The following is a 66,525-nucleotide window of genomic DNA, read 5'->3' as shown; positions in this document are numbered from 1 at the left end:
ACCAATAGGAAGATATGCTTTTTTTTTTCCTTTTGGTGTTCTACCGCATGTTTTGTCTTGTCAGTGTATGTGTTGGTATTTGGAATGGTGGAAGGTGGCTTTTTGGAAACGGTATGATTTGCTGGGTAGCTGAGCTGTTACCCTGTAAGGATATTAACAGTCATTTACTGCTGAACTCCTCAAGATTGTATAGGGTAGCTGCTTCTGCCACTTGGGAGGATCAGAAGTGCATTTCTCACTTTCAAAGTGCAGTTGGAGATGATAAGAGAAAGAAAAATACTGCACCAGTAGAGCGTTTAGGAAGAGTTTTTGAAGCGGTAACTGAGATAAGCTGCTGTTCCTCCATCCAGCTAGACCAGGTGACTCATGCCAGAGCTTGGAGGTGGCTTCTGGGCTCCTTTGACTCTTCAGCCGGTCCTGTAGCAGTAATTTGGAATGGACTGCTGCTCGGCCATCAGCCAAAAAAAAAAAAAGGCAGCTTGGGAAAAAATCTGCAATGTGCTTTTATTAAGCTAAGATGACAAACTGCTCTGTGTTGTCTCGGGGCATTCTGTTTTAATGAGGTGATTCTTCAGTTGGGGAAAATGCTCAGAAGGGTAAGAGAGGGTGAAAATGTCAAAGCAAAGTTTAGTAAAGCACAGTAAAACTCAAGGCCAGGTATTCCAAGATGTGCTGGAAATGGTAGCAGGCACTAGAGTTCTTATGCCGCCTCTTTACAGACCCTTCTGGAGAGTGTAACCCTGATCTGCGTCTTCGTGGACACCAGAAGGAAGGTTATGGGCTGTCATGGAACCCGAACCTGAGTGGGCATTTGCTTAGTGCTTCTGATGATCATGTGAGTACTTTAAAGACAGCTGGGGTACAGTCTGCACTTTGTGTCCCCTGGCAATGGTCAAAATGTGGTGGTGGTTGGTGGTTTTTTGAGGGAGAGGAGGTGGGGGAGGTAAAGAGAGTGTCTGTCTAAAGATGCCATTTTTAAAAATTCTTATTTTTTTGAAGACCATTTGCTTGTGGGATATTAGTGCTGTTCCAAAAGAAGGCAAAGTGGTGGATGCAAAGACCATCTTCACAGGGCATACAGCAGTAGTGGAAGATGTATCTTGGCACCTGCTCCATGAATCTCTTTTTGGATCCGTTGCTGATGATCAGAAGCTCATGATGTAAGTGGGGTAATGTCTTCAGGAACGGAGTGCTTCTGGCGCTCTTGCTCCTTAGCCCCTCAGTAAAATGGGATCTAAACCTTTGTTTCAATTCCATGTTTTCCCCTTGCAGTTGGGATACTCGGTCAAACAACACCTCCAAACCTAGTCATTCAGTGGATGCTCACACAGCTGAAGTCAACTGCCTCTCTTTCAATCCTTACAGTGAGTTTATCCTGGCTACGGGATCAGCTGATAAGGTACGTCGACCTTCGACTTGCAACATAGTTGTTCAGTTTCTGATGTGTAAATCTGGATGCATATATTCGTTACTTCAAAAAAAAAATGTTGTTGTGTGGGTTTTTTGTTTTGTTTTGTTTTTCCTAGACTGTTGCTCTATGGGACTTGAGGAACCTAAAACTGAAGTTGCACTCCTTTGAATCACATAAAGATGAAATATTTCAGGTATAACAAAATGTCTTTATGTTTTGTGCACATAAACTTAATCCTACTTAGCTGTCTGGAAAAAATGAGAAACATTCTTTTCCACTCCACATTTTTATTAAATGTACCTGCACTTAAAAACTCGTATATTCCCTTCTCTCATCTGCTTATAATTTTCTGGCTTGTTGTTGGGGAGCTGTAGAGTGCTCTGTGTAGGGTAGAGCTCCAATGCAGGTGAGAGCGTCCAGAAAGCCGGGGCAGAACGTAACAAGGAAATAGCCGAGAGCTTTAACCACAACAGAGGGGTGAAATGCTAGAAGTGCAGAGTACAAGTAAATTATTCATGGCAGCAGATTGAAGCGGGGAGGCATGATGAAATGGCTGGAGTGTTTTCATCGTCTCAGCTTGGTCCTGCAGGAAGGCTTTAGCCAGGACCCGTTAAAGGGATCACTGGAACATCCTGTGACACCAAACAATTGCTAATTTTGCTGGTGTAAATATAGAACGTTAACATGGGTAGCATGTGCTTAGCAGATACAATATTTCCATCTCCAACTCATGCTTTACTCAGCAGAAAAATATGTAGAGATTTTTTTGTAGAAGGATTACTAGTTAAGACCATAGTTACCTCTAAATAAAATTACACACGGAATCTTGAAATGTCAGGTTAGCGTGCAGAATTATGTGTTCCTTTCTAATCCTGTGATCCTATTAAGTAGTATGTTTTGGAGAGATTTATCTCCAGCAGAAGTAGTAAATTAAGCTTAATTACAGTGATGTCTTTTCATGTGTAAACCATACCTACTACTTAAGGAATCTGTAGTTTATATTTGTACAATCCTTATTAAGGTAGGGAGCAGCCAATGTCCTTGAGAGCTGTTTGCTTTTCATAACACACCGTCTTTGTTAGAGGAAAGGTTACACACGGTACCTTTTTGGTTCTCAAATGCCTTGTTAGTGTGTGAATGTTCACAAACCTCCCTCCTGTCTTTGTTGTTATTGGGCATACCCATATTTCAAGTTGTTATCAACTGGAATTCTCACAGAGCTTTCATGATACAGAAAGTGGTGTTTGTTGGGAATGTCTGTCACGTTACAGCTTCTTAAAACTAACTTGCTTTCTGAATTCATCCTTGTCTGTAGGTTCAGTGGTCTCCCCATAATGAAACTATACTGGCCTCCAGTGGCACTGACCGCAGGCTAAATGTTTGGGACTTGAGGTAAATGCCAAATTAGTCACGTTGTCCTGACAAAATACCGTTGACAAATTGCATCACACTTCACAAAACCAACCAACCAACCCCCCACCTTTTCATTTTTTCCTCCTTTTTTTACAGTAAAATTGGGGAAGAGCAATCCCCTGAAGATGCTGAGGATGGTCCCCCAGAGCTGTTGGTAAGTCGTTTGACTCTCGTTGATTGTTTTGACCTATTATTCATCTCTCTGATGTTGATTTGAAAACATTCCCCTTTTTCTTTCCCCAATACTAGTTTATTCATGGTGGTCATACTGCAAAGATATCTGATTTCTCCTGGAATCCCAATGAACCCTGGGTAATTTGTTCTGTATCAGAAGATAATATCATGCAAGTCTGGCAAATGGTAAGTTGTTTGGGAAGGTGCAGGAAGTGGCAGCTGGGACACGGTGTTGAGCTGCCTGGGTTACAGCGTTCCTGGTTCTGTTTGCAGCTCTCAGAATTACTCACTTTGTAGCTCTGCTTAAATCTCAGAGGGACAGTGAAATCCACTGTAGGTCTGGTCGAAACAATGGCTTACAAATACTCATAAGCTGTTTTGGGTTTCTCATGATTTAAAAAAACCCAAACAACTCTACTGGTGCAGAAGCACATTTTTCCCATCTGCGTTTGAATGAAAACTGTGTGTGCGAAGCAAAGATAAAATTGAGGTTTCTGTTTGTTGTTTTAAAGAATGAAATGTCTGCAAATGATAGAAATGTGCTTCTGAAGGTGGAGAGGGGTGGTGGTGAACAGGACAAGTTTGCTGGCCCTAAATTACCAGCTGTTGAAGGTTTTGGAAAGCAATCTTACATTATTTGAATAACCTTTGACAAGACCATACTCCTAAGTGTTGTTTATCTATAAATGGGTTTGCAGGGGCTTTGTTCTTAGCAGCCTTCCATACAGTTCCTTTGGAAAGTGCTGCTGCAAAGCAGGGGATCTACTAAATGTGTACAAAATAGTCTGTTAATTGAAGTAAGTCCCGCAGCAGTCTCTACTTCAGCAAGGCAGAATACCGTACGGTAACTCACAGGGTACTTCTGCCATGTTTTGGAGACGTGGCCCTTACGAAAGAGGCTGTTTGCGTTGCTGCTTTAGCGTTAAATGGTCTTGAGGGGTCGGGGATGGGCAATATGTATCTGCAGATGGAAAACTGCCAGAACTTTGAAGGGTCCTAGCAGATGGAACCCTGTTCAGTTTTGTAGTAAGTGCTTCTTCAGTTCCTCCATCTCTCTTGCAGGCGGAGAACATCTATAACGATGAAGACCCTGAAGGAAGTGTGGATCCAGAAGGTCAAGGATCCTAGATGACACCCTCTTCCCGTTTTTAGTCTTTTTCCTTCTCTTCCCTCTCAACCCTGATATTGACTTAACACTGGTTTTGAGACACACGTAGACTTTGTGTTCAGCCATCCTTCTGTAGATACCATCAACAGGCTTTTTAGCCCAGACAGTGAGTACTCCCAAAAAAAAAGGGCTTAGCCCAGCTCAGCTGGTACCATGCTGTAGCTCCTTGGCCAGACTCCCTACAGCAACCTCTTGCCTATAGGGCTGGCTATCCTGTTTTACCTGCCTCCATCACACTGAGCAAACTGGGTTTTGTTGGGTTTTTCTTCTTCTGCCTTTAGCTTGCTACAGCTGTGGGCTTTTGCCTAATTTAAAGTTAAATGGGTAGAGCTGCCGGAGTGTGCTTGAGCCAATGGAGAGGATACGAGTGTTAATCCACTGGCAGCTCAGACATGGAGTGTGGAAGGTCTTGTTCTCTTAAGCACAACTCGGCAGTCTTGGGATTCCTTTTAGTTAACCTGTACCTTGTGGATTTTTCTGCCTCCTTTTACAGATACAAAACAGACTTGCAGGTTCTGACTTGAACTGAATGAAATTTCTTTCTATAGTTTTTGTCTCTACAGGTAATTCTGGGTTTTCCATTCCTTCCTTCCTTCCTTTCCCTCTTCTCCCATCTGCTGGGCGACAGCGGTTTGGGTTCGTTAGCTATTCCTGCAGCGCATTGTTCACCTTCCATGTATTTTGCTCTATTGTGTGTTTCTTGAGCTGTGTTTTCACATATATTTCTTTCCTTTCTGTGAAATGGTTTTTAAAACTTGGGGCCACCAAGTTGTAAAGGTGTATGTTTTTACCAACTGATGTACCACAGATGGCATGCCCGGTAACCTAAAACAGCATTGGTAGCTGGTATCTGTAAAGCAAATTAAATGTGGATGAACTACTTTTTTTAGGAGTTAGTCCTTGACCACTAGTTCCTGCACATCTTCCACTAGGGTGTCCTGTTCCACCAGCAACCCGTTACTCTCCATGCTCCTCATGACTAACTGCGTGTAAGTGCTTCAGATGGAATAAATTTTTTCTACGTAGACGCTGTGTAGCTTTGTGATCTCCGTGCTGGTGTTCTCCTTCGGCGTTAGCTGCTTGGTGGGGAGTGAGGTGTCCCTCTTCGGAAAGCGAGGGCGTAGTCTCCACCACTGGCTGCCCTATGGGACAGGTGCTGGTATAGGTGTTCCTCAGTTTGTAACACGTGGATGCTTCTCCCCCTCTTGTTTCTGCTGCTTTCTCTGTGAAATGGGTACTTAAGATCCCCAAGCAGTCAAGATTGCACTGAAGCGTGCCTTCCACCTGCAGCGTGCTGCTGTCGGGATTTTGGGGCTGCCTGTAGCCCTTGCCACAGAACTATTTTTTTTTTTTTTTATGTTAATCTGCGGCATGAATAGTTGGATACCTTACAAGTCCCTTGGTTTGACACAAAGGCCTTGTTATTTTCTCATTGAGACACAGCTTTGAGAATTAAAAGGATCCTTAAACTCTGACGTTTATTTTCAGTGTGAGACTGTATATAAAGTGGAAACCTATTCTCCACAAACTAGTTTCTGTGGCCCACGGTGGAGCATAGAATCATTTAGCTCGGAAAGGACCTTCAAGCATGTCACAATACAGCAGAGACCCTTGAAATACAAAAGAAAATCCTGTTAAAAGGCTAAAGCTTCTCTTGCATGTAAACTTCAACAATAACCCCCCCTAACACTGGCTTTCAGAACAAAGCTTTCTGTGCAGGCTTATACAATCCACCGCTGGAACACAAGGTACATTTCTCCAAACACAGCAAAACATACATCTGTCCTTCCTCAGGTCTGTCCGTGGTTCAGTGCAAGTATTGTTTTCTCTGCTCCTCTCTGGAAAAGCAGTTTTACTACATGAGCAACAGCAGCATCTTGAGAAATACACACAAGCAAATGATTGTCGTTCCTGACTCCAGGCAGCTGCTGTGCATCAGGTAGGATAAGCAGCAAGAGGAGATGTCCCCTGGAGCTGCCTCTGTCCTTTACTTTTGCTACAACAGGGAAAAGTCCGTCGTTCCTAGCAGTCCTGGTCTGCTTTGTCTTCTGATTTGCAAAGGTGGCCATAGATTTCTAAGCAGCTCCTGTAGGGGTAGAAAGTGAATTTAGGCTACTGAATATTTACATGAAGTACTTGGGGGAGAAAATGGGGAAGGGGGGACAGGTGCTCTTTCTGAAAAACGTTTATTTTTGCAGTATGGAAGAAAAGTAATTGGGAAACACTGTCTCAGTCCATGGTCCTGTCCGTGTGCCACTCTAGCCCAGCCCTTCCAGAGCCCTGGGCAAACAAACTAGCTTTAGCAGAAGGGGATGTAATTTGGTGTGAGCTGTGGGAGACGGCAGCGTGGAGCCGGGCTTAACTGAGATTCCTCAGTGCAAATGTGAAATTTAAAGAGGTGTCCTGACATAGGAGAAGCCTTGCGTGCTGGAGCTTCCAGGGATAGCAATTTGTAGATTGCCAGGAGTTCAGGGACTGTGCTGCTGCACCCAGGCTTGAATAGTGGCCTGTGATTTAGACCTGTGATTTACAAGGACCCAAAGCAGCAAAGGCGGGTGGTGGGAGCTGGGCTGAACCGTAAATGCGGTTACTCTCATGTCTTGGAATGGCTTTTCCCCTGTGCTTACCATGCTGAAGTATTGCCTGAATAAGAGAAAACTACATCTATTTGGGGCAGGGAATATCCTCCCCTGGTGCACTTGCCTGGGGAGGTTTGAGTGAAGAAGGGGAAAAAAGAATACTAAAGTACCAAGCTACAGAAACTGGCTAAGAGTGTGTACAGCTGAGACTGGAATAACACGTAACAACGCAGTTTGGCAAGTGAAATAGTCCACAAACTTAGGGATGTTTTCTGGAGCTTTACAAAATCCTGTGTAACAAGACCCGAGTGAAACCAGCAGTAGAGAGTGATAAGCAGGAGATAGTTCTCTCTCATTGATGACATCCACAAGGGTGTTTCCCAAACCTAAACCTCAACTCCTTGCCACGTGTTCCTAAGGAAACGGGCACTTTGAAGTTGCCCTGCCTGCTTCTTGAGAGCAACCTCCACGCCTCGTGTACAGGAATTCCCACCAAACCCCTATTTGCTGGATGGCCAGAGGTCTGGAGTTCCCGCTATGCTGTCCCACCAGACGCCTTGCTCACACACCGTGCCCAGGGACCAGGAGCAAAAGCCCACGGTGTCCAGCAGCTGTGTGACTGCCAGCCTCTCTTCTCCTCCATCCTCCTCCCCCCAGCCCCTCCGCACCGCAGGGACAAGACACAAACGGACTTGTAGATGGAGAGCTCCCGGTGGAGACTGGTCCTCAGCTCCTCCAGTTCCTGATTCTTGCGCTGCTGGAGCTGGACCCCGTTCTTCAGCTCCTTCAGCCTGTCTTCCAGCTCCTCAACCTGTTCCTGGGGAGGACAAAGGCAAGAGTGGGTTAGCTGGGGGAGGAAGGCTGTCTTAGAACCTGTGCTCAGCTGCTGCCCACGCTCTCATGGGAGGATCTGCTTCTCGATGGTGTTGGTCTGGACAAAGCGCAGCCAGGCTCATGGCTGGCCAGCCGCTGCCTTAAAAAACCTCTGCGAAAAAAGCTTTATTACGAAGGTGGGAGCTTGGGCTGGGATGTGATGCGTTGGGTCCTTAGGCTTCTCTTGGCTGGCTGGTTTTGTCCCCTAGACTACTTTGTGTGTGTCTGAGAAGCTGTCAGAAAGGTATAAACCTGTGAGTCGGGAGAAGATAAATGGGGAATTTGGGAAAAAGAACATGTGGAGCCACGTCAGGGATACCCCAAAGTCCTGTCCTCCAAGGGAGAGCAGACCCTGAAATCCAAGCTGAGCAGTGGTGTGGGCTCTGGTGACCTGGTCCCCAGCTCAGCAGGGAGGAAAAGCGACGGAGGGGGGTCACCAGCTTCCAGAAGCTGCTCTGAGCCAGGCTGAGAGGAGGCAGCGATTACGAGCCGAGAACAGGGAGTGTTGAAAACAGGGGAGATTAATTGTGGAGCCTCTTTGCCAAATGTGCTCTTTAGATATTGAATTGCCTTGTCCCTCAGGACAAAGTGCTGGGAGGGGGGGGGTGCCTGGTGCAGCCAGAAATAATCCTCTTGGGAGGCAGCCCGGCCCCTGGGCTGTGGGCACAGCGGGTGAGACCCTTGCTGGCAGTGGGAAGGGCAGGATCAGCCCTGGCAAGGCTGGGCTTTTAAAGAAAAGGCACCTTTATTTAAAACTGACTTTTCCAAGTGCCTCAGCTCAGCCCCCCGTGCTAGCACAAGCTGCAGGAAACGAGCAGTGCCTGTGCTCAGCTCTGCTACCGGCCCGCTCTGGGAAGGAAACCCCCTGTCCCCTCCTCCTCGTCCCTGCTCGCTGGGGCCATTTCTGAGGGGCAGGTCAAAACCAAGTGAGAATAGAATTGGGAGAAACCTTTTTTCCGGCAGCTCCTCAGGTGAAGCCCCAGCATTTTCCCACTGCACCCCTGTAACCTGGGGTTTGCCCTACGCCCAGGGGCTGCAGCGTTGCCTGGCCCGTGCCAGGTTGGGGGATGCTTTTGACTTCAACCAGCGAGAGATAATTCCACCTCCTTACCCTGCTCATCCACCCCGCTCCTCCCCTTGGCCCTACGAGCAAGACCTTCAGCATCCACATTTCACTGCCTGCAAACGACTCCCACTCTCTAAACAAGAGGGTGTGAGGGGATGCCCAGGCAGGGCACGTACCCGGTACTGCCCGACCTCTTCATCCCGCTTCTGCTTGACGAGGATGATCTGTTCCTCCAGGCTCCGGTTCTGCAGCCGTAGCCGGCTGACCTCCCCCTGCAAGGGCCGCAGGGCTTCCTTCATCCCCTGGATCTCCCCCTGCATCTCCTGCAGCGCCTTCGCCCCTGCCTCGCGTCTCTCCAGCAGTCGCAGAAGTTGGGGCTCGTAGTGCTCCTCCAGTCCCCGCCGGCTCTCCGCCACGAAGCTCTCAAACTCCATGGAGAGCCGGCGGCTCTCCTGCAGGTACAGGTTATCCTGCCGACAGGGCGGATTCTCCAGCCGTTGCCTCAAAACCTCCTTCTCCTTCTCGCAGGTCTCCTTCAGCTGGGACAGTTCGCCAGAGAGCTGCCCAGCCTGGGTCTCCAGCTCGCCCTGGTAAGCAGCGTGCTGGGAGAGGTCGTGCCGCCGGCTCTCCAGCTGGTACTGGCAAGCCACGCACTCCTTTGTCACCTTGAACAGCTTCTGCTTGATCTGCCGGATCTCATCCTTCAGGTTGTCCCTCTCCAGCTCCACCTTGGCCAGCAGCCGGCAGGCTGCCTGGATCTCCTCGTGGGCATGGCGGATCTCCTGCAGCGCTGGCTCCCGGAGCTTGGCGAGCTCTGCGATCAGGCTGTCTCTTTCTTTCTCCAGCTGCTCGACAGCTTCGATGCACTCTTGGAAGTAGTCCCCCAGCTCTTCCAGGGTCAGGCACTGATGCTCCTCACCATCCACATCCAGGGGGCTGCCTGCCCTCTCCGCGTCCATGTCCAGCGTGATCCCTGCCCCTTCTGCGTCTGCATCGCCAGGGATCCCTGCCCCATCTGTGTCCATGTACAGTGGGATCCCTGCATCCTCATCCAGTGGGATCTCTACTCCATCTGCACCCACGTCCAGCGGGATGCCTGCCCCATCCACATCCAGCGGGATCCCTACTCCCTCTGCATCCACATCCAGCGGGATTCCTGCCACATCCACATCCAGCAGGATCCTGGCCCCAGCCACATCATCCAGCTGGGGCTCTGGCATGTTTAGCTCCAAGGAAGCATCCCCACTCTCTGCCTGCAGCTCCCGGCAGGCATCTGGGCTGCCCCCATGCAGGGGTGTCACCTCCACGCCCACCGCTGGGTCTACTGGGCTGCACGAAAGGTCCGGGTGCGGAGCAGCGCCTGCAGCTGCTCCCTGCGGGGCTGAGGATGCTCCAGCTTCATCCAGCTGCAGCTCTGGAGCAGGCTCGGGCTCTGCCATCAGGTCCCTGGAAAGGAGAGGAGATGTGAACCAGAGCAACAAGTGTAACAGGTCTCATCCCTTCCTCTCCACCCTGCAAGATGGGGGTGCCCTGCAGCAGGCTGAGCTGGGGGGTGCTCTCGCTGTGGCCCTGCTGCCGTGACTGTCCCCATGTCACCCACGGGCTGTGCAAACCGGGCAGGACAGTGCTTGCACGCTCTCGTGAGAACTTGGACCCAAACTGTTGGCTTTGGCATGGGCCAAAACAAGGGAAGAAAACCCCCTTAAAGTGACTGATTGCCACAGAGAGACCGAGGGATGCAAACCTCGACCCCAAAACGAAGAGCTACACTGCTGCTGATGGGAACTGCCACTGTGTCGTGGCCGATCTTCCCTGGTGGCACCGGTGTAACTGCCATGGGCACTCCCAGTAAAACTTGCCAGGGTTTTAGCAATGTGGCATCACCTCATAGCAAGAGAATGTGCTGCTAAAGCTCAGGCAAGCTCTGAGATGGAGCAAAGCACCGCACGCACATCGCCTGAGCAAGCGGCAGCTTCTGCAGCAGGAGCCCGGCGAGCTGCTCTTTGCAGAGTCATCCGATCCCATCATTATCCCCAGCCCCGGTACCTGCAGCTGCCACCACCAAATACTCGCGTCTCACATACGCCCCGGGTGCTATTTGGGGTAGAATAGAGAGGACAACCCTTGGGGATGAACCGGGGCTTTTCCTCCTGCTTCCAGGAGCCAGGGACAGTGGGTTCGGCGGGAGGATGCTCTCACCTCCCGGCCACGCTGCTGAGCTCATGTCTAGTCATCCCCCAAGGAACGAGCCCAGGCTGGCACTTGCAGGCAGCCCTCGGCTCACACCAACGGCTTTAAGGAAAGATCTGATTTTCACCGATACTTTCTCTCCTAATAAGGTAGTTTTCGGCAGCGATGACACATCACAGCCTCGGACTCAACGGCCCATCGGCTGGAGAAGGGGCAGCGCCTGGAAAGGTGGGGAAAGGGCTCCGCTTCGTTTTTTCTCACCCTCCTCCAATGCCAGCGCTTATTTTTCAAAGTTCTTGGCTCTGCTTTGTATCGGCGGGGCAGGAGGGGTGGACAGCCATCCCGCCCTCACAGCAGGGCGCGGGGACTTGCTCCCACCCCCCACCCCCCATCCCAGAGCCCCCCAGCACTCCTGGGTACCCCGGTGGGGCCACTCCCCACCCCACCCCCAAAGGTTCAGGGATGCTCCCCGGCTGCTGAACCTCAGATCCTCCCCACCCCATCCCTGCATCCCAGGCTTTAGCAGCCCCTTTGCCTGCCCCACGTCCCCCCCCCATCTCACCAAGGATCCCGCACCCATGGGACCCGACCCCCCCCCTCCCCCCCCCCCCCCGGCGGACACCAGCACCTTCTCCTCTCCCCCCACTGCTTGCCCTGGGTGGGCTCTTACCTTCCTCCCCCGGAGCCCAGTGCTGCCGGCTCTGCGCTGCCCAGGGGCTTAGCATGGGGCGGGGGGGCAGTTATTAATAAACAGGGCTGGAAATCAGACTCCCCGGAGCAGCCGCTTCGCCCGGCCACCGCCTGCAGTGCCAGCTGCGAGCGGCTGCCTCCCTCCGCCCCGGGGAGGAGGAGGAGGAGGAGGAGGGCGGGGAAGGCCAAGCCGCCTGCATCCCTAGCAGAGGCAGCCGCAGGGGCTGGCTGCAGCCAGCCCGCATCCCTGGGGAGCATCCCCTGCAGCCCCCCATCCCACTTTGGCTGTTCCCACCCGTGATTTACGGTGGAGGGTTGTTCCGTGGCAACCTCTAACCCGCAGCTCTAGGGGCTCCTTCCAGGGAGCTGTGGGGGCCCCATTCTGCTGGGGTCCTGGGCAGGATGCGGGGGGCTGGGATGGGGACAGCGGGGTGCCCGGGAGGTGTCCCATGGGGCCGCGTGGGGTTCGCCTCCGATGTGGGCGGCTGGAAGGGGGAACGCTGGAGGGTGCAGCGCATGGTCACCGCATGCTGCGGCCTCATCCTGTGCCCGGAGCGGGGTGCTCGAGCGTGCTGGCAGCTGCACCCCTCTTGGTATTTATTAAAGCATATTCATGTATTAAACACCAATATCCCAGGGTTCTTTACGTGCCCTGGGTTGGCCCCACAAACACCCCAGTAATGGCAGAGCTCAGCCTCCGCTTCCCCTTCCGCCCGTAGCCCCGTCCCTGCCTCCCCTTTCCCCTCTCATTTGGGACTGGAGAAGGTGGTGTTTTGCTCTGCAAAGCCCGGCGGTGGCCGTGGCCATGATCCCATGTGCCCAGCAGTGACTCTGCCCTCGCTGCTACCCTCGCTGCTCACAGATGTGGTTTTCCACCCACCGTCCCTGCAGCGCTGCTTTCCCGTGGTGCCCGTCCCCATCCTCCCCACCCTAAACCAGCCTTTTGGCTGTTATATTATGAGCATATATTTATATAAAGTACGTATTTTAGATATATCGCCGCGTTGGCATGAGTACAACAGCCCAGGATGGTGGCACGGCCAGCGGACACGCGGCCTGGCTGCCCCCCGTGGTATCAGAGCCAACCGAGCCTACCTCTGCCAGGGCCCGATCCTGCCCGCTGCCGCCGCGGCTCAGGAAGTCGGCACTAGCCGCTCAGGAAGTCGCCGGCTTACGTGCCCCGAAATCGCCCAGCGACGTGCACCCACAGCTTGCAACATCGCCCAGTACCACCCCGTCCCTGCGTCACCGACACCTTGCCCGTGCCTTGCTCGCCACCGGGCTGCCAAAAGCAGGTTTAAAATAACTTCATTTGTCCATCTCCTGGGAACAGAGCTTTAAAAGGAAAACGGAGATTCGGGTGGGACTTTCTTCTTCTTCTTTTTTTTTTTTATCCTGTTGCTTTTTTCAGCATGACCCACCTTTTTTTTCTCTCTCTCTTTTTTTTTTCCATGAAGAGCCTCTATTTGTGCCGAGACTTTTGACTCAATAGGAGAGGAATGCTGTTAATTCGCACAAGTTGCGTGTACAAATATATATCTAGAGCTGAAACTGCCAAGGGGAGAAACCTGTGGGTCGTGTGGGCTGGGTCCAACAAACCCTTGTAGGGGATGGAGGGGACGATGGCAGAGGCGCTGCTGAGCCCCGGCTGGGGTTTATCTGATGAGCTGCCAAGTGCAGGGTGGGGATTGAAGAGGCTCAGCTGTTCTCTGCTCCGTAAGAGGATACCCCGGCCCCGGCGCGGGGCTGTTTTGTGGATATAACCAGGCAACGGCTGGCTTGGGTGTCAGCGGCCGGACCCCGACACGCTCGGCAGAGCCCGGTTGGCCACGGGCACGCACTGGGTCCGGCCGGCACGGAGAGACGCCGTTGTGTGCGAACCGGCGTGGACTTTGCTCCGGTAAACAATGCTGGCGGGGAGTTATCGGCGGCACTGCTGGAGGGGAAAGCAAAAGGCAGGAGAGTATTTCAGAGACAAAATGTTCCGGCTGTTAGAATAAATGGTGGCGGCTCCGGTCGCTGCCCTGCACCAGCATCCCTGGCACAGACCCTGCGAGCGGCTGAAGGAGGTCGTGGGAACCAAAGGGCGGCTTTGGGTCACTCTGCTTCCCCTTCGGTGACCTGGTGCTGGTGCTGCCATCTCCCTTCCCGGTGGATTTTTCCTTCCCGTCACGCTTGGAAGATCCGTCTCGAGGGCAGGGAAAGAGCCGGCGCCGCAGTCTTGCCACCCTGGCACCACCATCTTGGCACTGCCACCCTGGCACCGCCACGGCAGCTCTGCCTCTGTCCCCATGCTGTGCCCCCACAATCTTTAGGGACAGGCCTGAGGTACCAGAGGGGCTTGGGGCCTCCTTGGCCAGAGGCTCCGGCAGCACCGGTGGCACCAGCTTGCCCAAACCCCAGCATGGATGGGATAGAGCAGTGGCGAACCCGGGCAACACTGCCAGCGCGGTGCCCTCTGCATGCTGCTCACCGCGGCTCTGTTTGCCGAGGGTGCTGGAGGTCCAGCTACAGCAGGGTGAGAGGTGCCGGATCGGGCCCCCTGTGCACGGAAGCTGCAATCTGATCTCAGGGGGAAAATGTGATTCATCGCCGGAGCCGGGAGCGCTTCCAAGCACGGATCCTGGCTCGGAGGGCGGCAGCACTGTGTGCTTGCTCCTGCCGTGCCCTCGCAAGGTGGCCCCTTCACCCTAGCCAGGTGGGGGCCCCCCCAGTGAAGCCACAGCGGCCGTGGCTGCGTGGGGATGGCATACGGGGGCATTCACCTGAGCCTGGGGGGTTGGTTGCCACTGGCTGCTTGGGAACAGCTTGGCTTGCTTTGCCTCCTGCCTCAGTTTCCCCAGCTGAGAGCTGGGGGTGGGACCCCCCCTTGGTGCCCCCCGCCGGCAGCGATGCAGGGGTGCTGAGGGGATGTGGCTGTGGGAGCCACTACAGGGTGAGCACTGCGGCTGAGTCCTGGGAGCTGGCATGGGAGTGTGGACCCGTCACAAAACACTTGGTGTTTTGGCCCAGGCAAAGAGACTCGGGGTAGGTCCTGCAGGAGGAAGACGAAGTCTCCCAGCGTGGCTGGAGGAGGAGCAGGAGGAAGAGGAGGGGGAGGAAGAGCAGTGCAGTGTGGGCATGGACCCAGCTGGGGCAGAGATGAAAGGGGGAGCCCGAAGGCGCCGTCCACCCCGCAGGGACCTTGGGAGCTCCACGGGAGTGGGGCCAGACCCTGCCCCTGGGCCACAGGCGCCGGCGGCTCCTGCTTATCTGGGTGCTGTGTCCCGCTCTGCCCCGCAGCAAGGAGGGACAAGGAAGGTGCTGTTCCTGCCATAGCTGTTCCTGAGAGAGATGCCGTCCCAGCCAGGGGAGCGGAGCGGGAATGGGTGGGGGGTCCAGCCGCAGGGTCCAGCCCCTGCCAGCGTGTCTGCTCCCGCATCATGCTCCTTCAGCTTTATCTTTGCTCAGCCCAGATACCGGCCTTTAAACACCGGCAGATACCGAGTTTTAAACATTTGCGTCAAGGCTGCCTGTCCCGGCAGCTCCCGCAGCAGCCCCTGCATGTGCCACCCCATGCCATGGGCTGACGGGCGCCCCAAACAGTGCTCAGCTGCACTCCTGCAATGCCCACCCCAGTGTGTGCGTGTGCACGTGTCCACGTGCGTGTACACGTGCGGGCCCAGCTCAGTGTGCACAAACAGCCCAGTAACGAGGAGCCATCGCAACAAGTGACCCCCGTTGTTAGCAGCCCGTGTGCTCGTGCGATGGAGCTGGCAGGGGCCGACGTGGCGGGGTCAGGCCTGAAGGTGCCTTTGAAGCAGCGGTGATGGACGCCCGGTTTTGGTGACGCCCCTCTCTTCCCCCAGCTGCCCCCCGGAGCTGCCAACTGCCAGCCGTACTCAGGCCATGCCGGGGGATTTCATGCCCCGGGCCTGGGGCTGCCATCAGCCCCAACGAGAGCCTGCTGCCAGCTCACGGGGCAAATCAGCCGACATGTCCGTGAGATCCCACATGGCACCCTGCGCCCGTCGGGCACCGAGGCCGTGCCGACTTTCCCGTAGGCTTTCCCTCTGCATTGAATCCGGACGCTCGCGCAGGAGCAGGAGCTGCCTCTCGTGGCCATCCGGCTGGAACGCTGCAGACACGGGTGATGCTCCTGGGTGGTCGTGACAGAGCCATCCCTTCCCAGCACGAGGGAGCCAGGCAGGGAGCAACCGCTGCTATTTATCCATCACCGTTTCCACGTACAACACACTCAAGCAAGGAGCCGCCTGCTTTCGCTCTTCCAATGACATTTACGGCCCAGGCGCCCTTTTATAGAACCCATTTTTAAAACGGCGAGCGCAGCGCCGAGTTTCAGCATCGCAGCAACCAGTCCTCGTGTCCCAACGATCGCCAGCAGGGTCACTGCTGCCCGAGTGCCGGCGGAGAGGGCTCGTCGCTGGGTTTTTCCATATCCCGGGGCAAGCGACGGGGAGCAGCTCCGGCTCCTGTCCCCGCAGGAGGGATTTGGAGCGAGCGGCTCCTGCTCAGGGATGCAGCAGGGTGGGAAGTGGTGCCCGTGGTGCTCAGTGGGGCTGGGGCAGCCGTGCGAGGACCTTGTCCCGGCCACCCGCAAGAACCAGAGGCATTAATGAGTAATGAGGGAGCAGCCATCCCTCCCGCTGCCCCAGCAAGGGGAAGGAAATGGGGACAGAGGACGGGCTGAGCACACCCCAACGTGCCGGCTGCACCGAGCTCCTGCCGTCCCGGCGTGAGACCTTCGGTGGCTGCTGGAGCACGTGATGCCGCAGATGGTGGCTGATGTATTTTGGCACCTTTAGGTGCCGTTTGGGATCTCACCTCCTGGGGATGAGGTGTGGGGGGGCTCCTGGGGAACATGGCAGCCCCCTGTGTCTCTGCCTGCCCTTCCGAGTGCCTCTGCCTTGGCCTTGTGGGAGCCGAGCTTTGGCCGGCTGCTCTCCTCGTGAGGCGCCCGGCATCCTTGTGACCATCTTGGCCGTGTAAGCGGAAAATGAGTTATCCAGCTGGGTACCCCGGCATGCCGCCGGCGCTGGAGCTCTCTGGGGAGAGGGTAGAGCTTTCTGCGGCCCTGCATGAAGGGCTGGTGCTTTAAGGAGCCCCTAGACTTTCCTTCTCTGCCAGGACCAGGACTGTAAAGGAGGGGAAGCTGAGGATGACCTTCCTCTTCGCCTTCCTCCTCTGCTTTCCTCACCCACCTGACGAGAGCTCTCCCTGGAGGGTAACAAATACTTTCCCTCTTGCTGTGATTATTTGGACGATCCTCCATAACTATGTGCAAATATATTTTTCAAACTGGTTCTGCTGCCGTCCGAGGAGGGGCAAGATGTGAAAACTAGGATCTTTTTGTGGAGGCTAATGACTCGGAAGTTGGAGCCGGCACTGGAAAGTCAACACAAACGCCCTAATTGGGGATTAGCTTTTCCCCAGCACAGTTCACCTTGACGTGGGTCAGCAAAGCCTCGGAGGGCAGCAGTGTGCTCAGCCCTCACCCCAGGAAGGAGCCGTTCCCCTGGGATCACAGAGGGGGCAGGGGGGTGCCAGGAAATTGCTGCTCAATGGTTTCGGAGCTCATTTGGGTCCGGGTTCAGGGAGGTGAAGGGGCGAAATGAGAAGCAGAGACACAAAAGCACAGAGAGCCTCAGCCCTTCTGCAGGCATCATCCAGGATTCAGCATCACAGCCCCATCCCCAGTCACTGGTACCACCGAACGGGAGGATGCTCAGGTTTGCACAACCCACGAGACACTCAGTGCCAGCACTCGAATCCCACAGGAGACAGTAACATGCTGGGAAGCCTGCGGATGGGACAATCTTCTTGTTTTATAAATTCTTCTAGTCATTTCCAGCAATTGGCAAACTCCTCCGGGCACACAGCCAGGCCCTTGCGAGCCTCCGGGAAGGATGCAGCTTAAATGCAACGATGCAGCTTTTCACATCAGGAAATGCATCCGCACAGGGACCCAAACCCAACCGAGCTGAGAGCATGGAAATGCGGCACAAACCACCTGTTTTCTCGCCGTGCTCACGGCCTCCGGCTTTGCCGCATGTCCTGCCGCCGACCTGCTCGCCGCTGGGACGTGTCACGGCTCCGTCCCAGGCTCTTGCACATCCTGTTGTCCGCTCGAAGCCGGATCTGTGTGGTCATGCTCCTGAGCAGCGTCAGCTTGTAGCAAGCGATGAAATCTTTTATGAGAGCCGCTGCCATTCCCGGGCGGGCTCCCGGGCACGCTCTTGGCTGCAGGCAGAGGCTGGTAGAGCCACGTCAAGCGGCTGAACTCTCCCCCTTCCTCCGTGCCATTTCGTTTTCAGGAGATGATTTATTGTTAGCAACAAGAAGCACCGTGGCACAGGGTGTTTCACAGGAGCGTGTCGGTGGCCTCAGGTACACCCAGGCTGGCCACTGTTCGGGAGCGCCGAGTCCCCCCGAGTGCTGCCATTGGTGGTGACATGGCAAATGTCACCCTTGGGCCCATCAGGTGAGGAACCGGTGGTGGCTGTGGGGAGAGGACAAGGGCAGGACACGGCCGCCGGCCCCGGCGCCTCTCCTGGGGACAGGGACAGCCACCCCCGCTGCTCCGGGGGGCCACACACACACACGATGCTGGAATTACTCCCTCCGGTCCAGCACAGACCGTTGTGCTCCGGTTCTCTCCCGCTGATGCTCGGCTCCGCGGGAAGGGTGTGGAGGGGGGGGACGACACGTGGAGGGTCCCAAGAGTGAAAGCAGCCCCTGGCTGTCCCCGCACGCTCCCCCCGCGCAGAATGAGGGCCCCGAGGGGACAAACAGGGACCCACCGGGGGCGGGGTCACAACTTGGGGACCCCCGGCAGCGCCGGGGTGGGGGGGCAACACTCGCCCTTACCCTGGAGACACCCCGGTGACATCCAAGGGAGGGTCGCCGCACCGCCCCCGCGGCCACCTGCAGGCAGGCGGGAGGGGGGGGGGGGGGCGGGGGCCGGTACGGGCGGGGCCTCCCGCAGCCCGGCCCCGCCTCGCAGAAACTTTCCGTCGGCGCCGGGCGCTCGGCGGGAGCCCGGAGCGGGGCCGGGGCCGGGGCCGGAGCCGGGGCTGCAGCTGCAGCCGGAGCCGGGCGGGCCCGGTCCTATGGGCAGCGGCTGCCGGCGGTGCGGGGCGGTGCGGGGCGCTGCCCGCCGCGGCCATGTCCGCCGAGGCTGCACCTGCGGCGGGCGGCGAGCGGGAGCCGGAGCGGGGCGGCGGCGGCGGCGGCGGCGGCTCGGTGGCGACGGCGACGGCGACGGCGGCGGCTGCCCCCCCGGCCCGGCGGAGGAAGGCCCGGGCGGGCTCGCTGCGCCGGGCCCTCAGCTGGCTCCGCGGCCGGCGGCGGCGGCGCAAGGACGGCAGCCCCCGGGCTGGGGCGGAGGGGCGAGGTGAGGGGCGAGGGGGCGGCTGGGGGGCAGGGGGGGAGGTGGCCGTGGCCGTGGGGTGGGTAAGGAGGGGTCGGGGGGGGTGAGCAAGGAGGGGTCAGGGTGGTGGCTGTGGAGGGCTCAAGATGGTGGCTGAGGTGGGGTCATGGCAGTGGCCACGAAAGAAGTCACAGTGGTGACCATGGAGGTGGCCAAGGAGAGCTCAAGGTGGTGGCCATGGAGGTGGACATGGAGCCGTCACAGTGGAAGCCAAGGAAGGTCGAAGTGGTGGCCGTGGAGGTGGCCAAAGAGGGCCTTGGTGGCAGCTGAGGAGGGGTGGAGGTGCTGGCCGTGAAGGTGGCCAAAGAGGGATCGCGGTGGTGGCTGAAAAGGAGTCAAGGTGGTGGCCAAGGAGGGGTGGCAGTGCTGGTCGTGGTGGTGGCCAGGAGGAGTGGAGGCGCTGGCCATGGTGGCAGCAGAAGTGGCTGAAGGGGGGGTGAAGGAGGTGGTGGTCGTGGTGGCCATGGGAGCTGTGCTGGTCACGGTGGCCATCGCTGCGGTGGCTGTGGCAGCAGGCCTGATCCGGCAGTCCCTGGTGCAATCTCGCCCCTGCCCTGAGGGCTGGTGCCGGTTCACTGGGTAGGTTCTCTCTCCGCTGAGTCAGAAGGTCACTGGGGCTGAGGGAAACCTGGAGGGACGCCAGCCCCTGCTGCCTCCTCCTTCTCCTCCTCCTCCTGGGCAGGGTGTTTGCGTGCTCCAGGTGTGGCCCTTCCTGTCCTAGATATGGCCCTCACCCCGGCCAGTTTGCGGGTGCTGCCTCCATAGCCCAGTCACGTCCCTGCCACCTTGACCAGGACAATCCTGCAGCAGAAGGTGCTGTGGCTGCCCTCTCTTTGCTGCCTCGGGGCCGTGTTACGGGGATCCGTGGGCTCAGCCCAGCTTCCCGTGGGCTGGGACCTTCAGCAGAGCAATGGGTGGTGGCGTGTCTGGTCATGCTCGTCTCCTTGGCGCGCTTGTTTTGCAGTAGTAGGTGTCCTGGCGAGGCAGCAGTCGCTGGAGGTATCACCCTGTGCAGCAGAGAAGCGCTCAGCCTCTCCCACCCCATGCCATCAGGGACGTCGTCCACCTCACGCCACTGCCCTCCTTGCAGGGCACCCCCAGTGGGGACATCGCCACGCTTTTGCTAAGGGAGGGGCCACTTCTGTGGCACCCAAACGCAGCAGGATGCCGTTGCCTGGGACTTTCTTCCTCAGTTTGCCCCAGGGAGTGAATTTCCAGGCACCCAGGACTGCGTGCAGGCGTGTTTACTGCTTGGAGAAGCACACGGAGATCTGTGATAGGAGAGGAGTGGCTGTGGAAAGGCAAAAGGGTCTCGAGAAGAGGCTGAGCTCTCTGCTTAGCCGGTCCATTGGATGCTGCCGGTGCCTCCCTCCCGGCCCACTGTGCGTGGACGCCGCTGCCACGGCCCAACACTGAAACCTGAGCAGAAAAAATGAGATGTGCCGGAGCATGTGATGTTCCTCTTTGCAGCGCAGAAACGCCCCCAGCAGCTCTGCCAGCCCTTTTTTTTTTTTTTCTTTTTTTCTTTTTTTTTGTTTTTCCCTAAAGTTGTAACATTCACCAGCTGATCCTCAAAATGCGAAGTCACTGCCCGTCGGGGTTGCGCCTCCAGCCCGCTCGCCGTGCCATCCCTCACAAGCACACCCTGCCGAAGCAGCCTGCCACTCATGCCAGCCGGGGCTCCGTCACCGCGCTGTCACTGTGCCGTTCCATTAGATATCCCAGTGTCCAGAGGAGCTGCTCTGAGCGCCCACCTGCCCCGGTCCATGCTGGTGATGGAGGTGCTGTGCAGTGCCACGGCCAGCCCCGGGGGCTGCAAGACCCTTCCCCTCCGGGCTGTGCTTTGGGCTGTGCTGGCAGCCCACGGCATTGTGCGTGGGGTCGGGAGGTACCACGTTCTACCTCGGTGGTGTGCAGCGGGGAAGCAGCGTGGATGTGCAATAGTTGCAGCTTGCATGCATGATTGAATCACCCTCCCTGCACACTTCCAGCGTGCAGAGTGTGCCGGGAGCCCCACCCTGCTTAACCGCCTCCGGCCTGGCTGCGGCCACGAGCGTCCTCAGGACACCACCAGCACGTGCCAGGGTTACCAGCATCCTTCCCTGCGAGATGGGGGATAACACTTCCCCGTATGACGGGGGTCGAGATGCTTCGAGCGGCAGTTTGGGCTGTGGAAATGGAAGGAGTGTCGGCTCCGGGAGTGCCATCTGCTTTCCCAGGGTGGCTGCAGAGCTTCACGCTGGAGCCGGTGGCATTGGCCACCACCACATGCAGCTCTGACCTGCCTGGAGGCTGCATCGGCCTCACTGCTGACACCACCAGCCCTCGGGCAGCAGGAGCTGGCTGGGCCCTGCCCCAGCTGGGAATTTTTCCAAATATCAGCTGGGAGCTGTGGGAAGGGGAGAGGGGAGAGCTTCAGCAGGTCCTCTGGGTGCCCTCGGCTTTCCCCTAGTGTCTGTGTGGTGCTGGGGGGTGGTTTGGATCAGGCCCATGACCCGGCAGCTCCTCATCACCCGGCCGTTCCCGCAGGTGGCTTTGGTCGTGGAGGGGGGACAGGGCAAGTCCGACCATCCCCGGTGCATCCTGGCTGCGGGGGTGTTGGGAGGGGCCGTGCAGGGTCTCAGTATGGCTCGGGAAGGAGGGAAGCCACCCCGGGGAGTCGCGGGTCAGGACTGGTTCCTCAGCCTGAGCATTTGCCCGTTCACGACCTGGGTGTCGGTGAGGTTGGAATTGCTCAGCACTGAAATCATGGGAGCAGGAGGATGAAAGTATTTCCACTTTGGATCAAACCCGTGGGTCCATCTAATCAGAGATCCCATCTCTGGCCGCTCAAACAGCTGAGCTGTGTAGAGGAATGATGCAGTAATCCTGCTCATGGGCAAGTTTCAGGGCACCTCTCCAGGGGGGAACACCAGCAGCTTTAGGCCGAGCAAGGGGGGATGGCTCCACCCCAGCTGGGAGCTGCGTCCTCTCCTGTTTCCCAACTGGACGCTCTGCCCTGTTTGGGCAAACGGGCCCCTCTGGCTGCAGCATCCCCTTTTTATGTTGGTGCAACTCTTTGCCACGAGGTAATTCCTGCTACGAGCTGTAACGCCCCAGCCTGGTGTGCAGTGGCTGCCAGGGTGCCGCCAGCCCCGGGCTGTTTTACCTGTACACAACCCGTCTGCTTTGAGCACCTCCATGGCCCCTTCCCTGTGGTATCCGAGCACCTCGCGATTCCTGACGTGTTTATTTCCACAATAAGCTTTGGAGGCAGAGAAAGAATTAACCCCTGGGCTGGGAACTGAGGCGGGGAGCATGGCTGGGCTGTACTGAGCATCAAACGCGAAACAAGGAATTGGGGTGCTTGGCCGGCTCTGGTTTGCTCCTGTGGCTGCTTTTTCCTGGTGGAAGCTGGGAGCAAGAAAGCTGAAAGCGTTTCCTTCTCTGTGAGCGCTGCCTGCGCCCCCCCCCATGAAGGCAGCCTGTTAACCCTCAGCGGTGTGGCAGGAGCGAGCCTGCTCCGGCTCCCCAGGCTCTCCGAGCGCGTGGTGGTGGGGTCCTGCAGCCTGCAAGTGGTTTTAGTCTGGTTTTTGGCTACTGCTTTATCTGAGTTTCGCAATAGACTTCTTAATTCCCTGATGAAGTAAAGGAATCGATGTTCCAGAAATATTAAATTAGAGTTGGCTTTTTTTTTTTTTCCCTTTCCTTTTTGATGGAAGCTTAGTCCGACAGCAACAGATTTCCTGACTGGGGACACACACTGCGATGTTAAAAATAAAGCTTTACAGGCGCACAGCTGCTTTATAACATCAGCAAGTGCTTGTTGAAGATGGTGCGGGGTGGCTTCGCCATGTGCGTGGTGAGCCGGCAGCAGCGCGGTGAGCAGCGAGTGGCAGCGGCTGGGCTGCGGTGGGGACCGTGCCGGTGCCACTGGGCTCAGTGGCGTGGGGTGGTGGTGGGACATGTGAGTCCTCGAGGTGATTTGGGGCTGGGTTGTTCCTGCGTGTTGCTGTGATAATAACTGAGATGTGAAATCTCCCCGGACACTTGATTTCCTCCATCCTCTACTGGCACGTGGTTTGGTGTAAACACAGGCTTTGTGTTTTAGACCTGAGCTTCTCAGCTCAAAGGAGGGAGGAGAGGGGTAGGCACTGCTGCCCCCACACCTCCTGCTCCCCGGGATTGTTCCCGTGCGTGTGTGGGAATGAGTTTGTTAATCTGCAAAGGGCAAAGAGTGACACTTCAGAAAATGTGAGCAGCAGGAATCCCCTGGCTGGCCTGAGCTGGCAATGGTGAGCGGCTCTGCAAACAAAGAGAGGTGTGTCTGCAACCACAGCTATTCCACCTGGAGACAACTGGAAGAATTACTCTTGCGAATAACGTTCCATAAGATCCGATAAAACTATTTCACCGGAGTCATGTTTCTCTTTAGAAGGAAGGTCTTCTTTCATAAGACAATATCATCATTGACTTTGACTCCAGCAGCGATGGGAACATAAGCCCTTGGAAGGTGAAGAGCTGGACAACGATGAAGTGAAAAAGCTTTTCCGTGCCAAGCGGGAGCTGGAGCCCTGGGCTGGTCCCCGTGGCTCCCACTGTGCACGGATAAATACCTTACCCAGAGCAGGGAGCTGAGCTCCCTCTGCTTCTGCGGGCTGGACCTGGAGCTGTCATCAGCAGAGCCAGCCTGGACTCCGGCTTGAGCAGGAAATCATTTGAAACCCTTCTGGTTATGTATTTCTGTTAATGATTGGGGATCTCAAGTGGGGTTTTTGTGTTACCTTTGCCTTGCTGAGCTTTACTTCCCCGTGATGGGAACAAGGGCTGAATTCCTTTCTCATTCAGGCAGCTCGGCTCCTGCTCCGTGTTTGCTTGGCCATGGGATCAGATTTAGAAAACATCAGGAGGGTTGGATAAAACACCAGGAGGGACGGATCCTTCCGCCGTGCCAGCACGGAGGGGTCACCACCGGCCTGTGCGTGGGCTGGCCGGTCTGAGCAAGGGAGCGTGTGACTTTGGGACGATCAGATGTGCTTGAAGCAGTCACGCCGTGATGACAAGATGTGTATCTCATGAGCAGCTTCCCCCCTGCCTCCTAGCTCCTTGTTATTATCAAAGTCCTCTCAATGAATAAAAATGGGGGTTTCTGGCCTGGAGAAGCGTCTCTTGCCCCCAGTTCCTCATTCTTGCTGGCTGGTCCACAACTGGGTTTTGTGGCATGCCCGCTGTGCCGCAATGGCATGCTGGGGAAGCTGCAAATGCTTCCCCTCCGCTGCCACGCTTTCCAAGCAGATTTGTGGGCACAGCAATTTCATCCCAGGTCTGGGAGGAAGGATGAGAGCAGCCAGCTGGCAGTGCAGCCTGTCCGTGGGTTTCAGAGGGGTTAGCGTCCCGAAGCAGCGATGGGGCAGCGATGCAGGATAAAGTGGGGTCTGGGGCGATGCTGGAGCATGAGCTGCTCTCAGCCCCCCCCAGCTACGGCAGGGACTGAAACGTGGGACCCAGGAGGAGCTGGAGCTGGGTCGCCCTGTGGCTGTGAGTTACCCCATTAGCCCCTTGATATTTATGGCACGCGTGGGCTTTGCTGGGTTCTTGGGGCTCAGAGCTGCCTTGGCACCTCCGAGGCTGTAGCTGGCTGTGGCTGGGGGCGGTGAAGCTTCGGTGCCGGCGGTGGCTGCGTTTGCTAGGCAGGTGCTGGCACAGAGGGCGTCTGTTTTGGGAGAGGAGGGGGAAGTGTCTTGCTGTATCTAGGGCAGTGTCGCAGGCTCCAGCCTCTCCTTTTCTTGCAGGGAGAGAAATAAAAATGCTTCACTGGGAAAGCTGTTGTGTGGGGCTGCGGAGGAGCCCCCTGTGACACCGGGGAGGGGGACTGAGCGGCACGGGGGGGGTCCGTGCACCCTGGTTTGGAGCTGCTGTGAGGGGTTGTACATCCCAGTGAGGCCCAGGAGGTGCTGGGCAGGCAGGGGAAGCCCTGTCCTGCGCTGGAGGTGCCCCCAACCGACCCAACTCTTGCACTCCAGGGCAAAAATCATCTCCCCCAGTCACTGGGCAGAGGCCTCTGATCTATTGCACTTGTGACCATGACCTTGTTTAATCCCAGCTGCACTGAGACGGAAAGGCTGTGCCTTGAACTGGGCACAGCCAGTAATGGGAATCAGGGAATAGTTTCCTGCTGGATCCTCCATTCCCTTAACAGCTCCCACAGCAGATGGGGCAGCAAACCCACAGGCACACTGGCACAATTGCCCCAGTGCCAGCACCGGGTGCCAGGCACTGTCTGTGGCACAAGGCGGTCTCTGCCCTGCTGAGCATGCCTTTTGGGCAGCAAACCAAGCTGTTGAGAAAATGAACCATCACTATTTCCATTGCGGAGAAGTCCAAAGATTAATTTATTGCCGATCACCTTGGGACATCAGGACAAAGCTGCCGGTTGATTTTTAATTTTTTTAATTTTTTTTTTAGATTTTGCATCGCCTCCCCAGCTTTGTGCCTTTCCCACAAAACCCTCCTTCCTATTTACCCCAGTCTTTGATGAATCACCAAAGGAACATAAACATTGCCAGCAGGAATTGCCCACCGCCTGGCTGGCTGACCCCTCCCTGCCCTCGCAGCATTTAATGTTCTAATTAAAAATCAGGAGGGAAAGCTGGAGGGGGTGGGGTGCAGGCTGGTGTACATGTTTGAGAACGGGCAGTGGTGGGGCTTGTCCGTGCAGCGTGGGCAGCTGTTGGAGCAGGGCTGCCTGTGCGCTGAGCTGCCCTTCCCCTGCCAGCCCCAACGGGCTCGCTGCTCGCCAAACCCCACGCAGCTGGAGCAGGGTCTGGAGCGGGGAGAAGCCGGGGTGCACCTGGGGAGGACATGGGAAGGAGATGCTGGTGGTGTGAGCCGACATGAATGCAGATGTTCTTGTGGTTTGCCTGGCTGTGACTTGTCCCAGAGACAGGAGTGACTGTGGAGAGGGTGGCAGGGGGTTAACCTCCACCTACGGGCGTGTGGGTGCTCGCCCTGAAGTTGGGCAACAGCTAGACCCAGCCCGTGTCCTTGGGCGCTGTGCTCCAGCCTTGGAAATCCTGTTCTAGCCTTGGCCATGCCAGTGCCAGGCTTGGCTGGGGTGTCCCCATGGGGTTTGGGACCCCCAAGACCCAGGAGGGGGAGGGAGGTCGTAGCTTCGGTTGTCGGAGCTGTGCTCAGGGACAGGCAGAAATGGTGGCGGCTCGGTGGAGCGTGGCGAACTCCAGGGGAGGTGGGAGCGGGGCCGGAGGCGAGCGCTGTGCCCAGCTTGTCCCCATGTTTGGGGATGTTTGGGGACCGGGGGTGGTCTGCCTTTGCCCGTTGGGCCTGGCTTGTGGCACCCACGCGTCCCTGCCAGAGGGATGGGGCTGGGAGGGTGCTGTGGATCCGACGGAGGATTCCAGCAGGCCCCTCCTCTCTGCCTGTACCATTGGCTCCGACACAGCCGCCTGCGAGAGCTGAGCTCCACCGGAGCCGGAGGGATGGGAGCCGGCGGCTGAGAGCCGTCGTCTCCCGCGGCCGCCCGGGCCACACCGGAGCCCGCTCGGCTCCGCCATGTAGCGCCCCGGCCTCCTCCACCCGGCCGTGGTGGAGGGCGAGAGCGGCCTCATGGGCAACGCGCACCGCAAGAAGAGCCCGGTGGGCGTCAAGGCCGGCTCCTCCTGGCCCTTTGGCCGTGCCGGGAAACCGGGGGCAGGTAGGAGCGATGGGGCTGCCTGGGGAGGGGCCACAGGGGGGGGTCCTGGCTCGGTGTCTTTTGAGGGGGTCGCGCTGGGAAAGTTCACCGCCTCTGCTCTTCCCCACCCCGGCGTGGGGCCGGGCAGGACCTGAGCTATTGCGGCTGGAGGCTTCGCTCTCCACTGCCCTCCCCGTGCTGGGGGTGTGGGGACAGGATCAGACCCTCTGATCCCAAGTGACGGAGCTGGGGAAGAGCCTCCGGCTGCACACAGGGGCTGCGCCGACATGCCGGGGACCAGCCATCGGCTCGCCTGCGCTATCAGGATGGAGACCATCCGCTGAATTAGTTACCGATTTGTTTTTCTAAGTGGCGTCCCAGCTGTTAGAGCAGGGACCCAGGGCTGCCGGCGTCGCCTTCCTCCCCAGCCTCCTCTCCCATCCCGTGCCTCGGTTTCCCTCGCTGCGCCCTGGGAGTGTTCGCAGAGAGCACCAAGCTGCTCCCCCCTGCATCCGTCCTGCGCAGCTTGCCCACCTCGCTCTGTACCCGTCTGCCTGTCCGTCCGTGCACTGATTGCTCTGCTTCTTTGTGCTCCGGCTCCGCGGATGCAGCTGAAAATCCCAGGAGGAGGCGTGGGGTGGGGAGAGCTCTTTTCTGCAGGGAAGAGGAGTGAGGGAAAGGGTCCCACACCAGCCTGGACCCACATAGTGAACCATCAGGCCCTTCAGGTGCCCGGTCCCAGCGAGCTCCCTCCGCGGTTCCTCCGTCAGAGCGGGGCAATGCGAGCAGGGAAAGTCTCTTGCAGTAATGTCGTCCCCATCCCAGGGTTGCTGATTTTCCCGCTGATGTTGTTAAACCGTCCCTGTGTCCTCCGAAGTCAGGGAAGGGGACTTGATGGGCGAGTGGGCGGGGGTCCAGGGTCTGTAAGAGCGGGGTTAGTTGGTCCAGGGGGGTGGTAACTGGGTGATTTTTTCCTGCCAGTCCTGGCCCCGCCGTCTCTCCTGCCCTTGGCTGCCCTGTTTCCCTTGGTCTTTACGGTCAGCAGCTGTCCGGGTGCAGTGAGCCGAGTTGTCCACAGGTTAAACAGGGTCTGGAGTCAACCCCTCGCAGGCTTGGGGAGGTACCACGCCAACCCAAACTGCCCCGGAGAGGTTGGGGCCAGGATGGGGAGAGGGTGCCGAAATGCCCTGGCCGGCAGCATCAGCTTGGTGCCTGGGGAAACTGAGGCAGGAGTGGTTACACCAACCACCTGTGGCCACGCAGGGACGACATCTCCTTCGCCACAGGCTCTCCGCCGTCCACCTCTCCTTGCTGGCTGGCTGTGATCTCCTCTCCACTGAAGTCATCCTCCCGTCGTGGTCTCCACGTGGGACGGGCTTGGTGCCACCAGCCAGGCTGTGTCATAGCCAGGCTCCTGCTCCTCTCTGGCTCTGCCAGACACTGTCCCTTTGCCTCTGCCCTGAACCGCCACGATGCAGATGATGGGGTGAGCTGCCTCCCTGGGAGAGGTGGTCTGGGGGCTCGTGCAAGCATTCCTGGCGCAGTCCTTGCCCTTTTCTTGTACCGTCCCCGTCCAGACCTCCATCTCCTCTCCATCCCCCTGCCAGGCTTTGGTGCCCCTTGCCAGTCCCTGAACCAGGACCACGAGGCTGCCAGGGATGCATGCCACTGCTGCTACCCTTCCCCAGGGCTGGCCGGGAGAAGCCCTGCTCCATTTCGGATGCCCTGAAATGGGTGCAGTGTGGGACCGTGCAATACAGCTGGGGCAGATCCTGCGAGGCGAGGGCTGGTGCTGGGGCCGAAGGCCGTGGGGTGGAAGGTGCTGAGAAAACATGGGGCGAGTTGTGTTTGTTCTCTGCGGTGGCTCCATGGCAACGGTGCTGCGGCCACAAAGCGAAAGAATTTGCATTGTGTCGCTTCAGCATTTCGGAGGGCGAAGCCGGGATCACCGGCTGGGGGCAGGGTGCTCCGGCACCCGCCGGATGGGCCCCCATGGTGGCTTTTGTCTTGCCGCTCACTCAGACTCTGGGAGACCTTGCATGCTTTTGGATTTTGGGTCAGAGGCTAATTGTATATCGCAGGCAACGGGACCGGTATCCCCCAGTTCCCATCTCTCCGTCTCCGGCGGCTTGGGAGCAGCAGTTTGGCCCCGCCGTGCCCACTGCCAGCAGGTCAGGCCTGGGCAGGCATCAGCAGCTGCCTTTGAGCTTCTGCCATGCGCGTGGCGGCGTGGGCACCCGCTGCCTTTTGATCCTGAAGGGCCAGAGCAGCGGTCCCCAGGGACAGAGTTGGCCAGGCAGGAGCCTCTGGAGCATGGCTGAGGGTTGCCGGGATCACTCTACCTACTGCAGGCAGCTGCCTGCAACCTGCTCCCTGCCACCTGGGCCTCCCCGCTCTGCTTCACCAGTGCCAAACCCCCATGCCCCCATCCCCATGCCGGAGAGAGGCCCAGCTTTGCTCTGGGGTGCATCCCCTGCCTCTCCTCCGTGGGCTGGTTTGTAGTGGGAGCTGCCGGGGAAGGTCCTTGAGCACCAGGGAGACCGAAGCCTCTTATCTCCTCCTTATCAGGACAGCCCCGCCGGGCCCTGCTGAGTCAGGGTGGAGGAACGTGGCGGCCGGCCAGGCTGCGCCCCACAGAGTCAGCGGGGATACGGCTGCAGCCGGCGTGGGGCTCCCTGGATGCAGGGTCCCCTGGCACCCGCATCCCCATCGATAGGTGCTGGGGCGGGTTGCAGGGGCAGACATCCTTGGGTGAGGCAGGTTTGAAGCGAGGGGTGACCCGTGGCCATGAGGCTCCCCAGCAGCGGGCACCAGTGCCTGCCCTAGCCAGGGCACTGGTGGTGGAGCCCCTCAGCAGCCCTGGCGCTTGCCACGCAGCTCTGGGGTGGGCTGAGCAGCTCTGGGCGTCTTTTTCCTTCACAGCCGCTCTTTGTGCCAGACTCACACTGGGCTGGCTCTGCAAACAGCCTGGGGAGTAGATAAGGGCAGGGGCCCACCCCAATGTACTGAGATTTACATAGGCGCTTTCTCTGGGCACTGCCAGCCCGGCACATTGGCCTGCCGGACTCACCTGCTGGCATCCTGCTGCTGGCTGGGAGGGCTGAGCCCTTCCCGGTGCCTCCTCCTGCTCCTGGAGCAGGGGAGGAGGTGATCTGCGGGTGTCCCGGGCAGGCAGCTGCCTCCAGTGCTCAGCTCTGACATGCCAGGGCCGTGCCCGCTTGGCAGGCGCCCCGTCACCAAGAGGCAGGGATGGGACCCGCCGTTCTGCTGCTGGTTATCCCCCCCCCCCCCCCATTTTGGTGGCTGCCCCTCAGCCCCGTCTGACGGCTCCTCTCCCATCTCCTCCCGTGATCCTGCGTTGCCGTGTCTGTCTCAATCCCCTGTGAAGGATCGGCAGCTCCTCGGTGCTTCCTTGACACCTTCTGCCAGCGCTGCCGAGTGAGAAACCCGCGGGCAGGAGCAGGGCTGGGTGCTGCTTGCAGGACGGTGGATCCGTGCACGGAAAAACCTGCAAGGTCTTGTCCCTAATCCGTCTCCTGGATTTGCTCCTGCGTGGAGCCAAGTACCTGCTGTGACAGGCACGCCTGCCATTTACAGAGCACCCTCGGTACCCTGCAAACACGCCGGGCATGACGGCACGCGCCGTGGGGACGCAGCCAGCTCCGAGCGCCACGGCAGGGAACCGCGCAGGCGCCGCGGCGGCGTGCATGGGAGGTAGAGGAGAGGACACCGAGGGAAGGTGAAGTGGGGCTGTAATAAAGCTATGGACTTTGGCATAGCTCCGGGGAGGGAGGAGGTGCCGGTGGCCCATCACCGACTGTGTGTGCCGCCGGCGTCGCCTCTGTGGCCCCGCGTCGCTTTCGAGGCTCTGCCTGCCACCTTCTCCCGCCCCACGCTCCCCATCTGGGCCGTTCCCACCCGGATCCGGCTCCTGGCCGGGGAAGGTTGTTATTTACCTTCAAACCTGTTTGGTGGCTTCTCTGGGGAGGGGACGAGCGTGGGGTGGGGATGTGGTGGGACGGAGGCTCGCTGGGCTGGAACAGGGACTGGGGATGGGAGTGAGGCACAATCAGGCATCGGGGTAGTCCTGCCTCCCTCCGCGGTGCTGGGACCCCACCGTGGGCTGCTGCCAGACCCTCGCCGGGGTCCGTGATAACACGTGGAACAAGAGACATTGCATGTCACTGCACTGGGGCAGCAGCAAGGTCAGGGCCGAGTTGGCTGTGGCACAGCTGCGCTGCACAACCAGGTGGGCTCCTGCCATGACTGCAGCCGCGGCTGGAGGCAACTGGCCAGGCTGGCTGGGCGATGGCTCTCCTCCGAGTGGGATTTCACCCTGCGCTGGCGCCTTTGCCATGGCCCGTTGGCTCGCCGGGGCGATGCAGGGGCAGTTTTCTGCACTGTGGTTTAGAGGAAGAAAAACAATCCAAGTTTGTTTTCCCATTTGAAATTAATTTTATTTCTGCCTCTGCGTAGGATTGTGTTTGAGAGTCGAGCCAGCAGCGCAGATTGGGTCGTGTTTATTTGCTTTGTGGAGATGTTTTCCTGGCTGAAGCAGCAGCCCCCAAGTGAGGCCGAGGGCAGGCTGCAGCCCCTGGGCTGGCAGTGGGGGGCTGTGTGGCCGGAGCCACAGTAAATATTATTGTGCTCTTATCCTGCCTGGAGAGAGCACGGTCCCGCAGCGTGTCCCTGGGCATGGATCCTGTGCGGAGACAACAAGGGCTTGGGGAACAAGGGTGGCTGGGCTGGTTGCCTCCATTGGGCCGTGGCCCCTGGCCACCCGGCCTCCCTCACCGGTGGGGCGCAGAGGTGGAGCAGGGGGGCGCAGGCGGGTGCCAGGTCCCACCCAGGGCCACGGAGCTGCCTGAGCGGAGGTGATGGGCCCAGGGGAAGGATGGACACGCTCAGGCTCGTAAAGAGGCGGCGTCGCTCCCGACGGGGAGATGCTGGCAGGGCTGCGGGCACCGTCCCGCTGGCTGGGGAACTGTCTGGCTGTGCTACAGTGGGAGAGGCCGATCCAGAGGGAGCAGAGGGGCTGGATGCTGGAGCAGAGCACGGGGGCTCTTGCAGCTGTGGCAGGGTCCATGTGCTGACTGCTTCGTGGGGCTCTCGGGACTGGGGTTCATGGTGCACCCCATTGACGTTATCCACGCTTACGGCATCTGCAGGCAACTGCTGCTTTGCCCGTCTCCAGCACAGGGAGCAGAGCACTCCCCAAGCCTGAGTGCATGCCTGGGTGGTGCTGGCCAATGCCTGGGAGCAGTGCGATGGGAAGGAGCCCCAAAGTGGTGGGAGAGCATCAACCCCCTGGGGCAGGAGGTCTTCTTGTCGCCTTCTTGCTGCTCTCTGCACCGCCCTGGCTGCCGGGAGAAGGGAAGCCAGGTCTCCATCCCACTGAGCAGGAGGACACACGCAGGCAGGTTCTCCTCCCCTTCCTCCCCTGGGGACCTTGCAGCCCCTTCCCGCCCCCCCTCCTCCCCATTTTTCTCCGGTGAGTCAGTGGTGGTGGAAGGGGCGGGCAGGGAGCTGCGCTGCCTGTTCCCTGCCTCCTGCCGCAGGACCCGCTGCTGTGCGAGGAGAAGACAAGTCGAGGCAGTGCCGTGCAGGCAGAGATGGATGTTTGCAGCTGAGGCTGGCCAAACCTGCTGCTTGCAGGAGGCACTGGCCTGGCGAGGAGGGGGACACGAGCCGGGATTTTCTCCTCCGGCTCTCCCCGCGTGAAGAGCAGCGTCGTGGCTAAACCAGCTCTGGGAGGGAGCTGGGCCAGCACCATATCCCGCTTGCAGCATCACTGGTCCAGGGCTGTACAGCCCTGGCTGTATTTCTCTGGGGTCTCACCTCTGGTCTTTGCCTTGTGCAGCCCTTCCCATTCCCAGCCCGGTGCCCTCCAACCACTCTCTGCCAGCGCAGAGTGGAGCAGGCAGAACTGAAGGCAGAGTGCCTGGGGTTCCCTGCTCCTTCCTATCATTTTGCCTTACTGCAGGGATGCTTTGCTCCCTCCAGACCATCCCTGGCAGTGGCAGCAGCAGGTACCAGCTCTGAGTCAGGGAGACCATCCTTGAGAGAGTGCCCAGCCCCGAGAGGCCTCTGGCTCCTTCTCTGGGAAGATCCCACTGCCACATGTGGATGAGGCACGTGTGTCAGATCAGCGATGCCGAGCCTGCAGGGGACAGGGCGATCCAGGGCTCATCACAAGGAATGCACGAGGGACGGGACGCCAGCTCTGACCGGGCGTGTTGCTACCGGCACTGGCTGCAGCTGTGGCGGCTTCCTCAGCCCACCAAGATCTTGCAGCCTCTGCCGCAGGATCAGGCCTCTCTCCCTCCTGGCTTCTCCCCCTTTTCTCTTCCCTTTTGCAGCAGGTTTCACTGTGTGTTGACAGAGCCAGGGCGAGGCTGTTTGGGCGAGGAGGACGCGGTAGCGAAGGTTGCAAGGAGTGGGAGGAGAAGCGTAGGCTGCTCTTCGCCTGCCGCCACCCTCCCCAGCATCAGCCCTCGGCACGAGGCTCCTCTGCGGCCAGGCAGTGCTGCTGCCCCGGCTGGGTGGTGGCCACAGCGCCCTGCCCGGATTATCCTTTGGGTGATTGCAGCCAGCGATGCTGAGCTCCTTGGGCCCCAAGCCGCAGAGGTGTCACACTCAGGAGAGGGACGCATGTCTCCGTCAGCAAGGGATGCTCTTGAGGCCCTTTGGGTCCTTGTGGGCCGTGTACATGGAGGAAGAGCAGGGACAGGCTGTCTGCCAGCACCTGGGAATGTCCATACAGCCCTGGGCAGCAGCTTCCACGTCTGCTGCCATCAGCAGACCTGTGGGGCTGAAGCTCAGCTGTGCCTGGACCTGGAGCGCAGGGGGGACTGTCCCCCTTTACCTGTGGGGGCTCCCAGAGCTCCCAGTGCCGTGAAGGGGGTCCCAGGTCCTTGTGAGCAGAACTGGACGCGCCATCCTGGGGGGCCGGATCCTTCCCTGCAGAGCCAGGAGTGGCACCACTCTCGGCTGTGTTTGCCCACCGTTGGCTGTGGCCCTCGCTGGGGCTCGTGATGGGCTGCCCGGAGAGGAGAGGGCAGCGTTCAGCGCAGCACGTGGCTGCTCGCTTTGTGCATCCTCAGCCCTTTAATTATGTCCCGTTTCCACTTGCGCTGTGAAAAGAGCTGCGGAGCGTCTGCCTGCAGCCGCCGGCACCTTCTGGGTGAGAGTGTGGGCAGCAGGGCTGATCCTGCCCGTGCTGGAGGCAGGGTGCTGGGTTATGCATAGCAGGGGCTGCAGGGCGCTGCTTCTATTTGTTATGGGCATGTAGGGGAAGAAATCCTCGCTAAGGCCAGAGCTGCCTGGCCGGGGACACAGAGGTGCCCTTTACAAGGTCAACTGTCCCTTAGGCTGCACGTTCAATGCCTGGGGTCCGGTGGGACCCTCGCTCTCTGCTTTGGGTAACGCTGCTCCATCTGCAGCCCAACCTCTGTCCTGCCGCAGTGAACCCTGGGGACAGCCCACGGGGAGCTGGCAGGGCAGAGGAAGGAGGCTTTGACATGAGAACGGCCCTGCCCACTGGGTAAATATGGGGAGCTCTTCACCTTTTAGGGCAAAACACCTGTAGGTAGCAGGGATGGAGCTCCCTGAGGCGTTGGGCACCCAGGGCTGACGGACAGGGCAAATTCCCCTTCTGCGTGGGGCGCCGCTGGTGCAGGCAGCCTGCCTGCTGCCTGCCAGACGGCGCAGGGCTCCCCAGCACCCACCACCCTGGGAGCACACAGCACCTCATGCAGTGGGGACAGGTGGTTGTCAGTGCCAGTGCCTGACTGCCCGTCATTTCTGCCCCTGCCTTCGTGAGCCCCCGTGCCAGTAGCTGGAGCTACTGGTTAGACTGGTCTGAGACCTCCTTCTCAGCACTGCCAGCTCTTGTGACCGTGACGTAGCCATGCTGGACGCCCTGTCCCTAAGGACAAACACCCTTTGCCCCATGATGGCTCACATCCCCCCACTGCGGGCTGAGCCGTGCTGGGAGCGGGGCTCTCCCTGGCAGGGCTGGGGGGGGGGGTATGGGGGGCTCTGGGTCCCCAGGGGCACTGGGGACAGACAAAGAGGGGGAATACCGGCACTGTTGGCTATGCATATCCCAAGGGCTGATGTTTGCTGGAGGAAAAGCCTCCCAGCTCCTCCCAGTTGGCCACACTGTTGTGGAAACGAGCAACTGGTTTGCAAGGATGCTGTGCCCAGCGGGGAGCAGGAGAGGAGGGTCCTGGAGGGGGTCACAGGGGTACAAGAGGGGGCAGCTGGGGAAATCCTGGCCCTGAGCCCAGCAGAACAGATCCGTGCCGGCCGTGCTGTGCGTGGGAGGAGGCTGGAGGGCTGGGGGCGAGCGGGGAGGCCAGAGGAGGGGCCCCCGCTCTCCTTCTCCTCTGATCGAGGAGTGTGGTGGGCGCAGCTGGGGCTGTCCCCTCCTGCCGCCGCGCAGCCGTCCCCGGGGTCAGCCTTCTCCCCGCACGCAGGCAGCTGCGCCAGAGCCTCTTCACCCGGCCGAGCATCCTCTCGCCGTGCGGATGAGGACGGAGAGAGGGAACTGGGGGCTGCTGGCATTCGCTTCACCAGAACACAGCTAGGCGAGAGCCACCCCGGCACAATAGGCAGAACCTCTGTGGGGGTAACGGAGCTCCCGCTCTTGTGGGCACCAGACCCTCTTCCCGGCCACCATGGTGGTTTTCATGGGCAGGAACCTCTCCTCGCTTCTGGCTTTCTTCAAGAAGAAAGGTGAGTGAGCGGGAGGGAGGGAGCAGCGCCTTGTCCTCACACAACCCCTGCCTGCCAGGACCCCTGCCTGCCTGGCACTGGGCACTCGCCCACCCGTAGTGGGCAGGGGGGGGCTGCCATCCCAGGGGGAGGGCAGGGAAGGTCACCCCAGTCGCAGCCTCGTCTGCTGGGAGGTTGACGGAATAAATCACTGCGCTTCTCTCGCCGGGAGGAAGCTCCGAGTGTGCTGGCGGGGGGGGGGGGGGGATATATGTGTGTGTCGAGTGAGGGGCTGCCGAAATTAGGGGAGAAAAGGGCTTAGGGGAAGGGGAGCGTGATGGGGGGGCTGTGGGGGGCTGTGGGTATCTCGTGTGCCCTACAGGGTCCCTCCACCAGCACAGGGGTCCCCTGCACCGCCGCCGGCTCTCCTGGCCTGGCCGTGTCCCCCGGTGCCCGCTCGCCGTGCGGTGGATGCCGGCGGAGCAGGGGCTGGTGTGGCGGCATGGCGCGGCAGGGTGGGCCGGCTCCATTGTTCGGGGCCTGCTCCTTTGTGCGCCGGAGCCGGAGCGCAGCTGCCTCGCTGCCTGGCTGGGCTGGCTGGGAGGGGACGGAGGGGGGGGGACACGGGGGACAGGGGAGGGGTGCGTGGTGCCGGCATGCTGAGCAGCAGGTGTCCGTGTCCCCGGGGTGCTGCCGCCAGCCCCGCTGCTTCCCTACGCTCGCCCTTCCCTTCCTCAGCCTGAAATTGTTGTGTTTTTTTCCGGCCAGGAAGAGTTTGAGGCGTCGCGGCAGGCAGCAGCGTGCAGGCAGGAGCAGGCAGGGCTGTGGCTGCTGTGCCCTGGCCAGGCGATGCCAGTCACAGCCCCCAGCAAGTGCCCGGAGTCATGGGCACCCCAGGGTTTTGGCGAGGGTTTGCCAGGAGGGGGCTGTGAGACAGGGCGTGGAGGGCCCTGTGCCGGCCCTGGCATGGCATATGAGGGCTCCAGCACCCGGGCGGCTTGGGGGGGTGGGATTCAGGTCCTCTGGGGTCTCTGCGCCAGGCTGTGCCTCAGTTTCCCTCGACTGTGTAGTTCCCAGCCTGCCTGGGCACAGAGTGAGTCCTTGCTCTTGGGGTGCTTTGCAAGGCCTGGGGATGATGCAACCCTCCAAAGGGAAAGTCATCGTCTTTCTATCCTCGTTTAATCCCCCCTGTGCTGCCCCTTTTCTGCTCAGCTGCCCACAGCCTGCCCACCTCGCTACTTCGTTTGCTCCTGACGAAGGTGCTGGGGAGGAGGGCAGTGCCGTGCCCCAGCTCCGCTCTGGCCAGCGGGGAGAAAACCCTGCGGCTTCACGGTGCAGACAGCCTGTCTCCGGCGTATCGACCGGCCGGGTAGAGCCTCGGGAGACCATTTCTTGCACAGGGTTTCCAGCACCCGGTTCAGAGATGAGCGGGTCATCCCAGGCTGGCTGTCATCGCCTGGAGCTTCTCCCAGCTCACTGGGGCCACATCCTGTGGGTGGGGGCGCATTGGTGGGAGCACGGCTGTGTTCCCCCCCCAAGCCACGCTGACTCGTCTGTCTCCGCAGGTCCTGCCAAGGGCGAGGCCGAGAAGCGGCTGAGTGTGCAGTACACGTCGAGCGAGGAATGCCCCGACAACGTCTTCTTCCCCAGCACACGGCCCCCGCACCTGGAGGAGCTGCACAACCAGGCTCAGCAGGGACTGAAGTCCTTGCAGCACCAGGGTAAGTGTCCCCAGCACCCGTGTGGCCTGGGGACACAGAGGGCACAGCTGGCCGGCCCCAGCTCCTGGCTGGCTGGGCTGCGTGGGCGGTGCGATGGGGCTGACCAGAGTCCAGCACTGGGGCTGGCAGCGGTGGCTGGGGTGTGCGGGCGGCAGTGCCGGACTCAGCAGCCGTTTTGCTGGTCGGCGGCTCCCCCAGATTTCCTGGGGGGATTTACCCCCTGCCTTCCCTCCACAGAGAAGCAGAAGCAGACCAAAAGTGCCTGGGACCGTGGGGACACCAGCAGCCTCCAGGTGAGCCCTGCCAAGGAGCCAGCTCTGCCCTGCAGTGCTCTCGGGGTGCCCTGGGGATGAGGGGACACAAGGTGGCCTCTCTGTCCCCCCGAGTGGTGTTTGGGGGCTGGAAGTAGATGGGGAACACGCTGAGGCTGCAGGACCATGGCTGGGGGGTTTGTGAGGTGGGAAGGGGCCGTGTGTCCCTTGGTGCTATCCCCTTTGCCCCATGATGAGTCCTCAGCCTCGGCACGTCCTGCCCTGCCTTGTGGGGCTCTGCCCGGGGACTCCCACCATGCCTGTGTCCCTCTGTCCCCCCCATCCTGCCCCACTGGTGTCCCCTGGCAGCCCCGAGTGAAGTGGGGTAATGTGGTGGTGCAACAGGGACCATCGGCCGTATCCAGCCCCATGGCCAGGCCCCTCCCTGGCTGCTGACGAGGAGAAACTCCCACTCTCTTGGCCAAGCTGGGCTTTGCTGTTTCCCTGGGCTCTGACCCCGCTGCCAATGCCTCACCCGCCCGTGTTTGCTCAAGCCTCTGCCTCCTGCTGGCTCTTGGCCCCCTTAACCCCTTGGAAGCAGGGGGACGGGAGCCCTTCGGTGGGCAGAGCCACTGGGGAAGCAGGGCCAGCTCAGGGCAGTGTGGTGGAGGGGCTGGGTGGTGGCTCCCACTGCTGTGTCTCATCCCGACCTCCGCCTGTGCTGGGAGATGCTTTGGAGAGATGGGGGGACACTGAAAGCTGTGCCCATCGCAGGGCTGTGCCTCTGCCTGAACCCAGGGGGCCACGTGTGTGCTGCGGGTCCCTGGCATGGCCACAGCGCTGCCTGCCTGTCCCTGTCCCCCCCCCCCCCCCCCATCTCAGCCCCACGCCCCTCTCCCAGCCATGGCAGCCCTCCAGCCCCAGGCTCTGGGGCACAGCAGGGCTGGGCGCAGCCATGGGGCTGTTTTCGGCTTGGCACAGTGGCAAGGCCGGCATTTCCCTCGGGTGCTCCTCCAGTGGGCTGGACCCCAGCTCGCTGGCTCTCTGGGGGGCTGCGAGGCCACGCCGGGGGTCCCTGGGGCTGCTCCCGGCCCTGCTCCTGGTGGGAGGACTCTGGATGCCGGCGTGGCTGACTCAGCCTTTGGCCCTCGGAGAAGCTTTTGTCTCGGCAGCGCTGGGCTGCGGAGTCAGTTTGCGGCGGAGAAGGGGCCTGGTGGGGGCCGGGGCAGGTCTGTCCCCGCAGCCCGGGGTCCGCCTGAGCCCCCTCTCTGCCCACACAGTCCTGCGCATCCTCGGAGGATGACAGCGTGTCCTTCCGGAGCCGGGCGGCCTCCTGTGCCACGGACAGCACCTCTGAGGACGCCCTCTCCATCCGCTCTGAGATGATCCAGCGAAAAGGTACCCGGCTGGGGGGCTGCGGCGCGGGGGGACGTAAGCTGAGGGGGTGCGAGGTGAGGCCAGGGCACATGGCAGGAAAGCTGGGCTCTGCGTTGGTGTGATCATGAGCCATTGCGGGGATTTGGGGGCCCTTGGAGAGAAGAGAGGAGCTCTGGCTGAGTCAGAGGGTTGGGGCTGGGCGAGGGGGACAGACAGACGGACGGATACCGTCTCCTCCCTGCTCAGACTGCGCAGCTGGCGCCTCTCCGGGCTGTGCCGAGTGCCTGAGCCCAGCTTGTTCTGGGGTATCTCCGGCAGTGGGGGGGTGCTGGGGCACTGGAGATGCCCTGGCCAGGGCCCCCCCTCACGCTGGCTGGACCCGCTCATGCCTCTCGCAGGTTCCACCTTCCGACCGCACGACTCCTTTCCCAAATCCTCGGAGAGGGCTGGCAAGAAGAGGAAGGAGAGGAGGACGACGGTGCTGGGCATCCCTCAGCATGTCCAGAAGGAGCTGGGTAAGTGTCGGGGGCAAGGGGGGGATTTTTAGGGTCCGATTTCATTGCCCAGGCTCTGTTTGCCTTGGCTCGGTGCCTCTGCCTTGGGATCACACCAGGTTCATCTCTCCCTGCTCCCAGGTCTCAGGAACAGCCGGGAATCCAAGGGACACCCCGAGGCTGATGGGCGAGGGCAGACTGGGCGCGGGGGCAGCCAGGCGCTGCAGCCCTTGCTGAACGGCGGGCAGGTCTCCGGCGACGCCATCCGCATCCCCACCATCGACGGGAAGCTGCAGCCGCTGTCTGTCCCCGGGGGTGCCCGCATCTGCCTGGGAGCCTTGGAGGAGGCAGACGCGGCCTTGAAGAAGCACATCGACCGGGTTTACTACGACGACACATTGCTGGGGAGGAAAACGGCAGCCAAGCTGTCGCCCATGGTGAGGCCAAAGTCGCTGGCCGTGCCGGGCATGACCACCAACGCCAGCCCCCCGGAGCTGCTGAGCCCCGTCATGTCCATCTCGCCTCAGGGCACCTACATGTCTAAGATCATCCCCAACGCCATCCTGCCACCCATGGTGGACGTGGTGGCCCTGACGCGGAGCAGCGTGCGGACGCTGAGCCGCTGCAGCCTGGTGTCATCCAGCCCAGCCTCGGTGCGCTCCCTTGCCCGCTTCTCGGAGCACAGCGCCCGCAGCCGCGAGCCCTCCTCCTCCAGCGACAACTGGAGCCACTCCCAGTCCACGGAGACCATCGTCTCCAACAGCTCCACCATCTCCTCCCAGGGTGGCTCCGACCGCCGGCAGCCCGAGGCGGTGCCGTGCGGTGAGGTGGATGCCACGGCTCGCACCGACACCGACCAAGTCAGCGTCTACAGCTCCGCCAGCTTTGCCAGCTCCTGCTCCAAGCCTGCTGCTGGCCCCATGCCTGCAGCCCCCGGGCTCCTGGCCGTGGGGGCCAGCAGCGGCCGGGCGTCCCCAGCCTATAGCACAAGCAGCCAGGCAGAGGGATCGGACACGGGCAGCCTGGCCAGCGAGCGCTCCTCCGCCCGCAGCGTCTCCCTCAGGAAGATGAAGAAGCCCCCGGCCCCCCCTCGCAGGACCTACTCGCTGCACCAGAAGGCCGAGGGGGAGCCCAAGGTGCTGGGATTGCCCCCTAAGCCTGACCGGCGGTCCCAGCGGGAGAGCAGCGTACCCTGGTCCCCGCGCCCCGAGCCCTTCAGCCCCACAGCCGAGGATGAGGTCTTCTCCCCGTCGTCGCTGAGCGAGACCAGCAGCCTCCGCTCCGAGAGCCTGGCCGGCGCCAGCTCCCCCGAGGCCTCGCGGGGCAGCCCCGGGGTGACGGTGGTGCTGAGGGAGCCCCAGGCCCAGCCCAAGTGGAGCTGCCCGGATGGGTCTGACCGCACCATGTCCCCTTCCAGCGGCTACTCCAGCCAGAGTGGGACACCCACGCTGCCCGCCAAGGGGCTGGGACCCCCGTCTGTGTCCCCGGGCAGGGCTCAGCCCCAGAAGCCAGACCGGATCTCCTCTCTGCAGTCGCCTGCGCTCTCCGTGTCCTCTTCCCTCACCTCCATCTCCTCCTCGGCCTCGGACCCAGCCCCCCCCGAGACGCTGCCCTGCCGCTTGGACCGGTTCGTCATCCCACCGCACCCCAAGGTTCCCGCTCCCTTCTCCCCACCACCCACCAAGCCCCAGCAGCCCGCAGCTCCCGTCGGCCCCCTCCTCCCCTCACCAGACCCACCAGCGCCCAGCACTGCCTACCGGGAGCCTTCGGCCAAGCCCAGCGGCAAGTCTCCACCGCCGTCACCGCCGCCTGCCTACCACCCGCCTCCCCCACCAGCGAAGAAGGCGGAGGGGAGCCCCCAGGCCACCAGCGAGGGCCCCACCGACACCACGTGGCCCCCACCGCCCCCACCAGCTCCTGAGGAGCACGACCTGTCCATGGCAGACTTCCCTCCGCCGGATGAAGCCTATTTTTCCAGCCTGCCTGATGTTGCGCCGGCTCCCGTGGCCGGGCAGAAAGCGGCGCTGAGCCCGGGGGCTGCGTCTTCGTCGTTCTCGGCCGCCGTCTCCTCGCGCAGCCAGCAGCAAGGCCCACCCGCTGGGGCACCGCAGCCGCCTTCCCCCACCGAGCCCCCTCCTGAGGCCATCGTGCCACCGCCGCCGCCTCTCCCCCCGCCCTCGGCTCCAGCTCTGCCACCCCAAACCAGCCTTAAGAAGGCAGCCAACGGCCCCCGGGCAGACACCAAGAAGGAGCCGGTGTCACGGAGCAAGAGCAGCCCCGTGCCCAAGGAGGACGCCAGCCTGCCCATCGTCACGCCCTCGCTGCTGCAGATGGTGCGGCTGCGCTCCGTGAGCGTGGAGCCGCCCGCCGGAGCCGGTGCCGGTGCCGAGGAGCGACTGGCACCCCAGAAGCCTGTCCGCCGGTCCCTATCCACACGGCAGCCCCCTCCTGCCAAAGACGCGGTGCCTTCGAATCAGCTCCACCACGCTGTGCACCTCAAGGCCACCGCCTTGTCCTCCGGTGAGGCTGCGGAGAAGCTGACGGGCAGCAGAGCGGCTCAGCCTGGCCCCGAGGGGCCCCCTGGGGATGGCCAGCTCTCCCCCAGGCACAAGTCACCGGCCTCCACTGCCAGCTTCATCTTTGCCAAGAGCTCTAGGAAGCTGGTGATCGAGACGGCCTCGTCCCCCGAGGTGCAGGCCGACCTGAAGAGGAACTTGGTGGCCGAGCTGATGAATTTCTCGGGTCAGCGCTCGGCAGCCCCGGCTGCCGCCCAGCAGGGCCCTGGCAAGGCACAAGCCCACCGAAAACCCAGCAAGATCCCCCCTCCAGTAGCCAAGAAGCCTTTGCTTGGCCCGGGGCCGGCTCCTTCCCCCCTGAGCCCAAAGGCACCAGGGGCAGAGGTGCTGGGCTCCGCCATGCCGGACGGGAAGGCCAAAGCAGTGCTGGCGGATGAGAGCAGGACTAAGCGTGAGCCGGCAGGGACGGCGGCCTCGGGGATGGAGAGCAGGAGCACCGCAGAGCCGCCATCTCAGAGCCCACAAGGTACGTGGGACGGGGGCCCGGTTCAGCCCTGCCGTGGGATGATGCCGCTGTAGGTTCTCAGGCTCCTGAGCTATAGGCTCCCAGCGCAGCATGCGGGCCGTGGTGGGGCTGGGGTGGCACCGGGACAGCTCGGCCGTGGGGCCAGACTTGGGGCAGGGCCGTGGGAAGCTGGGGCTCAATGTGGCTGATGGGCTTTTCCCTCCTGCCTTGCAGACGGACGGGGAGAGACGGCCTGAAGGACTGAAGCTGCAGGACTGGTGCCCCCGCGGACAGGAATCCAAATCTCTCAGGGACCTGGGCAGGTCAACGGACGAGTGTGGAACTGGCAACTAACTTAATACAGGAAGCAAACAGCCTTAGCCTCCACGGCCTTGATGATATTTATGCAAAAATGGTGTTGGTTTCACTTTCCTAAGTACTACAGCTTTACTTTGCTTTTTTTTTTTTTTTTTTTTTTTTTTTTTTACTGGACTCGAGGCCCGTGCCCAGAGCCAGCACCTCCTCCCCGCCGGGCTGCCGCTTGGTTTGCGCGTGCAGAGCAGAGCAGCCGTGCCGAGAGGAGCGCGGGGGCCGAAGATGCTGGAGCTGGAGCCGCTCTGCTCCGGGCCAGCCGGGCCCACGAGGAATCGAAGCACTTTGGACAAGGGAATGGGAAGGCTTCGGCCACGGCAGCACCCGAGGGGACACAGGCAGGAGCAGCAGGACAGGACGGAGGTGCTGGTTGGGAGGCACCAGGGCCTCGGCCCTTGAGGGAAAGGCAAGAGGGGGCTCTTGGCCAGCGCCGATCTCTGCCCGCAGCAGCGCAGGCCTTGGGCACTCGCCTGCTGCCCGGCACAGCCAGCCCGCAGCCGTGCTGGCCGCAGGGTGGAGAGGGAGCCCGGCTGCTCCGCGAGCTGGTCTTCAGGCCCTGGGCTCTGTCTGGGGTAAAGACTCGATTTCTGTTTCTGTAAAACTCGGGTCACATTTTGATTTTCTTCGATTGTAAAAAAAAAAAACCAACCAACCAAACCAAACCAAAAGCAACCAACCCTCTGCCGCCGAGTAGCTGCTCAGAGCTCTGTACCTGGCTGGTAAAAATGATGACCGAAGCTCGCTGCCTCCTGTGCTTCCTACCTTATGGCCACAGCCTCGCCACATGCGGCAGCTGCCCTGCCCGGCGCTGTTGGGCTCTGGGGCAGGCACAGCCCCCGAGCGGGCTGGCTCCCGGCACTGCTGCCTGCCGGCACTGCTGCCTGCCCACAGGGTGGGCAGGAGGCTCGGGCAGCACTAAAACAGAGGAGCAGGGCTGGCTGCCAGCTCAGCCACCTCCCCCTGGACAGACAGGCACACCCACGTGCAGTCAGCTTGACATTTTATTTGGGTTTATGACAGACAGACGGTTCCCGAGTCAGTGTTTAAGGCCCGCGCCCCCCACGGCCTCAGGACAGACCCATGAGTGCTGCCTGGGCTCCTGGCCAAAGAGCAGCACCAGCAGCGGCCGCAGCCTCGGGAGGGCTGAGCGCGGAGCAGGGGGTGCCCGGGCAGAGCAGGGGACGGGACCCGCCTGGCTGCCAGGCAGCTGTCCCCAGCTCTGTTAGCAGCAACACAGGTTTGAGCAAGCAGCCTTCCCTTTCTGCCCTCACTGCAGCGCCCGCACGTGCTGTCCCCAGTCGGGACCAGCGGGCAGGACATCCAGTCCGTGGCACAACTGGGAGCAAGCCGACGGCCCCAGCGTAGAGCCTGAGGTCACGGGCACAAGTCATGCAGGTCCCTTAGGTGCGGTGCCACCGCCAGTCCCCAGAGCTGGCCCACAGCTGAGGCACGGATGCTGGCTGAGCAGGCCCAGGGCGAGGGGGATGTCGGAGGCAGCTCTCCAGGTGGGAGGCTGCAAATTCAGTCCCAGAGCCCCCAGGTCCCGCAGGGCTGAGCCCCTGGCTCGGGGCACTGGGGAGGAGATGGCAGAGACTGGGGAGGAGAGCCTGGCTGAGGCGGTGGTGGAGGGGGCCAGGCAGGAGGCGCGAGCAGTGGCTCTGGTGCTTGTTAGCTGATGCTGCCTCCCTTCAGGCTCTTACAGGAGACTGTCCCCAGCTTGGTCAGGAAGTTTCTCTGCTTCCACTGAGCCACGCAGTCCTCGGAGACGCGGAAGTCGACCTGGGGAGCAGAACAGGGGAGGCAGGGTCAGGCCTGGGCTGCCAGTGGTGCCACGCTCAGCCGGTGGGGAGGTTTGTCTCCTCCACAGCTTTGCGGACAGGAGCAAACATGGGCAGCAAATAGCTGATTTGGGGTCACCCAGAGGGGGACAGCGGCATCTACGCGGCCCTAAGCACTGCCCCACGCGATGCCTGGCGCCCCAGCTACTCCGAGCTGTGGCTCAGCTTCCCCCCCGGTGCAGCCCCTCACCTGCAGCTTCTCAAAGACCTTCTTCTTCGGCTTGAGCTCGTCCTCGGGGTTCCCGTCCTCGTAGCCCTCCACGTAGACGCGCTCCCCGGCGCAGCACCCGGCCGGCGGGTCCAGGGGCTCCACCCGCCGCGGCTCCCCCACGCTGCGGAGGGGTGTGGAGGAAGCCGAGTCAGCCCAAGGCGGTACTCGCCGGCCCCTCAGCCCCACTGGGCTCCGAGGCAGGAGAAGGGGGGTCTGGACTGTACCCCTGAAAGGCTACGGCCCCGATGCCCCCCTCCCTCACCTGGAGGCACACAGCACCATGCCCTGCGACTCCACGCCCCTCATCATCTTGGGCTTGATATTGCAAAGCAGCACCACCAGCCTGTCCTGCATCTGCTCCTTGGGGACGAACTGCACCAGGCCACTGACCACGGTGCGGGGCTCAGGCTCGCCCACGTCGATCTTCTCCACGTACAGGCTGTCAGCATCCGGGTGCTGCCAAGCAGAAGCAAGGTGAGGAGCAGAGAAGGGGACTGGGGTGGCAGAGAAGAAGGAGGGAGAGCCCACAAACACCCCGAGTGCCCATGTCACCATGAGGGAAGGTTACTCCCCTCTCACCCGTTGTGCCCGTACCTGCTCCACACTGATCACTTTGCCAACACGGATGTTCAGCTGGGATGGGACCACCATGTTCTCCGGCTCCGAGTTCTTGGTGTGCTTCTCTGCAGGCTCTGCAGTGCAAAGGGAACAGTTGGGCCACTCAGCGTAAACCCAGGGAGCTGGCGAGGCCCTGGGGAGCACACAGTGACCTCCAAATGAGGTGAGGACAGTCCCTCCTCTGCTTTGCCGGCCTCTCAAGCACCAGAGAAGCACACTGGCATCTGTTCTCTCCAGGGTGGGCATACAGCCCTGGCGTTGGGCTTTCCTCACCTTCCTAACGCTCTCCAGGGCTGCTCCTGAGACTGAAGTTTCAGAACTTCTCTCTAACCTCAGCTCCTGGAGGGACTCTCTCCCACCCAGCCCTGTGTGGCCAGGGCCCCGCTTCCCTCAGCTCCCAGCACCTCCTTACTGGCTGTGGGATACGCCATGTGGGTCAGCTTCTTCAGTTCCGGGCTGTTGAACTTCTCTCTGATGGGGTCAAGTAGTTTGTTCAGGGCCACTTCCACCGAGTTCTTCAGGTCTCCGGGATGCACGACCTGTATCGTGACAAACAGACCGGTTCCTGCATGGGTTCCTCCAGGGCAGGGGGAGCAGCAGAATCCGCTGATCTGAGGCCAGAGAGGTAGGAACTGGAGGCCAAGGAGGGCAGGGAGATGAACGCCAACCCCTGGCCTGATTCCCCCTCGGACATCAGAGCCCCTCTTCTGGACTTGCAGCCTCAGCTGGGAACAGCTGAAACCAGCTAAACTGCTGCTCTGTTCCAGGACGTGGCTGACGTGGTCCTGTCCTGCCCCCACAGCCTTCACCCATCCTCTCACTGTCGGGGCCTCCTGGCTGGGAGCACCCTGCCACCCTACGGGGCCACGCTCTGCTCCGCACCCCTTCGTGGTGCAGATTTCCCTCTCCCACTGCTGCTCAGAGACCCCACAGAGAGCTCTTGGGCGCCTCAGGGACAGGGAGAGGGTTCAGTCCATCCCAGCACTCACCTGCTCAGCAAAGTCCTTCTCCAGGGCCTCATAGGCTGTGTAGGTTTTGTTTCCTCCCCATTTTTCTTCTCGCAGAACCACAAACTCTGCGACACACAGATTTGAAGGCTCAGATTAACCCAGAGACTCACCCCCTGCTCAGCCAGATAAACCTCCTGCCCCACTTAGCCCAAGAGCGGAGGGGGACCGCAGCAGGGGCTGGCGAGGGGGCACTCCGGGGCAGTCTGCTTCAGGGGACACGCGCTCCTGTCCCCTCCACTTACCCACAGGAAAAACTAGACCCAGCGCCCGAGCGTGGTGAGCCCCTCACCTGACTTGAGGGGAAAGAGGACGTGCTTGATGAAGGAGAGGACACCGTTGTTCTCCACGTTCCCTGGCTCGCAGAAAGCCTTCCTCAACTTCTTCTTCACATCCTCCTTGCGGTCCAGAAGGTCAATCTTTGAATCCTGAAGGAAAAGATTTCCGCAGCCCTTCACCCAACCTCTTGCTCAAGAGACAACTCACGCTGGAGCTGCTGCAACTTCCTTTTAGACCCCAGTGTGAGCGGAGAGAGAAGTCACCTCTTGGGGTGCAGCCTCTCTGCCCCCCCAGCCATTGACCGATCCCCCCCCCCCCCGAACCCCTGACCACAGCCACCATTCAGGGACCAACCTCTTCTGACGAGCTCATTTTGCTGCCTGTCAGACCGGGAACCATCGGGTTCATCAAATGGACGCGCTTGGCATAGCCCAGGGAAGGAAGGTACTGGGAAAAAGCAAGGAGGCAAGTCACGGACAAGCCTCTTCTGAAGATGGGCTTGAACTCCCAATCCCTGTTTGCTCCTGGCTCCAGATAATTTGGGGACCCAGAATAACAGGAGCCAGAAAGCTACCACAAGTTCATAAGCCATGGAGAGCTGCAGCCAGGGACGTGTGGCAGCACTATTTTGCACACCAGAGCCCCAAGGATGATGAGAATAGCAGTAGGCGCTGCGAAGAGCAGCATGGTGCCAGCTGAAATCACAGACACGCTTCTCCCAATGGACTGGCGACTGTTCCAGCCCTGCCCCAGGCACCAGCACCGCAGGGAACTCACCAACACCCCCATCCCTCACCTTCTCTGCAAAGGTGAATATCTTCCTCTGATCCACTCCTCCAAACTGCGCGTCGACCTTGAGGTACTCCTCATCCAGGGCCTGCGGAGAGACACACGCAGCCTTGAGATGGGGCCCAAGGCTCCACACTCCAGCTGTGCTCGGCCCTCAGAGGTCCTGCCCGTCCCCCAAGATCTGCCCAGCCTCTGCCAGGGCAGTAGAATGACCCCCTCGTATAACGACCTTGGCATCCAGCCTCGCGTGTCCCCGCAGTCCTGGCTCTGCCCAGCCCCTCCCCGGCATAGAAGCAGCTCTGCCGACCTGCCTTGTCACCCACCTGCAGGCCTGGGTAGAGCAAACCGCTCAGCAAGGGGTGCTCCACCTGCTTCACCACCTCCGCTCCCGCCTTCTTCGCGTCGTGCTGCGTCACCACGGACGAGAGGCGGTACACGTCCAGCGTGTACTCCCTGAGGGAAGGGACAGCACTGTCAGCACCGGGGAGGGGACATCTTTTCGAGCTGCTTCACACAAACACTGGTTCTGGCCACACTGAGAGGAGCCAAAGCCTGGAGGCACCTTCGCTTTGTTCCCCGAATGACAGTGCCGGGCAGCAGGCTGAGGAACAGGGCAGGCTCAGGAACAGCAGTGCCCCAGGTCAGGCTCTCCCTTCCTGAGAGGACCAGGCGCCCCAGGACTCACTTGCTGAGCTGGTAGTCAGTGCCCCGGACAAACTTCAGCTTTTCCAGCGGCACCCCAATGCTCTCCAGCATGGCTTTGATCACGTTCTCGTAATAGCGGGTACGTAACTCCAGCAGCTCCCAGGGGGCCTTCATGTTGTCTAGGTAAGCATGGAGGTCAGCAAAAAGTATCGTCACCTAATAACGGAGGGGGACAGTGTCAGTGCCACACGAGTCAGGGGAACGACACGTTCCCATCCATCAGCATGGTGACAAAGCCCCGCAGGGTCTGAGCTCCCAGCCTGGCCCCGTACCTCACACCCTGCCTTCAGGAAGTCTGCGATCTTGGACATGGGCACGAAGTAGGCCACGTGCGGCTTGCCCGTGGTAGCAGTCCCCCAGTAGATCTTCAGCTCTCGTTCCTTCAGGATGGCCATGAGCTTATCTTCCCCCAGGACCTCCTGTAGAGGCCCAAGACACACATCTGGCATGGCTGAGCCTCCCCGGGAACACGCTGGGGGAGGACAGGGGCAGGGCAACGTCCCATTGAACGGCCAAGCTCCGAGCTGTGCCCAGGCTCCGGCCTACCCTGCACGTCCCCGGGGCTCCTGCCGGGTCCAGAGGCTGATCCGGGTCCCCCCTCGCTACGCCCAGGACCTGCCCCGGCCCCGATCCCCCCCGCCTCGGCCTGCACCGGCCCCGATTCCCCACCCCTCCCCGCAGTACCTGCAGGTTCCGGGTGATGAGGTGATACTTCTCCTGCGGGCCGGGCGCGGGCTCCATGGCGGCGGCTGCAGGCAACGAGACAGCGTTACCAGAGGCACCAGCCCCCCCGGGAACCCCCCGGGGCCCTGCCCGGCCCCGAGGCCGCCCCGGTCCGCCCGGCGCAGCCCCCACCAACCTGCCCCGGGTTGCATCAGCTCCGCTCGGCGCTCGCCTGCCGCGCCTGGACGTCACTTCCGCCCCGTCCCGAGCGCCGAGCTGCCGATGAGGAGGGGGCGGAGCCGAGCTCCACCAATGAGACGCCGCCTCGCGCGGTGGCGGGGGGGGGGGGGGGGGCTCGCACCGCCTTTGCCGTTAAGATGGCGGCGGGTGAGCGCAAGGCGGCCCGTTCCTCCGCCAGGCCCGGCCCAGGCCTCGGCGGTTCCTTTGTCTTATTGTAGCTTTTTGTTTATGTATTTGTTCCTCCTTCGGGCTCGGGGGGACACCCGGCGCCTGGGCGGGCCGGGCCTGGGCGGGAGGAGGAGCCGGGGGCGGGCCCGGCGCCTCCTTCGGGGCGGCCTCGGCCCCGGCCCCGCTCAGCGCCATTGAGGCGCCGGTTGGGCGGCCCGGGGCGGTGCCCGAGGGTTTGGGAGCTAAAAGGGGGCAGCTGAGGTAGGGGCAGGCCTGTGGCGGGTGCGAGTAGACCCGTGAGGGAGAGAGGGTAGATGAGGGAGGTGCGGAGGTGGAAGGCCGGGGGTTGCCTTTGTGCCCTGGGGTGAGCTGGGAGCAGGAGCGCTACGCCTCGAGATTCTGCTGTTTCAGAGAAGACATCTCGTGGTGGGCAGATCCTGGGGCCGAGGGGACTGTTACCCCGTGGCCCGTGATTGTTTGCTCTAGCAGGTGCCCCCCCCCCGCTCCCCTCTCTCCCCTCAGGGAGCAGATCCCAGAGCAGTGCGGCGCTCCAGCTTGGGAGATCCGCGGCTGGCTGCGGGGAGTGGGGCAGCCAGTGCCTGAGCCTTGGCAGAGCTGTGGTGCTCCGCAGTTTTGTCTCTTGATCTCACCATTTACTGAAGCTGTGCTTGAAACCCACATAAAGTGTGTGTACCTTTCTGAAGAGCCTTCCTTTGACTCGCCTGCTGCGGCTCCAGAGCTGGTGCTTTTTGCAGTTGGGGGTGAGCAGGCTCCAGTGTGGTCTGACCCATCAAGCACCGGTGCTGGAACGAGGGATGGGGTGAGAGGGTGGCAGCGGGCAGCCTTGCCTTATATCAGTTTAAGAGCCATTTAAACTGTTACAGAGCATTGCCCTGGTGAAAATCCCTGAACAGCCCCTGAATTCAACCCACATCTGTGGGGAATGGCAGGGGGGCTCTGCCTGGGCCTGTGCTCAGTTGATGTGGGGCTGAAAGTAGAGACCCAGTGTTGGCTGCAGTTAGGTGAGTTGGGAAGGTCATGGCAGCAGAGAAATCATTTCCTTGGCTGCAAGCCGAGCACGTAAACATCTCCAAATGTATTTTTTGTAAGCCGGTTCCAGCAAAAACGCTTAAAATGTTTAGTTCTCCTTCAAGTTCTTGTTGGTTAGGAGCTTGATTTTGAGCCTGCTGCGCTCTGTAGGACTAAATCCATGTTTAATTTGTTTTTATTTGCCCTTTGTTTCTCTTCAAAGCACTTGTAGCTAAATTGCAGAACTCCAGGCAAGTACTATCTAGTGAGGACTGCCCATGACTCCCTGTGTTCTTGTATAGGTTTTGTACATACGTAGGTGATTCCCGAGGTATTTTCTTTCTTCTGTGTGGTTACAGCATTATTCTGAAAGTGCTGATTTTTATTATTCAGACAGAATCACAAGAGGAAGGAGCAGAACTGCCTGGGTTTTGTTCCTGGAGTAGGTAACACCCCCCCTCCCCCTTTTTGAAAGCAGTTAGTAGTCAAAGCAATGGAAAGACAAAAGATATCCCTGTTGGTCAAAGAGGACAGGAAATACCTTTCCTTAGTCAAGATTCTCCTGCTGGGTAAGAGTCAAATGCAGGGCTTTCAAGTCAAAAGATTTGTGTTGGTGCGAGTCCTCACGAAGAGGAAAACAGGTTTTGTTTGGGAATACTTTTAAACTATTGAGTTTTACGGGAAGGTTCTTTGTGTTCTGACCTTTCGTTATAATATGTGTTTTGTATGAGTGTGTTAGTGACTAATACGCTGCTGAATGTCCTCTGAGCTCCCTCACAGAGTTACTCTTCCGTTGCTCAGTTTTTCCTAACCCAAAAAAGACTTTTTCTTTGTTTAGTATCTTTGAAGGACAGAGGTGGGGGTTCAGACACAGGGAGGGTCTGCGGGGCTTTATTTAATACCTGAAGTGTGCTCTGGACTTGAAATGTAAGGTCGTAGAGAATGAGGCTTGTGAATACTGGTAGGTGGTGGTAGAGCAACTGGTTTACAGCAGCTTTGGAGGAGATCGTAGAGACCACGTTGATGATTGGGGCATTAGTCCTGCTTGTTAAAGCCAAACAGCCTCGCGTGTGGGAACACTCAGGGAATGAGGGGCTGGTGGTTATTATATGTTGTTTAAGACCTAAAATAGTCAGGAGTGGAGGTAACAGCGACCAAGAAGTTAAAATCGTTGTGCCTCAGCTCGTGTTTCTGCCTTCCCCGTTATACTACTGCACCTTCAGAAAACAGCTGAGTTTCTCTTAAGATGTTGGGTTTGCTGGCAGGTTGGAGCTGAATCCCAATTTCTTTTCTGCAAGGGCTGATCAAAGGGCAGCAGGATCAGATGAACTTTGGGACAGGCTTCTAGAGCTGTAAGCAGAAAGCACAGGGTCACGGAGATACAGGAACCGACAGCGACATGGGTGACCGTTCCCCTCATGCCTCTGGGCTTTGTCTTTATCATGAATATAAACCTCCTGTTCATGATGCAGTTCCTAGGGCCAAAAGGCTGTTGGATTCTGCAGAGCGGGTTCAGGCCCTGCAGTCAGCTAAGAAGGCTTGTGTGTTGAGTCATGGCTGTGGCACTCCAGATCCATCGGAGAACATGCTGCTCTGTTCCCCAGGTTCTGCCTCCTGTCAAGGATCCTCTTGTTTTCTGCATGACACTGGCTGTGGTGACCTTGTTGCCAGTTCTTTTTCATCAAAATATGATGATGTAGCCATTTCTCTAGATACAACCAGATGTTTTGATGATAGTGAGCTGGATGACTCCTTGTTGGAACTGTCAGATGGTGAAGAAGGGAATTCTCCTTTCAATTACACTGAGGAAGAGATCCAGGAAATCTTGGCAGATGATAGTGTGGAATCTGAGCAGTACCTAACTAGAAAAAGCACTCTGAGCCAAAATGTAAATGGAGAGAGTGAAAAGGATGAGAGCGGCAGCTGCAGTGGGGCATCAGTCGTCAGCAAAGATGCAAATGTAGCCTCAGAGATCGCAGAGAGACCCAATGAACCTCTGTCCAGAGAGCGTTCGTCAGTCAGTTCTGAACGTTACCCTCGCCTTTTGAATGAAGATGCTAGTTTGGATGAGAGCTGTCTGCAGTCAGCCCAAGTAACTCGCATGTTGTTTGACCTTGACATTCAGGAGCTTCTGAGTCTTAGCCCAAATGATGCTGGCTTTGTAGATCAGCCTCTGGAGGACAGTTGTTTGGAGGAAGCCGAAAGAGAAGCTTCAGAAGCAATCGTAAATGATTGCCTAGAGTATGCTGGAACTGCCAGTGGCTGGGTTCTCGAAGAATCCTCAGAGGGGCTGATGGCTAATAGCCAGCAAAGCCTGGGTGTGGATGGAAAGACTCCCCTGACAAGCAGAGATGTGTCTAACTTCTGTGGTGATCATGTGGAAAGATCCATGGCCTCTTCTGACCTTGCCTGTGGCCAGAGTACAGCTGATGAGAGTTCAGCACCCGTGTTGCCGAGGTGTCCCACACCATCTTCTACATCCAGAAACAAAGAACTTTCCAAAGGAACAAAGAGCTGTTTTTCAAGGAAATCAGACTCTCCAGAGGATGATGAGGGGGAATCTACAGAAGCTGAAGGGCCATCAAACAGCATTAAAGTAAAGACCCATCTTAATTCTTGTAACTAAAGTGTGTTTAGTTCTGTTCCTCTTGATTTGTACTTGCAGTGATGTCCATATGCACAAAGTGTGCGCTTTTACACAGTAAGGGAGGGCTTTTCAAGTGGAGGAAAGTGTGATTTTTATATAACTGTATAAGCAAGACTTACATGAAATGATTTTTTTTTTGTTAGGTGTTAATCCCCTTTTTCCTTACCTTTCCAGTTAAGTGATACAGCTGTGGGCCAGATTGGACAGAAAGAGACAACCAGTGGGAAGACGCCTGGCAAAGTTATCCCTGTGCCACAGGAGGAGGAAGAAAGGTAATTTCTTAGGAGCCTCTAAATGCCTTTACGCTTTGAAAAGTGTCCCAGCGGTTTCCTAAACCAGTTTGGTTGGTCACGTGCTGCTGGTTTTATCTTTATTTTTTTTCTTAAGATGCACTGAAATAGGGGGGAAAGTACTTGATATTTTACCCTGTAAGAGGGGGAAGAATATAGGGCTGGCCCAAATGAGAAAGCAGGTTGCAAAGACAGTCCTGAGGGCAGAAGAGATGTTGGTGCTGGCTTGGCTTGTTGGCCGCTCTCCTTCTGGAGTGGTTTCCAGCAGGTGGCAGCAGCAGAGCAGCTCTGGGCGCTCCGCAGGGATGGTTTCTTCTGCTCTCCGCTGCTGCTGGGCCTGCAGTTGTCAGTTCCGTGGTTCTTCCCCGCGGCCGCTGCAGACCTGCTGCGCTCGGATGTTCTGTGCGTGGCTGTTCCCAGTGTGGCCTGGAGTGACATGAAAAATCTGTTGCTTTTGAGGGCTCGCTGGAGGTTCCTGGCCTGTGAACCAGGACAGTGCCTTGCTGGTTCACTCATCTGACACTCCTGCTTTGCTCTCAGTATTTTATCTTTGCAGCTTTATTCGAATAAATGCTTCTATTTTTGCAATCATAGAATAGTGCTACAAGAAGTTCATGTCTGTGGTAGCTCTGCGGGACACTTTGCCCTTTCTGTCTTCTGTAACCTAATTTGACAAATTGTCTAAGAAAATTGATGCTGTCTTTTATTTTAAAGACTGAAACAATGGACGTGCATTTCGGAAGCAGAGCTTGAGCAAAAAGAACATTTATGTCCAGAGTGTGCACATCCATACGAAGAAAACTGTAGCTCTTACACCAGGTAACCCCCAGATGGGATGGGGTAGGGCTGTACTGGTGGGGAGGACAGACATCCTAGCAGGAGGCCTGGCGTGCTCAACTTGTATTCTTTGGTGTTTTGAATGTATGTGTTTTTTCAGAGGGAAATAGAAAGTGCCTGCTACCCTTGCCAGCACTACCCTGCACAGAGTTCCTACACAGCAATCAGTCTTCTTCCAGGGCTGGTTCAGCTGAGTTTCATAGTTTGGGATACCTGGGAAACGTTTTCCAGGCTGCTTGCTGTGGTAAATTCAGGGATGTTCCCAAAACAGGCCCCCATCACCTGGGAAGAGCCAAGCTGAGCTCTGGCTGCTTGTGTTGGGAGGTAACTTGTTCTTGTCAGTCCACAGCTATGAACCCGGACTTGGGGAATCTTTAGCTTAAGAGATTAAGAATCTTTAGCTGAGATTTGGATATACTACTGGGACCTTCTACACAATTGCCCCTCTCAACAGTGGCACCTAAGACCTATCAGCAGCAGAGGTTTAAAGGAAGGTGTGTGTAAGGAGTCAGTATGGATATCAGCTGGAGAGCAGTGTCTGATGGGTTGGCAGGTAGAACCGGGATGTTCTGAAGGGCAAAGAGTGTTCTGGTACCTTCCAGAGATGGCCTCCCACTGTGGCTATTCTGAGCGTTCATGGGTGCAATAATTGTCATTTCTTGAAAGTTCTAAGAAAATGCCAGTTCAGTGGCGCATTGCACGGAGCCTGCACTTATCTGGGCAGCGCGAGCAGCTGCATAGCCACAGGGCTGCTTTCCAGTGTGTGAATACAGCATCAGTAATGCAGAGGGGACTACGCAAGGAGAGCTAAAATGGCCTGTTTTCTCTTCCTTGCAAATTAAAAATGCAAGACGTATGTTCTGAGTCACAGAAAATCAGGCAGGAGCTGCAAATGAACAAGGCTTGCGAGTGAAATCGAGATCTATTTTGCTGGGGAAGAACATTGTCTGTGATGCGCACAATTTGATTTTCTTATTAGTGCCAACCTCTCCTATTCCAAATAGCTGTAGGCTTGGAATTCAGCCCGCCAGACAGCGTGGGCTTTCCCAGTTGTCACAGAAGCACCTTGTCAGTGGGCTGACTTTGACCCCATATGGTACTTCGGTGCACCCGGATCTGCAGCAGTGTCTTGTGCATCGTTTGTGTAGGAGAGGCAGAAAGGCAGAATGAGCCCAAGAAATTCCTGAAGGAAAATTAGCAGCTTTCAGAGTCAGCAAGGGAATTCCCTTTGGGAAGCAGTAGCTAATATATGGCTGCTACAAATCTTTAGCTCTGTTTTGTGTTGCAAATCTCCTGGCATTTGTCTAATGGTGGTGTTTGACTTTACTATCCCCTCTTCTACACGATCTGTCTGCTCTTCCTTGTATCCTGTCTCTTGCTCCTGGCTCATAGCTTGTCTGGGTGAATTACAGGCTGGCTACAGCAGAGGCTTTGTCTTTTCCCTTCTCTACATGGTACCTTGCAGGTTCTCTATAAATACAACTTTCTCGTATCCGTGTTGAGCGACTGTGTGCTAGAAGTTGCACTGGCTAGCACACCTACAGCCTTTGAACATTGACTGGTTGGAAGAAAACCTGTTGTATTCAGAATAAACTTTTCACATCTAGCCACCTCGAGTGAGTTGGGAGATAACCTGTGATTCTGGTTGTGCTTCCTCTCATTCTGGTTTCTAGAGGATATTCAGTCTGAATAGATAAATTTATTTGTAGCTTCCCATAGGAATCTAAATGCTCCTGAGGCCCTGTTGTAGCAGATGTGAAAATGAGATGTGATTTGAACATCTGCTTGGAAATGGGTGGCTGAAACTGATAATTGACCACAAAAGATTTCTGCCAGCTGACCGTTTGTAAGCATTCGCACTTTGTTATTGACCTTTATCCAGCAGTAAATAGAATCATATCCTTCTTGATGAGTCCTCCTCGGCTCTTCTGGTTGGGTCTGTATCAGGCTGCAGAAGTCACGAGGCTCCTGCTTTTATGACTGTGGCTCTCGGCACTGAATGTTTGTGCTCTGCTGCTCGGTCTTGTCCTCAGCAATGTGCGGGGCTGGATAGGCCAGTATTTGAACGGGCAGGGGAAGAACAAACTTAACAGAAAAAGCATTTCCCTCTCTAAACAGCCTTCTCTTGGTTTCCACCCAAACATCTGTACTTCAGATCTGCTTTCACAGGTCGTTAACATTGCAATTGTGCGTGTGGGGTAGAGCTTGCACACCTGCTGCTCAGACAAGTGTTCTCATGTTATTTGGAGCGGGATCACTCTCGGCAAAGTCATGCACCCCCGGGTACCTGGGAGGCTGAGCTAGCTCCTGTCTGACCTCCAACCACTGCTTTCTCTGACTGCCTCTGCTAGCAGAACTCCACCAGGAGCTCTCCTTGAGGCTTGGTTTGTTTAATAGAGGTTTATGATGCTTAGAAATTTTACCAGACTTCTTACAACCTGGGAGAAACCTGATAAATTATTTTCTTGGATCCCTCTTGAATCAAAGGAGAGGAGGAGGGAATACCTTATAAAGAGCCACAGACCATCTGGTCTTACTGTAATAAGGAAGATCAGTATCTTTAAAAACCAGACACACTAGGTTTAAGGTGGTGGAAAGGGAGAATAGTATAAGGGAACATACGGAGAAACAAATCTGTGAAATACAAATGAAGGCTGCGATAGCAGACTCTGCCTTGAAAGAGCCTGGTCTGTGGATTGGCACTGAGCTGGCTGAGGAAAAAACTTTACATCTTGAAACAGTTCTTACCTGCCCAAACTGATTTTTCTTGAATGGAAAGCATGCAGGGAAGGTACAGGGCTTGGGCTGTGCTGACATCAAGGAGGAATTACATTTATGGCTGAGTCTAGGAGGGAGATTTCACTTCAAATGAAATCCACCTACAACCCTAAATTTCAAGAGGGATGTGAGGTGGGGTTCGGAGTAGGGGATGGGGTAGGAACTGATAAAGCAGCTTGCAGGGAGGCTTATGGTGCGGGGAGTGGTGGGAGGAGTTAGCTGTTCTTAGCAGAGTGTGACACTCCTCAGTCTACATGACTGTTCCAGGGGCTTCTCTAGTAACAAACCACATGGCTCCAGTTTGCAGGTACTTTTGCTGAGATAATCAGAGCTCCAAGTTTCTAAACCAGAGTGGAACTTGCCTAAAAATCTCACCCTAAATCTGTAGTTTGGTCTTAACTGCATTTTGTGGAAGGGTGGGGGATGGACGGTGCCTGAGGAGAAAGAAATCGAAGTGGTTTAAGTTCTGTTCAGATTATCTAGGGTGTCACTGTCCCCTTTCCTCATGTGTAATGGCCGTAAGGATTCTTACTCTGAGCCCTGGCTTAGAGAGTTATGTGAGGCGCTGAGATAACGGCTCCTCTCTCCAGATGCTCGATGGGGCTAGTCTGCTGCTGCGACTGCCTCTGGTGGAGGAGCTCAAACCTCTTACTGGTGTGACGTCCTCGTGGGTCATGGTGGTAGTTCGCACAACTTCTAGTCTTCCCTCAGGTGCGGGGGTGAAGGATGCACCCCTGACAGTAGGAAACAACCCCCCTGTTTCTGTCACCCATTTTGCCTGTGAACCAGAATGGCCGAGGGAGGGGGACTTACAGGAAGGCTAAGAGTTTGTGAGAAGTGGTGATTTCTTCTAGTCACGCACGCATCCTGCATCAGCTCCTTGCGGACAGTGCGAACCGTTGGGTGACGGGGAGAGTTTGCCTTTGGTGACCTGTTTTGGAGCACCTCTGTCCTTCCTAAACAGCGCAGCCCCGAAACACGGATTTTTTCAAGAACGCTTCTGAAATCTACTTCTAGAAGTATCTTTTTTTAACAAGAAATGACTCCTTTGGGTAAATAAAAGCTGATACTGCAGTTTATGAAGGAGGTCTGGATTTGCTCAAGAGACTTTATGTTCCCTGGAAAGGAGGAGGTGTTACACAGCACCGTGATTCACGTTAATCACATGACTGCAGTGGCAGGATGGAAAAACCTTTGAGTTTCGACGGGGCAAGGACACAATGTTCTGTACTGAGAGCACCTTGAAACAGGGGACTTCTGCAAGGGCAGTATTCCAGGGAAGTTGCCTTTCACTGAGCGGTAGTACCTGTTCTGAGTGAGCAGGAGGGCAAACACTTCGGCAAGGTTGGAGTTACTGGTGGTTTCGTATTTTGTGGCAGGAATTCAAGGATTTGTGCATTCTGCTGAATCATCTGTTGCTGAGCAAGGCCTTCAGATCTGCTGTTTTGAGGAGAGGGGCTTATTCTGTGTATGCAGCTAGCACTGGCTGTAAGATCAGTAGTACCAGAGCACTCGAGTAATGGGTAAAAGTTTGATCCTCTGTGACCCGTGTAACTGTGACCTAGAAAGACCTCTTGTGAGCAGCCTGTACGATCCAGTCGTGACACAGCTTTTCTGATAAATGTATGATTTTATGGTAAAACCATGTTGAGTGTAACGCAGGTATCTCTCCCCAGCTGTTGGCATGAATGAGTTGCTTTTCTGGCTCAAGACCTATCTGCTCACTGGCTGCTCTTGCTGAGTAACTGCTGTAGAAATGAATCTCTCTGTGTGGTGGATGTGATGACCCTGGGCCAGACGGACGCTCCTTCTCCAAACCTCCTGTTCGATAGAGTTTTTGCAGGAGTGACCCCTGCAGTGGTTTGTGCTCCTTCAGCTGGGTCTGCAGTTGGTAAATGCCATTTCCTGAGTTGTGCTGATGCCTCTGCACAAATGAGAAAAAAATCAGGCAGCAGAGTTGGCTTTTTCCAAAATGCAGAAGGGGCAAAGCAGCCTCTAGTGATGTGGAAAAGCTTTGTAACACTCTGAGGCCTGGAGATAACCGAGCTTATTGAAATATAATTCGTTTTTTAATCTTGCTTCTATAAGACTGCTTGAAGTTTGTGGGGGTTTGTCTTGTTATTTCAGCATGTGCTTAGATGTAGGGAATGAGAGTATTTAACGTGTGTACAGCACTTTGTGAGGAGGGTTTGCTTCTTGTTTAAACTGCTGTGTAGTCGAGCCTTCAGCCTTCTCTGCAGGGCCAGGGAGAAAGAGCTTTGCAAAGAAGGTAATAAAGCACAAGGCAGGACAGTCTTTAAACTTCTGTGTTGTTACTTAGCAAGGTGCCTTCTTAGAACGTGGTTTCCCTTTTAAAACCTCATAACAAGAAAATTCGGTACCAGCTACAAGCCCCAAGGAATGGGGAAGGCTTTTTCAGAGAAGATGCTTTTTCAGAGAGGGTGCTGTTCCAGCCTCTCATATACCTGTGCTTCTCTTGTGTTTGTTTTAACTATTTTACTTACTTTTGCAGAAATTGCCCAAGGTCTGACAAGAAACCTACCCAAAGCTTGCACAGTGGGTGAGCACCAACATGGCCAAACACCGCTATTCCCAGAGCATTCCTGACCGCTTCCAGCCTAGCCCTGTCACAGCCTTTTCTGATGGTTGATTTTGCTGCTGAGGGACTGTGCGGGTTCTTGTTCTGCCTTTAGAATTGTTCTGGTTTGGAGTGGTTTGTATTGTGAGAAGTTGTTTTATGATCTGTTTTTAACAAGGCCAATGGAAGTTTCTATGGTTTAGAAACATTTGGTTTTGAAATGCAATTTAAATGGGATCTGTTTTGTGTGGGTAACTTCTATGTTTTGCATCAGTGTTGTCCTTTGAACCGAAAACAACCTCCCTCACAGAGTAGGTAACAAATGCCGTTGGTGTTCACGAGGCAAGATCGCTTGTTGGATGTGAGGATGTAATATTTCAATGATGGAAAGTGGAAAACGTGCTTTGAAGTGGCAAAACTGTTCTTTAAAACTTGGTCTTAAACCTTGCATTAGATCTCCTCCAGTGATTTGGCTTCCTCTGAATAACATAAAGGATTTAAACTGTAACAACAGCTTGTGGCTCCTGTCCCTCTCCATTCGACAAAGTTGTGTTAGTTTACAGTAAACTCAGCAGCAGCAGTTGATGTACCTGGTTTGGTTATGTCTTGTTCTGTTGTTCTTCCTGTCCCAGAGAAGTTTGCCTTTTTGGATTGTTTTTACTTGTTTCATTTGTAACTTTTCTTGTAAAATGTTTCATGACATTTGCACTCCAGTTTATAAGTATTTTGCACCTGTTAGAAGTAGTTTTCTTTTCTGCTGCGTTGCTGTGAGTCTCTCCCCTTTCACTCGCCTGCTTTCTGGACTGCCCAGAAGAGTGACCTCGTGTTCACTTAAGCTGCACAGTCCAACAGCAACCACTTGTCTCCGTGTTGCCTCCACCTCCTTCCCTAACAGAGCATAGAAACTCCAAATTATTTGGAGGGTTTGTAAAAAGAGAGATAGGTTGATCTTCTGCCAAATGCTCTTCCTGGGGTGCTAGCAGGGCCTTATGAATCCTTTAGGCGTTTATAGGTGGAATTCAGAGAGCAAGTTAGGTTTGTTCATGCAGAAAATTGTATTATATTTTTCTTACAGTAATTTGATTTTTTTGGTGACACTTTTGGCTAGTGTGATTTTAAAGAAATAGTATTTAGGTACAGTACTGATGTTTTTCAATGTTGTGGTTCATGTAGTTTATTCTTTTGCCCTTCCGCAGCACCTTTCAAATCCGGAGTGGGACAGGAGGCAGTGGCTTTAAAAAGCGAGCAAAGTTTGTCACTGTCCTAGATGTGCAGTGACTGAGGCACAGAGAATCAAAGTAATTTGTCCAAAGGATAAGCAGCGAAGCTTGGAACAGAGCCTGGTGTTGCCCGACTGCACTAACTCCTAGATAATGCTGCCTCCATTAACGAAGTAATCCATACACAGCAATTTTCTTTTCTGATGGGTTGTACAGGCATGGGTGCTGCATGCCCAGTGTTAGGGCTTTGTGTCACTAAGTGATCTTCTCCAGTTAATACCATGTTCTTAACGCCGGCGTAGCCTCTCCTGTGACTGCAAATTTTGCTCGCAGGGAGCCTTGTGTAGAAAGAGAAGCTGACATCCCGTGGCAGCCGTTGATCGGGTAGCGTGGGGGTTATTAGCACGTGGTGGCTGTTGTCTTTTAAACCAGTCAGTCCCACGTATTAAATTGAACAGACTTCTCTGAACAAAGGAATAACCTACTTGTGGTCCTGGGGGCAGTTTCAACATGCTGCCCAGATTGTTGTCGTATCTGCATGTCCCCCTGCTCCTCATACACATAATAAAGGAAGGAAGAAGTTTGCTCCAAATCTCCTTGTTCCAGGCATTTCGAGAAGGCGAGTGGGCTAGCAGGAGCCTGACTGCAGAGCCTATTCCCCCTGTCCTCTTGGGAAAGCCGACTAGCTTGCCTGCTGGAGGGTTTATCTGATATTAAAGCGCTAACAGACTGGCTCTGTGCAGGCCCAGAAGTAATTCGGGCCTGGCGGCAGCTGTTGCGCTCACACACTGCTGCGAGAGTGAAGTTCTGTCTCAGCCAGGGATCGATGGTCGCTGCTGCTCAGGGATGGTGTAACAGAGCAGGAGCCCAGCGGGGGGAAGACCACAGGCAATCTGCTCCCTTTGCTGCGCGTGCTGAGGTGTTGCCTTTTATGCGTTCACAGATTTCCATGCAGCCATCTTGATTGTGTTATGTATCTCTTTATGAGATTATTAAGTGATGCATAGCAGTCAGGATGTTATCTATATTAGCCTTCTCTTCAAGCAGCCTTTCTATTGCCAGTTCAGCCCTGCTGAGGAAATGAAATGACTCTGAACAGGCAGCACCTTACCCTGACAGCAAGATGATGGTGTCTGTACATGTGCTGTGTCTAAGACCAGCTTGGCTGTGCTGGAGGACCTCAGGCAGAAGCGGGTACCTCCTCCTGAACGTGTGTTTTGTGATCTTTGTGAATGTAAATCCCTCACATGAGTGAACACTGCCATGGAGCAGCTCTGCACTTTGTAAAGGCTTCAGGCTTCGGGGCAGCCTCATTGTTGAAGATTTCATTCTTTGACATTGCAACCATGATTCTTATATGCTGGATGGCAGAGATACTGCAAGGGGAGGGAGAGAATGTGTGTTAAGCCTTTGTGGAAGGACATGCTGCATGTTTGCTGCTAGAGTGTAGCCAAGGGCTCTGTTTATGATTTTTGCTGTAATAGAATCTGGCAACATCAGATAAGGCTGGAAGAGACTGTTTTGTGCGAGCCCTGCGTGAGCTCTGTGATGAAATGTCTTACAATTAAAAATTTAATAACATTCATCAATGTATCGCGGTCTAACAACAGCAGCTAGGAAACAATGAGACTGAAATTAAACCACTGGGTGGCTTTTTCTGCCGTCCTCTCAAAAGCTCGCCAACTCTTCCCTACTTATCTGCTGTAAGGTAAGTCTAAATGGGAGGAAGAAATGATGCCCTGAAACGTGAAGTGGAAGCTGATAATATTCTCCCTTTGGTTTGAGAGGATGTCTAGTGCTATGCTGGTGGCATCCTCTGCAAAGCAGGTCTGGATGGTGTAAGTAGGTTATATTTAGCAGTTGGTGGCCCTAAGTGTGTGGGGTTTTGTCAGCTAAAAAGGACAGCGATGTGCTGTGAAGTGTCAAATGGCATCGTGGGGCTCTGTCATTATTGCCACTCAATGGCTCTGCATCCAGTGTGTTCAGATTGCAAGCAGAAAGATGGCTTTTCTGGCTGCCAACTTTGCTGACTCCATCTGGGATCTAAAATTCAAGCTGCGTCTTTCCTGGCTCTGTCGCTAATAATAAAGATTCTTCATTTGGAACTTAGTTAACAAAATTGATGCCGAGGCATGAGCTGAAAGAGAATCCAGCTCGCTTTCCTCGAGACGTGTGGGCTAAAGCACTAACAAGTAGGAACATCATAATTTTAATCTATAAGGTCATCAGACAATTTAATAGACACCAGATTCGTGGAGGAAGCAGAAGATATTTTAGCATAACAAGCGTGTTGATCATTCAGCTTTTTAACAAATGCTAGAAAGCTGATTGAATTTGGTCAGCTAGGCTCCTGCTTCCAGGCTAGCCAGTAATAGCTTGTTACGTGTCTTTAGGAAGCTTTTCTGCAAATCTGGGGAAATTACATTTGGTGTAACATATGGTATAATCTTCAACTCTCTCCTTGGGAAGTGAAGTCTGACTACTCAGTCAATGAATTGCCATATTTTTATCAGCAAAATGGATGTGCAGCTGTGACATACACTTTTGAGTGATGTAACCTTTAATGTCTTTGGCAAATACAGGCATTAGCAGTCTGTTCCTCTCCATTTACATCTCTTCCAGAAAGTCATTACCAGCTGAGATTATACTAACACTTTCTGTTGTGTAGGTGTTTCCTCCTCTGATGCTATTGAACTGTCAGGGAATAAGATGCCTAATGTTCTCATTTTCCTCCAAGGAGACAGAGAACAGCGCTTGTGCTGCTGCTTGTTGTACAGAAGGGAGGGGGTGAGAAGTGCACGGCGCTGTGTGTTGTGAATTGGAAGGACACGCTGTGCAGGATTGTTTGCTCCACACCGCCTCCTGCGGCTCCGTTTTCCTAAACTCATGGGGGAGGAATATATTGGCTAAATTGTACTTGTAGGCATAATATTACAGTGCTTGGAAGGAGGAAGGCAAGTGGTGCTTAACTTTAAACAAGCACCGCGTATGTTGGCAAAGGGTGGTGTTTTCAGCTGCTTGCTCCTCGTTGTGCCCCTCATCTCTGCTCAGCTGATCCTTGGAAATCGATGGGATTAGTCCCCAGGGGCTGCACGGCTTCGGCAGAGCCAGCTGGAGGGCTGCTCTCCTTTGCTTTTGAGGTCAACGGGGAATCTGTCCTCTTGCAGGGCTCTCTGGGATCCCTGTCGTGCCAGCCCACCCCTACTTGCTGCTTTTTAGTATTTTATCAAACCTCCCTTTCCTAGCGCCTGCTTCCAACCACCAGTCACCATCAGCAGTCAGGTGAAAACCCGCGGGGAAATGTGAGTGGCCTTTAGGGTGTCGTCTTCTGTGGCCCACCATGACTTTCCTCAGCGCCGTCTTGGGTTTTTTTTTCTTGATCTCATCCCTTTATTGACTGTGAAACACCTCAGGAGGGTCTTTTGGCAACTGTTGATGAGAATGAGGTGTCTCTTCTAAAGATGAGCTTGGGCTTGAAGTCACACGGGCCCAGAGCCTTAATGGTGCCCAACTCTCACGGGTTACAATGGAAGTTGATACCGAAACAGCAGTTAAAGCTTTGATGTTTATGACCCTCAGAAAAGTAGGCTCTTAAGTGACTTCCTTTTCCTATAATGGGAAACACCTTTTCCTAAAGTGTGGGCTTATTACATCACTTCAATTCAGAGTTGCTGAAAACATTTCCTTTAAGAGAATCACTTGGATGGCTTGGAGTCCCTCTCTGATGAGTTGAGTTGCTGCCAGCCGACATTTGTCTCTTTGCGCTAATGGCATTATTACCTGACTTTTAAAGCCTGCAGTTATGGAGCATAATGATAACCCTCTTACCTCCTGCCACATTATGGTGCAAATACTTAACTCTGCGCCAACACCGACGCTTTACATTTTAATTCGTTTCTACCAAACAAGGAGTGAGCACATCTCTGTTAGGAAAGAAATAGTTTCAACCTGTCATGGGGGAACAACAACAGTTACTGTGAAAAGGGGGATATGGTCTGAATTCCCAGGGACAGCTGTCTTTAAAAATGGACACGCAATCCCCTAACCCCCAAACCTGCCAAATTACCAGGCTGAATTTCCTCACTAGCAGGCTTCTGAGGGCTGCTTGCTTGGCTGTCTGCTCTAGGATTATGAGAGAGCATCTCCCTTATCATTTTGCACATGCTGTACCATCTGTCCTAAATCTCCCTTTACAGAGGTATGGATTCCAAATGACATTTCTTTCTTAGGAGATAACAGACATGTCTGAAGAATCTTGCTAGGTATGGCTGTAGTGCTATTTATGTGGAATTTTTTTTTTCCCCCTTTGTCCTGCAGCCAGAGTGAACTCTGGTGAACCTTTCTAGTTTTTTTACAGCCAGATATTGAGAAATGTTTTATGCTGTAGTCCCTAGGAAATATGGAGAAAGTCCCGCTGTTCTTTTGTGTGTGTTCTGCTCAAAGCAAGCAAAGGTGAAATATTACTGAATTCAGACATTACAAGGACACAAGAGATGCCTTTAATCTTTTATTGTACATTATAAAATGTTTATTGCTCTGTCTGTATCAGAGGTGTTGACCTCTCCCTCTTGGTGATGGAGGAGTATGTTCTGGCAAAGGATCCACTGAAGAGACCGTTGGGGTTGGCCTGCCTTCTGAAACGGGCACAAGGGAAGCTCTTGCTTGTTCACCAACAGGTCTACAAGCAGACTTCCTAGTGCCTTTCTCTCAGATCAACTATTTTGGAAAGGCTGGTGACAGTGGAAGAGGAGAGATGGCTGAACTCTGTTACTGCCAGCCTGTTTCTTTGCAGGGACTTTTAAACCAGGCTCATCTGAGTGCAGGTTTGTTGTAACAAGATTCAAACCCTCCTCAGGCCAACCTCACTCGGTATTTGATGGGACAGGTAGGATCTTGCCTCATCCCCAGTGCGTATGGAGTGATGGTGTGGAGTAATTAAATACAGATACCCCATGGCACACTACAAAGAGTAAATCTTTTCCATGTGATGGACTTGCATCTACCAGCTTCCAGAGCACCAGCAATCCCAGGGATCCTGTCAGCTTGCAAACATCAAGCACTTAATCAGAGAGAGGAGAGCCCCAGCCCCTTTCCCCTTCATCGCCATCCTTTTTACGGAGGACTGCCTCCAGCAGATAACTGGCATACAGCATCACGAAAACAGTGCAGGCAGGACGTGTAAGGAGAACCAGACTTTCCCACAGGAACCCTACTAAAAGAAGCAGTTTAAGAACTTAAGCCCTCAGAAAAAGGTCCCTTAGGCAAGAGCCTTTCGCAATAAATAGCTGTTGCCGCTGGAGACCTTGCATAGCAACCGGTATCATGAGTTTTTTTTTCTTTTTTCTTTTTTTTTTTTTTTTTTTTTTTTGCTGACTGGCTACATTTTTACGGACCTTTTATCACACTAGTGGTGGACTCGGGCCCAGCTGAAAATACAGTGAAGAAAATGGTTGAAATTATCTTGGAAGCTAAATAACGGCTTCTGGTGTCCCCTCTTGTTGGTCTGTGCCTCAGTGTTCGGTGTGCCCCGATTAGCTGAGATGAAGAGCACCAGTGTGAGACAGGAGAGACAGCAACAGTGGAGACGTGCTGCAGCCTAACTGGAGAACGACCAGGGAAGTTCTCGCAGTGGGAATGGAAACTGGGATATGCCTTTTTTTTTTCTTTTTTTTTTCTTTTAAAAACTCACCTGCAAGATGTGTTACACAACACACATTAATGGAACAAAGCAAGCTGAGAGCACACAGCAGCCAAAATCTGGTTGCTAGTCGTGTCTTGAGCTTTCCTCCTTTCTTGCTTGGAGAGGAGTGACAGTGACTGATGCCTGAGCTTACGTTAAGACTGTCAAGATGTAGTGACAGTGAGACAAAATAAAGATACAATAAAACCTTTTACATTTCCAAAGACAGGAAAACTGTTCCAGAAGACGGAGCATGAGGGTGGAGTGTGTGAGAAGTTGCTCCGGCCCAGGTGATTCACGAGTCCGGTACAGGATCACTGGCAGCAGCTGTC

At 56.8% G+C, this 66,525-nt stretch overlaps 5 protein-coding genes across 7 annotated transcripts in view; 3 read left to right on the top strand and 2 right to left on the bottom strand.

The window, feature by feature from the left end:
- RBBP4 (RB binding protein 4, chromatin remodeling factor) overlaps positions 1-5,193 on the top strand; it is an 8,865-nt gene extending 3,672 nt beyond the window's left edge. For both annotated transcript variants that reach the window (XM_086480554.1, XM_086480553.1), the window contains exons 5-12: positions 720-835; positions 1,000-1,160; positions 1,273-1,399; positions 1,527-1,604; positions 2,727-2,803; positions 2,921-2,978; positions 3,074-3,184; positions 4,061-5,193. In XM_086480554.1, coding sequence (XP_086336680.1) covers positions 720-835; positions 1,000-1,160; positions 1,273-1,399; positions 1,527-1,604; positions 2,727-2,803; positions 2,921-2,978; positions 3,074-3,184; positions 4,061-4,126 — 794 coding nt within the window. In that variant the 3' untranslated portion in view covers positions 4,127-5,193. The remainder of the gene's footprint in view (positions 1-719; positions 836-999; positions 1,161-1,272; positions 1,400-1,526; positions 1,605-2,726; positions 2,804-2,920; positions 2,979-3,073; positions 3,185-4,060) is intronic.
- A 995-nt stretch (positions 5,194-6,188) lies between these two features.
- On the bottom strand, positions 6,189-12,082 carry SYNC (syncoilin, intermediate filament protein). Its single transcript, XM_086480009.1, has 5 exons — positions 11,902-12,082; positions 11,545-11,758; positions 8,861-10,130; positions 7,438-7,562; positions 6,189-6,252 (listed from the first exon to the last, which is right to left on the bottom strand). The coding sequence occupies exons 1-5, from the start codon at positions 12,080-12,082 to the stop codon at positions 6,189-6,191; spliced, it is 1,854 nt and encodes a 617-aa protein (XP_086336135.1).
- A 6,646-nt stretch (positions 12,083-18,728) lies between these two features.
- Positions 18,729-42,501, top strand: NHSL3 (NHS like 3). The gene is made up of 7 exons (XM_086479995.1): positions 18,729-18,957; positions 36,946-37,101; positions 37,339-37,394; positions 38,633-38,750; positions 39,128-39,244; positions 39,365-42,265; positions 42,479-42,501. The coding sequence occupies exons 1-7, from the start codon at positions 18,729-18,731 to the stop codon at positions 42,499-42,501; spliced, it is 3,600 nt and encodes a 1,199-aa protein (XP_086336121.1).
- A 1,224-nt stretch (positions 42,502-43,725) lies between these two features.
- Positions 43,726-48,943, bottom strand: YARS1 (tyrosyl-tRNA synthetase 1). Of its 2 annotated transcripts, none has more exons than XM_086479432.1 (14): positions 48,923-48,943; positions 48,748-48,812; positions 48,336-48,482; positions 48,044-48,219; positions 47,682-47,811; positions 47,366-47,446; positions 46,924-47,016; positions 46,583-46,718; positions 46,273-46,358; positions 45,688-45,822; positions 45,260-45,355; positions 44,928-45,121; positions 44,645-44,786; positions 43,726-44,395 (listed from the first exon to the last, which is right to left on the bottom strand). In XM_086479432.1, exons 1-14 carry the CDS (start codon positions 48,936-48,938, stop codon positions 44,285-44,287), a joined length of 1,608 nt encoding a protein of 535 aa, XP_086335558.1. In that variant the 5' UTR covers positions 48,939-48,943; the 3' UTR covers positions 43,726-44,284. The 2 variants fall into 2 exon arrangements, with proteins under 2 accessions (XP_086335558.1, XP_086335557.1); XM_086479431.1 differs by having other exon boundaries at positions 45,260-45,357; positions 45,696-45,822.
- A 2,619-nt stretch (positions 48,944-51,562) lies between these two features.
- Positions 51,563-57,913, top strand: S100PBP (S100P binding protein). Its single transcript, XM_086480008.1, is given in 6 exon segments — positions 51,563-52,759; positions 52,985-53,082; positions 53,815-53,919; positions 56,983-57,022; positions 57,306-57,455; positions 57,680-57,913. Coding segments are annotated over 6 exon segments (1,824 nt in total).
- The last annotated feature ends 8,612 nt before the right edge of the window (positions 57,914-66,525 follow it).

The sequence above is a fragment of the Leptosomus discolor genome, chromosome Z (genome assembly GCF_034619465.1).
Source record: "Leptosomus discolor isolate bLepDis1 chromosome Z, bLepDis1.hap2, whole genome shotgun sequence".
Lineage (NCBI taxonomy): Eukaryota > Metazoa > Chordata > Aves > Leptosomiformes > Leptosomidae > Leptosomus > Leptosomus discolor.
The sequence above is the reverse complement of the archived record's forward strand: the minus strand, read 5'-3'. Positions and strand labels throughout refer to the sequence as shown.

What these genes read in the sequence shown, in the direction of transcription:
- NHSL3 (XM_086479995.1), top strand. Translation starts at nt 18,729, where the DNA reads ATGTCCGCCGAGGCTGCACCTGCGGCGGGCGGCGAGCGGGAGCCGGAG. An exon ending in GGGACACCAGCAGCCTCCAG is followed by an intron (nt 37,395 to 38,632) that starts GTGAGCCCTGCC and finishes CTGCCCACACAG; the next exon opens with TCCTGCGCATCCTCGGAGGA. An exon ending in GCCATCTCAGAGCCCACAAG is followed by an intron (nt 42,266 to 42,478) that starts GTACGTGGGACG and finishes CCTGCCTTGCAG; the next exon opens with ACGGACGGGGAGAGACGGCC.
- YARS1 (XM_086479432.1), bottom strand. An exon ending in TATTCACCTTTGCAGAGAAG is followed by an intron (nt 47,017 to 47,365) that starts GTGAGGGATGGG and finishes GCTTTTTCCCAG; the next exon opens with TACCTTCCTTCCCTGGGCTA. An exon ending in AGAAGGACTTTGCTGAGCAG is followed by an intron (nt 45,823 to 46,272) that starts GTGAGTGCTGGG and finishes GTCACGATACAG; the next exon opens with GTCGTGCATCCCGGAGACCT.
- SYNC (XM_086480009.1), bottom strand. Translation starts at nt 12,082, where the DNA reads ATGCGCTGCACCCTCCAGCGTTCCCCCTTCCAGCCGCCCACATCGGAG. An exon ending in AGGAGCCCCTAGAGCTGCGG is followed by an intron (nt 11,759 to 11,901) that starts GTTAGAGGTTGC and finishes CTAGGGATGCAG; the next exon opens with GCGGCTTGGCCTTCCCCGCC. An exon ending in AAGAGGTCGGGCAGTACCGG is followed by an intron (nt 7,563 to 8,860) that starts GTACGTGCCCTG and finishes TGTCCTCCCCAG; the next exon opens with GAACAGGTTGAGGAGCTGGA.